Consider the following 72,089-nt stretch of genomic DNA (forward strand, 5'->3'; position numbering starts at 1 on the left):
TTAGCATATTAATTAAATGGATAATTTATCAAAATATCAAAAGATAATATTAATAAAATAGCAATGCCGATGATATAAAAGAAGAGAGATTTTATATAAAATTATTAGGCATAAAGTTAAAAGAGGCAACATGCCCATTCTGATATAATGAGTAAATGGTTTAGGTTTCCATCCTGTTTTGTTAGACCCAGAAACTGGGTTCTAGTAAAAACTAAGGGTTATATAAGGGCTTCCCTGGTGGCTCAGTTGGTAAAGAATCCGCCTGCAATGAGGGAGACCTGGGTTTGATATCTGGGTCGGGAAGATTCCCCTGGAGAAGGGAAAGTGTTCTGGCCTGGAGAATTCCATGGACTGTATAGTCCATGGGGTCACAAAGAGTCAGACATGACTAGCGACCTTCACCTCACTTAGTTATATGAAAAAGAGTATCTTAGAAATCTTCATCAATCCAGTAAAAGACCAGATCTGCCTGCCTCAAAATGTAATTGACCTACTTAACTACTCCATTTTACCACCATTTTTTCAAATGTAAGTCTTCCTCTAAGTCTTTTCTGCAAACTGAATGACAATAAAACATTTAGCCTTTAGCAATCCATCTATTTACTTATGAAACACTTTCTGAGCACCTTCCATGTGACAGGTACCATACTGGGGGCTGGAGACAGAGATGATTTAGTCACTCTCTCCACCCTCAAGGAACTGGGGACTTTTTTGGTCAGATCAGTAAAGGAGATAATCAGAGCAGTAGCTAGCATTTATGGAATGCTTTACTTTATACCAGGTGCGTGCGTGTGTGCTATCTGACTCTTTGTGACCCCATGGACTATAGCCTGCTAGGCTCCTCTGTGCATGGGATTCTCCAGTCAAGAATACTGGAGTGGGTTGCTGTTCCCTCCTGGAGAAGGTAATGGAACCCCACTCCAGTACTCTTGCCTGGAAAATCCATGGATGGAAGAGCCTGGCGGGCTGCAGTCCATGGGGTTGCTAAGAGTCAGACACGACTGAGCAACTTCACTTTCACTTTTCACTTTCATGCATTGGAGAAGGAAATGGCAACCCACTCCAGTGTTCTCGCCTGGAGAATCCCAGGGACGGGGGAGCCTGGTGGGTGGGCTGCCATCTATGGGGTCGCACAGAGTCAGACACAACTGAAGCGACTTAGCAGCAGCAGCAGCTGTTCCCTCCTCCAGGGAATCTTCCTGACCCAGGGATCGAATCCACGTCCCCTGAATTGCTGGCAGCTTCTTTACCAACTGAGCCACTGGGGAAGCCCATGTACGAGGGAGGGTTCTAGAAACTTTCTTGGTGCAAGCCCTTTTAATGTATAGCAGGATACTCTTAGAGACAGATATATTATCATTCTCATTTCACAGATGTCGAGACTGAAGCAAAGCAGAACTTGCTTCATTCGGTCATAAGGGACAATAAGACATAGTGATAGGATTCAAATACAAGCAATTTGACTTTGTTTGCAAACATTATGCACCAAGGATGATGGAGTCAGGTCAGGGGGCAGACTTTCAGAAATAAAATGGAGCTCAGACTGAGCCTTAAAGACTGAGATGGAGTTAACTAGCAGAGGGACGAAGAACACGGGAGGACATCGTAGAGATCAAGGATATGAGTCAAGAGAAGGCATGAAAGTGACACCCAGCACCCATCCATCACGTCGGGGCCCCCATGCTGCTGCTGCTGCTGGGCAGGGTCCCAGGGGAACTGATGGAAAGCGGGAGGGAGATAGGGCTTAGCAGTGAGGCTGGGCCAAGTATAGGACTTCATCAGGGTGGGCCTTGCAGACCTCCTCAGGAGACCCGGGTCTTACCCTGTTGCTTACTGTTCCATTGCTAAGCCGTGTCCGACTCTTTGCAACCCCATGGACTGCAGAGTGCCAAGCTTCCCTGTCCTTCACTATTTCCCAGAGTTTGTGCAAACTCATGTCTATAGAGTCAGTGATGCTATCCAACCATCTCATCCCCTTTGTTGCCCCCTATTCTTCATACACAACTACGTTTTATGGGGCTTTTGTCTGTTTGTTTGTTCACATTGCCTTGACCCACATTTGTTTTTTCGTTTATGCAACTTTATTGAAGAAAAATAAATCAATTGCTACCAGAGCTATTACTTGATTACTCATCCATTGACAACTTGCATCATTTATTCCGTGCTATATTAAACCGTGTATTGGAAGATAGATTAAGTAATAACTCCAAGCCTCCTAACAATTCAAATGAAAATTGCAAAATATTGGAGGCTCTATTTTGGAATACAAAGGGTGTTTGACTTCCAATTTCCATTCTCTGTGGAACAAGAACAGGTCATTCTTTTATTGATATGGATAAAATTTTCTGTTCTGCTGATGCTATGAATTCAATACCAGTTCTCCAGCCACATCAGTTATGAGCATAATGTATATCACTTAGCCTCAAATCTCTAACAGAGGAAGGCTTAAACATGCATGGAAGCTGCTAGAAAAATGCTGCTTCCTTTGACGTGACAACTCGGCATCCATCGCCTTTCCTCTCAGATGATTCTTCAGCTTGTTAGAGCAGTGAGGACTGGTTTTAGTCTCATAAGCAAGTTAGAGTGAAGCCACTGGCCGCATAATACATGTGCTCCATTTTTTTTTTTTTTAAATTCTGAACCTTGGGCAACTGTTTTCTTGCCACTACTTTACAGTTTCTAAAAGCAGTTATTGTCCAAAGCTGGAAGGACTAAGTCTTCTCAGATGAGCATGTGAATGAATGGAAGGTGGTAAACAAAAAGCAAAATTAAAATGACGAGGTCTGATAGGGGAGCTGCCAAATAAGGAAAGCAAAAAAGGGAACAGTAAAAATTTATTCCAGCTATAATGCAAGTTATTCTGACTTTAAAGCAGCATCTCATGGTATACATCTGAGTCCATTCCAGAGCTGTTCTGTTGTACTCTGTCTGCTTTATAGATCTGTGCAATCTCTGGCAGTCACTCTGGGGTCACCTGGGTTTGGATCACATGGCGGTGAACAGAGGGATAAAAGAACTTTAGAAATAGTTGAAGCTGAGACCACTGTGATGGTAGAATACCAAGACAAATGCTGCCATTACTGTTAATACTTGGAGGATAAATTCTTTACAAATTCTTGTCGTAAATGTAACCTTCGGTGGTTTAAAGGGGTAATCGTAGGAAAATGAATCGTCAAAAACAATACTCCAGCTTGATATGGGCTGCCATTTGGTCCCATGATTGTGGCTTCCCACGAAACGTATCATCCCCCACCGGACCTGCAGAACATTGTGCTGGAAGGTCATGGGTCAAATCACTAGGCTCCTTATTAATCCGTTTCAGCACCATAGTCTGTGCTTGTCGCCTGGCTCCTCACTATTTCAGGGTGTGCTCAAGATCCGGCCAAAACTCGGTTATCTGGGCGGCTCTGGAGGGTGGTCTCTTGGTCTCACACCGGCTCTGCCAAACACAGGCCTCCCTCATGCTGGGGCCTCAGACTCCGGCTCACGTGGCAGCTTGACCTGCAATTTATAAATTGAGTACATATCGAGTGACTTTTCTGGGGCGGGGCCTCAGTTTCCTCATCATGATTTAAGGAATTTAGTTTAGATGACCACTTAGATCCCTTCTAGTTGAGCTTTAAATCCATTTATCTCATCTCTTTGGTCTCTTGTTTGTGTGATTAAGTTCTTCCTAAAGCTAAACTTTACCAAGCTTAGGAATCTCTCCCTCAGCTCAATATAGGAGCGAAGTTCGGTGAAACCCTAGGTAATTACAGTTTAAAGGAGTGATGCTCCTCATTACTCACTTCAGTATGGAAGCTGGTGGTGATGTTAAGCGGTGACACAGCAGTAGCAGAATTACAAGTTAGATGTGCACGCGGGTAAAACCAAATTACATACCAGTGAGCCACGGTGCTCATAAAATGTTCTTACTGTAGTGTGTGCTAATTCTTTGTTCTTTGGCTCTCCTGACTGCCGTGAACTCTGATCCCGGGACCATGCTTTGGCCAGTCACCTGTTTTCTCAGTTGCCCCAGCCCCATTTCTTGTTCTGCCAAAATCATGTTGTCTTGTAGCCAGGCCAGCGTCCCCCTCGCAGTCTCTTGTGCTCCCTTTTGACCGCACTCTCTTCAGGGCCCTGGCTGCAGAATCCATCTTGGATTTGCCCTATTTCAAAGCTATCTTTTTCTACAGTCAATGGGCTTTGCTTCCCACCTCTCTTTAAACTTAAGTCTCATCTGTTTCATGTTCCTTGATACACTTGAAAGAAATTTCCACACCCAGAAGTTTCCTGAAAACTACCTGTTTGCAAAAAACTTCTTGGTCATTTTTGCTTTCAGGTTTTGATTATACGTCGGAAGGAGGGACCCACCAGACTCGTGAGGCAGAAGGTCTCACAGGGTGGATTTTTTTCCTTCCCTTCTGCTCTCTTCTGCTCCCCCTCTCATCCTCTCCCCTTTGCCCCTTTCTTCTTTGCCCAGAAAGGACACAAAACAGGTTTCACAAAGGAATACAGCCTGACTAGAGCCAATCAAACTAGAATTTTGTGATTACGGAAATAAAGGGAGAAGTCAGGAATGGGGTTAAGTTGAAAACAAATGGTACCAGGTCCTTCCTGTACATTTGTTAAAGGCAAGACACAGCTTGGCTCTAATCAGGAGCTAATGCCTAAGGGGAAAGCTGATCCGCTGGAACCAGAGGACACGCACAAGTGGCTCCAAGGTGAAGGATGGCATTTCTTGGGCTGAGAATTCAGAGGAATTTCTGCCATGAATCCCCATGAAGGAGACCTGATCACGTACAGCGTTCGCAGTGGTATCCTTACAAAAAGCAGCCACACACAAAATATTTTAAAGATCTGTACTTTGGGACTTACATCATACCAAAACCAACTCAGAAAAATCAACTTCAGAGGGTGGCCCTGATGTGCTGTGCAGGGCTGGACTTCCCAAGCTGGGGAGCAGCCACTGTTGTGTCTCATTAGTTACAGGAAATGTTGGGGGACGGGGGACGAGCCAAAGTAATGTGAATTTGCAAACTCGCTTTGAAGATTGGTAATGCACATTAGAATATAAGGACTCTGGATAGTCCTTCAGTAAGGAACCAGTCTCACCTTTGTTTACCCTCTTTCTCCCCAAACATGTTAAATGTGGAACTGGCTTTTATTTTTTCATTGTGTTGTTTTTGTCTCCCAGCTCATTACTTGGGCCACCTTATTATGTTCAAGGAACAGATTAGAGGTTAATAAAATTGATTGGATGAATCAAACACAAATATTTATCTTACTTTCTTAATGTACTAGAAGTTACACTAGCTTCTAGACTATTATAAAATCATGGTGGAAATTAAGTGAAATTGAATTAAATCTCACTAAGGATTTCTATGACATTTTACTTTAGGTCAGAAAAAAAAAGCTTTTCCTTGTAGAGTACAGGAAAATGTCCATTTTGATATTTTAAAAATGACTACTTAAACTACCATTGACATCATTTTAACCATACTCACTTATACCTTTTCAAATACACTGAATATTAATTTAGAAAAACTGCTGTTGGTTGAGGTTTTTTGAGCAATTTTTTTTTTTTAAACTGAACTAGTGAATCATTTTAGGGACACACCATAATTAAACATAAAAGACAAACATTTCTTAGCTGTGTACCAGACACTTTCTAATCTCTAAGTAAAAATGAATAATTAACAATACATTCTACCTTCGGTCCCTTTTTCAGTGTAAAGAGACAGGAAATTATGGATATTTAAAGAAACACTGCTGCAAGCCTTCTGGCTCTATTATTAGGTGTACAAAATCCTCCGCAGGACTATTTTTACCCCAAGCAAACAAACATCAGTGAATGAACTGCGTATGAGCCACAGGTTCTCCCTCAAGTATTTTCCCAGCAGCATTTTGCAGTAGGTGGTTCTTTCCCATTCTCAGTGCATTCCCTTTTCTTTAGTTATACAGACTTGCTATTTTGGGATCACTGTTTATCTGAGGTATAAAGCCTATTCTAGCCTATCGTCATGTTTAGAACCCACATGACAATTAAATTCTCCTTCTGAGAAAATTACTAGACACAGAGAATAAATCCTCCTTTACTAGGCAGACTTTTCTGGTTAGGAGAAGTTCTTCACATTGGGCATTTTTTAAAGGGCTATATATAATATAAGATAATATTTTATAGAGATAGATAGATATTAGTTAAAACTGATCAGTCTAGTGAGAGATATACAGTACTCCTCTTTTAAAAGTTATACACAGTACAACATATCACAACTGGAAGAATCTTACCCCATAATTTTACAGCTTCGGAGACTGAGAGTTAGAGATGGGAAGGGATTTTCCCATGGTCACATACAAGTTACTGGAAAAAATTAGAACACATCCTGGAGGTTCTAATTCCTAGTTTTTCTCATAACAACATGCTGATAGTTCATAGAAATCTTTATAGAGAAGTCACATGTTCTTTTCTTTTGATCGAATAGGTTTATAAAAGCATGAGGTCATGGAGTTTATAAGTGTTTATTAAGCACTGACTATATTTGTAAATAACATGGAAGCAACACCCTGAGTCAGAATTTCCTAAAGTGTGAAGAGATGCTGGTGCTTGGGGAAGCTCACCCACACTCAGGACACTTAGTGGATAGAGAAAATACATACAGCGTGTCACCATCACACTAACAGTCCTTGTTCTCTTATTCTCTGATGCCCACCCCCGTCTATATGCCGGTGACACTGAAGTACACATCTCTAGTCTGGGTCTCCGTCCTGGAGTCTATTATCAGCAATCCAGAGGAAATAGGACATCTCTTAACTTCTTCAAGTTCTTAAGCTTAACATGGTGAGATCTGAGCTCATCATCTTCAGCCCTGAATTCTTATCTAGGAGTGCCCTCACCAACTCTTCCCAACCGGAAAATCTGGGCATCTCCCTGCAACTTTCACTTCAAGTCAGTCACCAGTCTCAGAGCCATTGCTGGTTATCTTCTGCACCCGTGGCCTCTGCATCTGCCCTGCAGAGCTTTAGCTCAGATTCTCACCGTTTCCTGTGTCGCAACAGCCTCCTAATTTCCCACAAATTTTCTGTATCTCCTGTCACCATCTGCCAGACCAGTAGCCAATCTTTCCTATTGTTTTGGCAACAGGAAATGTCCTGTTTCCTGTTGGGTTCCTATAAGGGTTCCTATAAGAACCCTTTCAAATTCCGTGTAATCTAGTAGTTACCACAGACCTTTGCTTAGGGAACTGGCTGATGCTACAGGCAGCTTGCTTGATGTAACCTGCTGTTTGAGTTCACTACTCTTAATGCTCTTCCTGAGCCTCCTCTCTGTTTCATCATATACCACGGGAAAGAGGGAAGAGGAGCATGGCAGGCAGAGACTGGCCCTTCTGGACATGTAATCAGATAGGTTTTAATCATTTTCAAGAAACACATGAGTAATTTCATCACTTACTTAGGAACAATATTCCTAGTTTGATATAAATATGAATATATAGATATGGCATTATCTACTGTGTTCCCCTTTTTAAAAATGTTTATTTAGATCTAAGAAATGAGTGAAGTTAGCAGTGTACATAAACATCAAGCAGGTTTACAAGCAAAGATTTATAAACATGAATTCATGTTAGAGTCCCTGGGAGGAGTTCTAGAAAGCATGGGTCTAGAGCGCGTGTGTGCGTGCCTGGGCTTGCTCTCATGTGACCGCATGAGATTGTCTCACTGTCTCCCCCATTCATGACAAAGATGGTTTTGAGACATGGTTTCATAAGTGTCAGCTGCAACGGACACCTCTGGCTTCTGAAAAGTGGCACACGTGCTTTCTGGAGATGATACAAGGATTAGCTGCTCACGCTGCCCTCTTCTCTGTAATTTTCCTCACAGGCTCAGCAATTGCACCCTTTTTATAATTTCTTTAGCCACTATTTAAGAAATGGCATGCCTTCTTTTTACCTCAAAGAAGCTGAAGAGTCTAATTTATGACACTTGCTATGGCTAGGCAACCATGTAGACCGCAGACACTTCATAACCCGGCCTTATGAGACAAGCACCTAGGATTAAAAGGGGTGCTTGTGTCTTGATCCATGGATTCTGAACCTTTTCAACCCAGTGCACTCTGGCGAATAATTTGTATGCTCAGTCAAAAAAAATGAATCCTAAAAATAATTCACTAATTGTCTCCATCTACTTAGTTACATTACATGAATTTCTCCATTTTCTTTCATTTCTCTCTCCATTTCAGAGTATTCTAGTTGATATACCTTGGAAGGTCCTTAACACTCACATTAACTTATGTAAAAGAAAGTACATAGGCTGGTATACGGAACCATACAAAAGCAAAATAGTCCTGCAAATTCATAGGATTTTCAGAATTTGACAAGAATGCACAATCCTATATCTTCATTTTATAGATACAAAAACATATCAGGCAGATAATTCAGACTTAGGTTACAAAGTCAATAAGTAGTCAAATTGATATTAGAATTCAAGATTAGGCTTCCCAGATGACTCCAGTGGTAAAAAACAAAAAAAAACCCAAAAAACAAAAAACAAAACCCACCTGCCAATGTAGGAAACAAGGCTGCCGGTTCAATCCCTGAGTCGGGAAGATCCCCTTGAGGAGGGCATGGCAACCCACTCCAGTATTCTTGCCTGGAGAGTCCCATGGACACAGGAGCCTGGTGGGCTACAGTCCATGGGCTCACAAAGAGTCAGACACGACTGAAGTCACTTAGTACACAGGCACTAAGATTGTTATTTCATGGAGGGCATGGGAAACAGGAGAGGTCATAGGAACTGTTGCCTTCAGGCCACATGCTCTGAGCCAGCAATTCCCAAGCCCATGTCACTAAACTACCTTTTTAGGATTAAGCATGTTGGAACAAAGAAAAATGTTGCTATACAGGTCTGGAAATACATATAAACACAGAAGATGATGATTATTTAGGGTGAATTGGAAAGCTTTTATCCCAAACTTCTGTTCCCTTAGCTTGCCCCCTTGCTTGCCACTTTCAACTAGAGAAATTACACCACCAGGCTTCATTAGCAGAAGTAGGCTACATATGGCTACGTCACTGTATCACGTAACTGGAAAGTCCCTTTCTGCTTTGTTACCTCTCTCCTTCTCTCTCTTTTCCTTCCTTCCTCCAGCCTTTCATTTCATTGCATTGCATTTTTCTTTTCTTTCTCCTTTCTTTCTTCATATATTTATCAGTGTCTGTCTTGTACCAGGCACTGTAACATTATCACGTACAGAAAGATTAGAAACTCATTGTCTTAATCAGTAAGGAGTTCAAAGTCCAGCGGGAAGATAGATCTATAAAAGCATGACTACAAGGGCAATGCAATGTCATAAGTGCTAAAATACAGCTCTATCCACGGCATTATGGGGAGCCAGCGGAGGGAAAGCCGAATGATGGAGTTGGGTTGAAAGGAAGAGAGAGGGTGGAAAGGGCCAAGAAAGACTTGCAAGACTTCAAGAGCCGAGGCTGTGTTCACGTGGTCTAGAACAAGAAGCTCCTTATTTCATTTCATTTATGAGCATGTGCTGAGGATTCTTCTAGCTGTTGGAGACTAAAGGAACTGATCCTGTAAATTTGCCTAGAATTTCCCTGGTGTTCAAACTGAAAGACCCACATCTCAGGCTGTTTCTCAGTTCTGAGTAAGGGTGCATTTGAGGGGCTTGTGAGATATCCAGTGAGAGGGGTCAAGCAGAGAGTTAACATACATGTTCAGAATGCAGGAGGGAGCAGGGGGCGGGTGGTCAGCACAGAGATGGTATTTAAAGCTGTGAGACTGGATAACACTGATAGTATTTTTTCTTGTAAATTTTTAATTGGAGGATAATTACTTTGCAATATTGCGTTGGGTTCTGCCACACAACAGTGTGAATCAGCCATAAATATATATCTCTCTCTATATATATATGGACTTCCCTGGTGGCTCAGAGGTTAAAGTGTCTGCCTCCAATGTGGGAGACCTGGGTTCGATCCCTGGGTCAGGAAGATCCCTTGGAGAAGGAAATAGTAACTCACTCCAGTATTCTTGCCTGGAGAATCCCATGGACGGAGAAACCTGGTAGGCTACAGCCCATGGGGTTGTATTATTTCTGTTTGTTTGTCCAGTTTTATTGAGATTTAAGTAACATATAACACTGTACAAGTCCAGAGCATATAACATAATGATTTGATATATGTATATATATTGTAGAATCATCACCGCAATAAGTTAACATCAATCACCTCACATAGTTGAGCTTTTTTTTTTCTTGCAATGAGAACTTTTAAGATTTATTCTTGGCAGCTCCCCAAAATACAATACAGTATTGTTAACAATAGTCACCGTGCTGTACATGACATCACCAGAACTTATTAATCTTATCAGGGGAAGTTTTAATCTTTTTGACAACTTCTTTCCACTTTCCCCACCCCCACCTGTTGTCTCTGGCAGCCACCAATCTCTTCTCTGTGTCTGAGCTGGCAGATTGGTTTAATCAAGGAGGCTTTTTAATGAGTAGTAGCTGGGGAAACCAGGAATGGCTGAACGGTGACTGACCAGGGAGGGTAAATGTCTGGGCTGAGTAGCGATGAAAGTGGTCGTGATGTGGGACCAGGCACTATTTTCTCAGTTGTCCTGTCTTCTAGTGGGTTATAGCGAGTGAGGCAACTGTGGTTGGGGAGGCGCTAAATGTGGTCCTGAGCGGGGCACGTTATGAGTCACAGGACCCAGCACTGAAGAGAGGAAGGGCGTCGCCACGGCCTCATATTCCACGTTTTACATATGTCACATGTCTGTCTCTTTGGAGGCATTGATGTAAAAATTAAAAAAAATGAGTAAATCATCCATTCATTCTAGAATCTTCCATGTCCAGAGAGAAGAGGGAAAACTCTTTGAAACCTATGTCATCTTCTCTGGTTCTCATGAAACTAATTTGGGTCTTTCAATAATTTTGGCTTCCAATAGGTCTTCAGATTAACTCCTCATGGCAGTGTGCCTAAGTATGCTTTGATCTCTGGTTATCTATCTCTGGCCTAACATTCAACAACTTCTTCATTCCAATGACGGCAGCTTTATAAAGTTTCTTCTGCTAGATGATAACCACTGCTGTATTTTTATCCTGCTTTGATGCTGAAGCTGAGTCTCCAATGCTTCAGCCACCTGATGCGAAGAACTGACTCGTTTGCAAAGACCATGATGCTGGGAAAGACTGAAGACAGGAGGAGAAGGGGATGACAGAGAATGAGACGGTTGGATGGCATCAGCGAAGAGATGGACATGGGTTTGAGTGAACTCCGGGGGTTGGTGAAGGACAGCGAGGCCTGGCATGCTGCAGTCCACGAGGATGCAAAGATTCAGACACGACTGAGAGACTGAACTGATCCTTTAATATCAGCAGCCTCAATATTTAAAAATGCATATTTCCTTAGCTGAGTTTCTCAGGTCATGAATAATAAAACCTGGCCCAGTGATTTATCTGGACTCAACTGTTTCTCCACATCACCTCCAACAACCTTGCTGCAATGTGAAAATTCACTTTACAAAGTTTCTTGATGCAAGACCTCAGAAAAAAGCAAAGGAACACAAGCATGCCAAGAGTCAAACATGACTTGATATTTCATGAGTTATTTCCCATAAAATGGCTAGTCATAGATTGCTTGCTGTTGTTTGATAGCTATGGGATGTAGAGATCTTGAGAGTATATCACAATTTAGCCATGTACATTAAAAGTTAAAATGAACAAATGAAGGACTAAGAATTTGAGCTTTTCTACACTCTGCAACCATTCTCTGCATATTATGTTTATCCCCGAGGGTAAAATGGTTTGGCCTGATCACCGGGCAGCACAGAGATATCTGAACTGAAATCCCTCCTGGCTTGTATTTATGTAACATTCTCTCCTTGGCCTCATCCCAGATAGGCCAGAGGGCTGCCGCTCTTATCAGGAAAGCTCACCAGAAACAAAGGGTTCCTGCTTTGGTTGCAAAGTAGTCTGAAAACAAATACTGTATATTAACACATATGTACGGAATCTAGGAAAGTGGTACAGAGGAACCTGTTTACAGGGCAGGAATAGAGACGCAGATGTAGAGAAGAGACAGGTGGACGCAGAAGGGCAAGGGGCGGGTGGAACACGCCGGGAGATTAGGACCGACATACACACACTGCCACGCACAGAGCTGCTGGTGGGAGCTGCGGGGCAGCACAGGAGGTCAGCTCGGTGCTCCGCGATGACCTGGGGTGGGTGGGGGTCGGGGGGAGGCCCAAGGCGGGGTGCGTGTGTATACACACGGCTGCTTCACTTTGCTGTGCAGCAGAAATTAGCACAATACTGTAAAGCAGTTACACTCCAATAAGAAAGAAAAAACACTAGACAGGCTTCTACCTACTGCGAGTCTCAGCTGCCTCATTCCTGTGCTTACGGCATGACATACCACCCTTATTTCCTGTTCTTGAGTGAGTCTGCATTTGTTTCAAGTTGCCTATTTTTGTTTGGTGTATATATGTCTTTAATATCAATAAATATTTATATACACGTGTTTTCTGTATTTATTTAATAAGCTTCTATTGTTTGTGTGGTTGGGAGAAGGCAATGGCAACCCACTCCAGTGTTCTTGACTGGAGAATCCCAGGGACAGAGGAGCCTGGTGGGCTGCTGTCTATGGAGTCGCACAGAGTCGGACACACTAAAGCGACTAAGCAGCAGCAGCAGCAGTTTGTGTGGTCAGTAAACCTCAGGGCTCCTCTACTGTCTGTTTTAAAGCAAACAACCAACACTATTAGTGCTGTGGATGTTCAAGGAGAGATTCAGTCTAGACCACAGAATCAAGATTCCTGGAACTATCTGTGATACCCTCTACATCTTATAAAAATATTCCACTCCTCCAAAAAGAATCTTGTAGAAACACACAATGTGCTTCTTTCAGAGAGGCTGACACTGCCCACAAAAATCTAGAATCCGTTTCCTAGCATGGTCTACAAAGCCACTGCCTAAGTCACCCGGGAAAGTATGATAGTCAATGCTTCAATTTTCTAAAATGCAGTCTTACATTTACATATCGAGATATAACTGACGTTCAGCACTGTGTGGATGTGAAGTGTATGGCGTAGTAGTCTGACTTACAAACATCATGAAATAGCACAATAAGTTTGGATAGCATCCATCTTCTCATATAGATACATAATTAAAGAAATGGAAAAAAATGTGTGTTTGTGATCAGAACTCAGAATTTACTTTCTGGATAACATGCTTAGATAACGTACAGCAGTGTTCATCTCGTACTGATTCGTCTTGTAACCAGAAGTTTGTGCCTTTTGGCCACCTTCATCCAGTTCTCCTTTCTCCACCCCTCCGCTTCTGCTAACCACGAATATGAGCTTTTTCTTTGAGCTTGTATGTTTATTTGGTTGTTTTTTATAATTGACTTACAACACCATTTCATTCTTGTTACCCAATATACTGAATTTTTCTGTACATTTCAAAATGATATGACTTATTTCATGATCAGTCTAATTATGTCACCATACAAAAATATTCCTTAGCTATCCACCGTGTTGCCCACACTGAGCATTTCATGCCGTGATCCGTTTATTCTGTAAGTGGGAACGTGTGCTCTCAGTCTCCCTCACTCGTGTCTCTTCTCTCCACCCACCTCTCCTCTGGCACTCACCTGCTTGTTCTCTGGGTCTGTGACTCTGCTTCTGTTTTGTTATGTTTGACCTTCTTTTCCTTTTTAACTCATAAGTGAAATCACACAGTATTTGTCTTCCTCGGTCTTGTTTCACTTAACACATTGCTCTCAAGTTCCATTCATGTTGTTGCAAACTGCAAGATTTCATTCTTTCTTGTGGCTAAGTAATATCCCATTTTATATATATATATATATATATATATACCACAACTTTATCCATTTATCTGTTGATGGAAGCTTAGGTTGTTTCTATATTTTGGCCAATTACAAATAATGATGCAATGAACACAGGATGCATATATCTTTTCTAATTAGTGTTTCTGATTTATTTGAATAAGTACCCAGGAATAGAATTCTGAATCATATGATAGTTCTATTTTTAATTTCTGGAGAAATTTCCATACTGGTTTCTGTCATGGCTGCAATTCCCAAGAATAATGCACAAAGGCCTCTTTTTCCCCACACCCTCACCAACAATTGTTATTTCTTGTCTTTTGGATAATGGCCATTCTGGCAGGTGTGAGGTGATATCTCATGGGTTTAATTTGCATTTCCATGATGATTGCTGGTGTTGAGCAACTTTTCATGTGTATTTTGGTTATCTATATGCCTTCTTTGGAAGGCAAATGAATATTCAGATGCCCTGCCTATTCTGAAATCACGTTGTTTGCTTTTGTGATGTTGTGTTGTAGGAGTTTTTTTGTATATTTTGGACTTTTAACTCCTTATCAGATGTATAGTTTGCAAATATCTTTTCCCATTCAGTAGGTGGATTCAAAGTGAGTTCTGCCTGTGTTTTCCTCTAGAAGTTTGCCTTTAATTCTTTAATCCATTTTGAATTTATTTTTGTGCATGGTGTGAGCGAGTAGTCTAGTTTGATTCTTTCGCGTGTAGCTGCCCATTTTTCCCCACACCATTTATTGGAGAACTGTCTTTTCCTCCCTGTACATTTTTGCCTCCTTTAATGGCCCCAATTGTATTAAGAACAAAGCAAACAGTACAAACTCCCCACTCGTACCCCGTCTGATTCCCCACCTTGCTTATAATAACTCGCTCTTAACAAATCTTGTGTGTTTCCAAAATACCAAGCCCTGTCCCAAGTGATGCTTTGTCGCCGTTGGATATAGGTGTATACTGAATTTTTTAGAAACCTTTAACCCTCAGTACAGGGTCCGAGGGTGAGAGTCTGGGTTCTTATACTTATGACGTTGACTTTGTGAAAATCATTTACTTCTTCATGTTCCCATGGCTTCACCTGCCAAACATGATTAACAGTAATTCCTTCAAGTACGTACTGAGGTCCTGTGAGGTCCGCTCCCTTCACATACATCATGATAATGCCCTGTTCTTAAAAGGATTAGAATGTTTGTGCATTGCCTCTATGAATGAAAGGTGTTATTATTAACACACTTCAGGCCCTGAAAACAAATGAAAAAGTTCTGAAAATGTTTTGATCATTGCCAGCTTTACCAGAGTAAATATTTGGCTTACCAAGGTGCCTGGAACTCAGTGACTATTTATCAAATGGATACATTTACTAAGCACTAGGTCTTTAGGAAAAAAAATCAATAGCCTTACTCATGACCTGGCAGAATCTGTGAATAAAAGAATGAACAATAATTCTTATTGGCAAAATATGTATTTTTATATGTTAAGGATGGTATCTGATATTATTTAACACTTGCACTTCATAACTTAAGAAAGGTTATATCTGAGGTTTAATTTCCTAGAGACAGGAACTCTGATTAACAATCTCCTAGAGGAACTGAAAAAGAAATATTCCTGATTCCTTTTCCTAGCTTGATTATTGACTCTGAGCTCCATTTAAAGAGAAAAAGCCATTATTTCATTTATCCCTATATTAATCACCCTAGCAAGTATTTTGTGTGATGGGTGCTGGTGTAGTATCCTGAATGAGACATTCCCCCAACCTTTGTGAAGCTCACATTTGTGCACTGGGTCTTTCCGAATCCAAATCCATGTGGGCAGACAGCCACAGTCAGCTGCAGTTGGGTACCATTGTGCCAATTATTTCTGCAATAAGAGCATCACCTTACTCATCATCTCATGATCTGCTTGAAAGGGGCTCCACAGGCGAAACAAAAAGCGAGTTACCTGGAGAACTGAAGCCAGGTCAGAACAGCCTCCTACAGCCTCCTACAGAGGCTGTTTATGATCATGAGGGTCTAGGATAACTACCCACTGTCTTTTGTCAGTTTTAATAATAGTAATTTTAATATAATAATAATAGATCTGTGTAGTGCTTTAAGCATTATCTTCATTACATGTGTAAAAACTGGAACTCAGAGATCCAAGAAAGCATGGTTTGGGGGTGACACAGACAGATAAGACTTCAGGCCTCCTCATTCCAAACCCAGAGCACATTCAAGCATCCTGTGATTCCCTCCTCTGGCAACTGCTTTCCCATCCATTTCTGAGTTAAAAATAGACAAACTTTACTTTAGGATAGGATGGGAAAGGAAAATTGTGATCATTTTATTAACCAAGATTTTGCCTGCAAAAGAAGAAATAAACTCGATTTCAATCTGAAGATTGCTTAATTGGCGGGTTCTTCATAGAAAGAGCTATCATTATCGACTGAATTATGGAAATGTCCAGACATGTTTTATGGGCTTCCCCAGAGGCTCAGCAGTAAAGAGTCCACCGGCAATGCAGGAGCCACAGGAGACACAGGTTTGATCCCTGGGTTGGGAAGATCCCCCTGGAGGAGGGCATGGCGACCCACTCCATATTCTTGCCTGGAGAATCCTATGGACAGAGGAGCCTGGCAGGCTACAGTCCGTAGGGTTGCAAAGAGTCGGATATGACTGAGTGACTCAGCACACACACCAGAAATGTATTATACATACAGCGTTTCTTGATAATAACAAATCTCTTAAATATGCATACACTAAGCATCTTCTTTATCAGAAAACACAGGATGTTTATAGGAGACAGCACAGAGAATTCATGTGATTTATTTGTTCTAAATAAGCTAATCAAGTGTGTTTAAGAATGGATTCCCACAAAGTTGTTTCTTTTTTTATCTTGGAATTGTTACTGAATTAGTTTTACGTCAATGGAGATCCCACGCAAGCCAGCATCCGTAAGTGAAACAGTTTTTAGAACCAGAAATGGAGATCCGGGGTAGGACTGGACTCAGAGGTGTGGGACAGATAGCAGAGCTGGCTAATGAAGATGCTGCCTGAAGACTGAGGCTGTGAGGGGGTTGAGACATTCAGCCGAACCACACTGAAGCGCTGGGCCTAATCCCCTGGAGAAGGACACGGCAACACGCTCCAGTATTCTTGTCTGGGAAATCCCAGGACAGAGGAGCCTGGCGGCTACAGTCCATGCGGTCTCAAAAGAGATGAACCCAACTGAGTGACTAGCACATACCCTGTACCGCTGTCAGCCTCCAGCTACTCTTTCCTTAGAGCTCACCTGCTTTCTTCAACACATACCCTCCTCCACATGCAAAGCCAGCGTTAAAATGTTTTAAGCATTAAAATCCTCATGCTTCAAATCTTTCTAACTTCCTCGTCTGTGGTCAGTCAGAGAAAACTCTCTACTTTTAAGCAATTTATTGAATTAGATCAGACTTAACCTGGGTGAATCTCTGAAACTTAAGGGAAATTGGTTTGGAACTTAAAGTACCTCTGCAAACTCCCATCAACAGCAGTATCTGTATTCGCCTTTGGCTGAATAATCGGGGGGTGGAAACTTGGAGGTTCCTCTTTGGGATTTTCCTCCATATTCCCTAACCTCTCTGTGCCTCAGTCTCCTCACCGGTAAAGTGGGATAATAATAATGCAGACTTCATATGGTTGCTGTGAGGATTAAGTGATTAAATGTTGTGCGGATTATGTGATTAAATGTTGTGAGGATTACATGCTCAATGAGGTCTGACTCTTTGCAACCCCATGGCCTGCAGTCTGCCAGGCTCCTCTGTCCATGGGGATTCTCCAGGTAAGAATCCTGGAGCGGGTTGCCGTGCCCTCCTCCAGGGGATCTTTCCGACCCAGGGATCAAACCTGTCTCCTGTAGCTCCGGCATTGCAGGCAGATTCTTCAGGCCGAGCCACCAGGGAAGCTCTTGTGAGGATTAAATGATTGGATGTTATGAGGATTAAATGATTAACTGCTGTGAGGATTGAATGGTGTAATATGTGCAAAGTGCTAGAATTCTGGCATGTAGGGAGAGCCAAGTGTTTATTATTCCCAGTGTTGGGTCCCAGTGGCTCTGAATCTGAAGATGGTACCTAGGTGACTACACGGTGGCCCCCGGGGTGGGCAGCAGAGCCCGCAGAAGTGGCGTTGGTGACGACGCAGAGACATCCCTGGGGGGAGATAGCAGGGCCGTGGCTACATCAGGCCGACAAGGAGGGGCCCACCCGAAGAGGGCACAACCAGGAAAGGAAGGGAAGGACGGGGCCCACTGGCGGCTGGCCAGACCGGATCCGGGGCACCCTGGCCGCTCAGAAACGCTCCAGGGGGCACTTTCCAAGCTCAGCCCCAGCTGCACATTAAAATCCCCTGGGAGCTTTTCAAAGACACTTAGCCTGGGCCTCACTCTAGACCAATTAGATTAAAATTTAAGGGCTTGTGTCTAAATAGACTTTTAAAAGCTCTCTGAGCAGTTCCGTGTCCTGGGAGGATTCAAAACTACTAGGCTAAAGGGAAACACGAAATACTCCTGAAAGATACCAAAGAACTTTGGTCATTGTTTCAGCCCCACTATCTAGGGTTGAATAGGAAGCAATTCATTTGGAAGTAAAATCTCTGCTTCTTTTGAGCAGAAAGCGCCTGGGCTTCCAGGGAGGGCAAGTGGAGGCCAGTTCTGACCTAGCTGTGGGCACAGCGGGTTGGGGGCGGGACCCATGGGGCTGATGAGTCGGTTGGGATGCAGGTGAGCAGTGGGCACAAGGGCTTTGCAGGGACCACCTCTCCCTCAGTCCTGCTGGGCTAACCTGGCCGGTGGTTCTGGGCCAGCCAGGAGGTGCAGGGGCCTCTAGACTCAAAATAACGTTGGTTGGGCTGGAGCCAGTCTTGCTGTGGTTGTTACTGAAGACTTGATTTTTTGCTATGCTCGTTCCAGTCTAGGGAAATCAGGGTTACATGTAGGGTTAAGTTTATTCTTTTTTCAGCTGCAGACTTGTCTCGGCTGACACTAAAGCCGAGTTGTGGGGTTTGGGCACAGACTAGGCGGGTAGATTAGAAAAGATTGCTATGTTCAATCAGTCGTGTGCAACTTTTTGTGACCTCATGGACTGTAGTCCACCAGGCTCCTCTTCCCGTGGGATTTTTCAGGCCAGCATATTGGACTGGGTTGCCGTTTCCTCCTTCTGGGAATCCTCCAGACCCAGGGATCGAACCTGAGTCCCTTGCATCTCCTTCGTTGGTAGGCAGGCAGAGTCTTCACCACTGTGCCACCTGGGAGGCCTACACACTAGAAAATTTGGCTGGAAGGAGACTGAATATGTTGCAATGAGGAGGGCAGCTCACGATTTCAACTTGGACTTTGCCAATACACCGTGAAAGCAAGCTACGTGATGGAGGGGTCTTGTCGTTGTTCTGTCGCTGAGTCGTGTCCAGCTCTGTGACCCCATGGACTTCAGCGCAGCAGGCTCCTCTGTCCTCCACCATCTCCTGGAGTTTGCTCATATGGAGGGTTGGCACTATACTAAAATGTGTAGGGCTGTTTTGGAATGTCTGTCTCTTAGAAGGGCTTTCATGATTTCTACAGAGCCTATTTCAGAGTACTTAAGAATTAGAAATACACAATTTTAAAATTTACATCGTATCTCCCCCCGCCCAACAATTTACATAGATTTTGGGTCTGTTTATATTAAATTCCTACATCAACTTAAAAAAAATTTATATCTTTGTCTTAATGGAAGTATAGCTGATTTACAATGTTGAGAGGTATTAGTATAGGTGTACAGCAAAGTGATTCAGTTATAGACATGTATTTTTTTCCATTTTAGGTTATTATAAGATATTAAATATTGTTCTTTATACAGTAAGTCTTTGTTGCTCATCTATTTTATTAGTCGTTTGTGTCTGTTAATTTAATCCTTCTCTGTGAGTCTGTCTGTTTTGTATATAGATTCATTTGTATTATTTCTTAGGTTCCACATATAAATGTTATCATATACTTGTTTTTCTCTGCCTAACTTATATCACTTATTATAATATTTCTAGGTCCATCCATGTAGCTGCAAATGGCAATATTTCATTCTTAAAATTTTAAACCTTGATAATTTGCATTTTAAAGCATTTAAAGATCCCATCTTTATTTATATAGCTTTCTAGGAAAAGTTCAACTTCTAAGCGCCCCCTTGAGTGGTAATATTGCCACTGAAATCTCTTAAAGTGCTTTTAAGCTTTATCTTTAAAGCACTTTCCTGAAAAGTACATTTCCCAGCAGACTACCGCACCTTACTTGACTGGAGTCCCTTGGCTGGCCAGGCTATTGGTGGAGGAAGTTGCAAGAATCCAGGACCTTGAGCACTTTCCGTTCTCTTTGCAGTGATCTCGAAGCCCAAGGCAATCACCCAACGTTCTTTCCACCTGTACACGAGTCTTCTCACTGTGCCAGTTCGACACGTCTTCCTGGCTCAGGGCTCAAAACAGGTGTGAATCATTAAAGACCAAGTTAGTAGACTGATCTAGTGGGAAAATAGCTTATAGGCTGCAAGGAGCTCTCTGTGAGGGGAAGCTTGGGCCTGAGGGCAAAAAGACCTAAAGTGACTCCTGAAGTAGAAATCGGAATCCAGCCCTCTTGCTTTCTAGACGTATGATAGCAAATAGAAAACAGCAGCTTTGTGTCTTCAAGAACTGTCCTTACCAGTTAAAAGCTTATCGAAACAGTCCCCAAACCAAGCAAATATAACTACAATAGGTAGGTCATTTTCACAGCTATAATGTCAGATCCAAACTGGTTCCCTCCTCGGGCAATATGCATGTTCTCCAAGTTATGTGGAAAAGCATCTGGGCAGAATTGTTTTTGAGATATTAACATTCTTATGTGTTTTACAGAATTAACATACTTTGGTTAAATTCATAATTTTTTGGATTTTTAATATTATTCATTGATAAGAATTTTTAGACACTTTTAAAATAAACACAGCAGCATTGTGATATCATCTGGTCCCGAAACCAGCCCTGGTGTACTTCTTATAGCAGTTGGCCCAGGGCTAAAGAAGAGAAGCAGGCTGCACTTTATTTTTCCATCAGGATCCCCAGTTTTTAAATATAACCTATGGCTTTGTGGAAAATCAATCAGTGATCTGAATTGTTAGATACGCAACTTAGCTATTCCAGTTTTTTTTTTTTTTTTCATTTAAAAAATGCAAAACTGCCTGAGAATGTTTAAATCCCAGCACAAAAAGGCCAGTGCTATTTCAGGCTGTCTCAGAAGACTATCATAGAGAAGGGAGGGAGGCAAACGGAGGTAGACACATCTGGGATGCTATTTTCAGGCTCCTGGATCCCAGAAAGGCTCTGGAAAGCTGGAAAGAGACCAGAGTGTGAAAGGAAATGATTAATGAGTGAAGTCTGGGCAGAACCAGAAGAGTGACTTCTCAGGGAGTGGCTGAGAACTTGAAAGCCAGGGAGATTTAGGAAAGGCCGGAAAGAACCCCTCATCTCATCAGTCCATGGGGTAATCATATGTTTAGATTAACTAAAACTACAAAAAAAAGAAAAATCCTAGAACAAAAACTACATTTAAAAAAGCAAAACGTGGTTCCCTTTGGTTCTGAATACTGCAAAGACCTGAGGCTGTGGATCCGACATTCTGGAGACAGAAGTGGTCTTTGGTCCTGGTTGCATATTAGCTTCCCCAGAAAATCCCCAAGCCTGGCCCCCACCTGTGGAGGCATTAGAGATCCCTAAGAACAGCTTTCCATGCTGGATACATGCAGAGGTTACCATGATACTTGTAAACCACATGAAAACTTTTTAAAGTAGTAGTCAAATCACAGCCACTTTTAAATAACAGCATGATATTCGTTATCGTGGGGCTTCCCAGGTGGCTCAGTGGTGAAGAATACAGCTGCCAACGCAGGAGACTCAGGAGACATGGGTTCAGTCTAGAGGAGGAAATGACAACCCACTCCAGTAGTCTTGCCTGAGAAATGCTGGGGACAGAGGAGCCTGGTGGGCTACAGGCCATGGGAATACAGAGTCAGACAGGACAGAATATGCATGCAAGCGTGCATACATTATTGTAAGGGAAAACTTAAAGATAGTTAAATGGTGAAGTATGGAAACTTTTCATTTTAATTTGAAGAATGGTAATAGGAATGAAACAATGTATTGTGGTATCTTTTAACAATGATTATTTAAACAAAACCATGGAGATTATTGTGTCTTGTAGACTGGTGCTTCTCAAACACTGATGTGCAAAGAAAGCATCTGGCAGACCTCATAAGGTGAAGGCTTGGATCTGATTGACCCGATGGGCTCCAGGTTCTGTTTCTCTAATGAGCTCTCGGATGAGGCTGAGAGTGCTGATCCAGGCATACGCGTGGAGCAGTTGAGGCTGCAGTAGGTTAAACAGCTTCCTTTCTCATACACTCCAACCTGAAAAACTTCCCAGAAATGATTCCTACGTGCGATTTGGCATAGCCATTCCCTATCCAAGGGGGTGGAGTTGGAAGAAAAAGATGTTTCTTAATGCATCACGGATGACTCAGCTTTTACCTTGAAGATACACAGATCGCAGGGAAAGCGCTTTTGGTTAGAGAAATTTCGTCCCTGCCATTTCCAAAAAGTCAATTCATGCACTCCAAAATTATGTCTTGATTTGAAGTAAAATGTTAAATGACATAAATAAACCATGCTCAGTCCCTCTGTCGTGTCCGACTCTTTGCAACTCCCTGGACTGTAGACCACCAGGCTCCTCTGTCCATGGGATTTCCTAGGCAAGAATTCTAGAGTGGGTTGCTCTCTCCTTCTCTAGGGGATCTTCCCTACCCAGGATTGAATTCTGCGTCTCCTGCACTGACAGGCAGATTCTTCATCACTGAGCCACCTGGGAAGCCCCAGGTAAACCATAAGCATATAAAACAATTTCTTTCATGGTAGGAAAATAACTTGCCCCTAAAGATTGTGGCTGGGATTTTTAATCTTAAATGCAATGCCTGGTTTTTACTCACTGCTAACTTTCAGTGGCATATGTGTGATAAAGGAGGTAAAGATGCCACTGAGAAGGCAGGGAAAGGCCAGGAAGCAAGCATACTTGGAGTTAACATTGTAAAAATTGTTTTTGAGCATGCCTAAGGATATTGCACATATTCCTTGGGAATTACTTTCTTTTTTTTTTCTTGACACAAGTGAATCAAACAAACACAGATTCTCAGCTTTTTAATAAAAGATATGCTACTTACAGGCTCAATGTTTTTTTAAGAATTTGGCCTAAGCAAGAGTTTCTTTAAAATTACAAATCCTTGCCAACTTTTAGTTTAGTTGGATTATTTCTGGCTTCAGGTTTGCATTTGTTGAGTCTTTAAAGTATCTATAAAGTGTCTGGGTGTCATGCTTTCAAATGCTTATTAATTTTTGGTGCAGGGAATAGACTAATTTAAAACTCAAAGTATTTAGAATCTGTGGTTACTGTACTTTGAAGTAACATTATGGTGTTCTTGGACTTCAGTGTGTGTGTGCCCAGTCTTGTCAGATTCTTTGCAGCCCCCTGGACAGTAACCCACCAGACTTCTCTCTCTCCTACGTTGCCAGGCAGGTTCTTTACCATTAGCGCCACCTGAGAAGCCCCTTCGAGTCCAGTAGAATACAAGAATAAGCTAATAGTGTTTGATAAGCTGGTAGAAATGAAAGAGGAGGTGATGTAATTTTCCTAACGGGTATTTTTTTCTTTTTGTTCCCAAATGTTTATAGCCTTTCGTATTTCAAAGGCCAGGAGAGTTATTGCATATATAAAGGATAATAGAAACTGTCCTGGACTTGGAGGTGGTGTTCCTTCCCAAGTTCCCTCTTGAAAGGGTTAGAAATGTCTCCTTTCTCTAGCTTTCTGTCCTAGTGGCTCTCACCTCCAACAATCTTCAAAGAATGTCTGTTATCTGTCCAAAACAGCAGCAGCCTTTCGGGTGTGGCTACTGAACACGTGAAGCCCTCCTTGTCCGAACTGAGCTATCCTATAAAGTACAGAACTGGAGGAGGAAATGGCAGCCCAGTCCATTGTCTTTGCCTGGAAATCCTCTGGACCGAGGAGCCTGGTGCGTTACTGTCCATAGGGCCGCGAAGAGTCAGACGTGACTGAGGAAGCACACTCATAAAGTGTGGAATATGAGCCCAACTTCCCCAGACTCAGTGCTGAAAAAGTGAAATATTTCATTACTAATTTTCATACCGATTCCATGTTGAAGTAAGAATATTTTGAATCAACTGGGTTTAAGCAGCATTATTAACATTATTTTCACCTTTTGCTTTTTGCATTTTTAAAAGCAACCCCTGGAAAATGTAAAATCACACAGGTGGTTCACATTCAGTTTCTATTGGACAGTACTATTCATGTAATTCTCTAGATTGCTCACTTTGCTTTGGAATAATATTCTACTTATTGAATAGTTGCTATCCCTAAACTAAGCATTTTATCTGTATTAACTCAATGTAATTATCTCCACTTTACAAATGAGGATATTGAGCTTACAGAAGTCAGGTAACTTGCTCAAGCCATACTTCTAGAAAGTGGGAGAGATGCATTCAAACCTCCATCTGTCTGAAACCAAAGCTCGTCTCTTCGCCAGGGTGTCACCAGGCCAGGGTGAGAGGGAGGCAAGGGAGACATTAGCCTTGGTTGCAAAACTCAGTAATCAAGATACACAGTGCTTTAAAGGAATATTTTTAAAATCAAAGTTAATGAAAAAAATTAATAAGGAAGAAAATATCAAAATTTTAAATACAGACAGAATTTGTTCCCCAACGTGCATGGTGTGTCCAGCCTCACCTCATTGCCATCTTAACCCTGCCAGTTGGTCCACCTAGCTGAATGCCCGCTCAAGTCTGCATGCATGGGACTTCCCTAGCACTCCAGCGGTGAAGACCTTCCCCTCCAATGCAGGGGATGAGGGTTCGATCCCTGATATTGGGAAGCTAAGATCCCATATCCCTCCTGGCCAGAAAACCGAAACGTAAAACAGAAGTGATATTGTAACAAATTCGATAAAGACTTTCATGTATTAAAACTACCTTTAAAAAAAAATCTGTATTTGTTATCTTCTAAAGAATATTATCAGTGCTTGGAGAGGGGAGCCTAGATCTCACATCTCAGAGCTGCTTCTCAAGGCATCCAGGTCTAGTGAGCTACTGAGACACGGGGGCTGCTAATAAACACACGAACAGCAAAAGGCTGAAAGGAAATAGACCGCAGTGTTTAGAGAGGGTTTTCCTCTGTGTGTGTGTTGGGGGCGGGGGGTGGAGGTAGGGGTGGGGGCAGAGGTTGATTTCTCCATCACTTATAGTGTAGTCCTGGTGTAATTCTCTCAGTCCTGTCTGCATCTTACCCCATGGACTGTACCTCCCCAGGTTCCTCTGTCCATGGAACTCTCCAGGCAAGAATACTGGAGTGTGTTGCCATCCACTTATGTGTATAACTCTTACGGTTAAAAACAGACTTTTAAAATTTTGCTGAATAAGCTTTGAACTCGATTCAAAACTGTGGAGCAGGCAGATCTGGCCGAGAAAAGCACTTGCAACAGCATTATGCAATGAGTGAAAAGCTGTGACTCTGACAGCCAGACTCAACAAACCTTGTGTGCCGTTGGGCAATCCAAGCCTGTTCATTTAACTCCCTTTGTTCAACGTGTGAATCACAGGGTGGACCTTTTCACAGCAGGCCTTTCCAAACAGCGACTGTATGACCTGCGGCTGTGATCAGGGCTGAAGGACCTCACTCATTCCTCTACCTTAGAGGCTCTCCATCCACCTGTTTGGCAGGCCAAACAGAATTTCCCAAAGAACTTTCAGCTCTCTCCTCCTGCCCCTGTCCCACCAATACACACAGCCTTCCATCTCTTTCTATTCTCTTTGCCAGTTAAGCTGTTGGAGAAAAAATAACCCACCTCGTTTCTACTTCTTTCCCTGTTTTCCCTGTCCAGCTCATTCCATCTCTACACAGACACTGCATTTGTGGTATTTCTTGTTGACCTTCTGGTCAAATCTAGTGGACAATTTACAGTCTGCATCTTTGTGGATCTCGTAGCTACTTTTGACACCATGAACCATTGTCTCCTTTAAATACATGTTCCTCCATTTCTTTCCCTCTGTATTCTCCTGGTGTTCATTCGCATTTTTGGATTCCTTTTGAGTTTCCTTCAGAGGAATTTCCTAGAGGAAACACCCCTCCGTCTCTCCCAGTCTCCCCCACCATATCACCCCTTATCACCAACCTTCCCCTAAGCTTCACCATGTCTATTTCCATCGCCTTAGAATCTTAGCCTCCATTATGGGTTTGTGTTACTGCCTTAGAATCTGTCCCCTTCCCTAAAATCAAGCCATTTAATCAAGAGTAGTAGCATCACCTGAGCTGGGGGATCTAATATCCATAGCAGATTATTCTCCTAAAATCATCGGGTTTCTTTGCTCTCCCAGTTAGCCTGCGTCTAGCTCTCACTCACCTCTGCAGCCTCAGTGTCCGAAGAAGAACCTGGTTCCTGTCAGTATGTATCAGTATGCTTTTGCAGGAAGGAAGAGAAATTCCAACCCCAAATGACCAAAACAAACAAACAAACAAATGTACTCTTTCAGTAACTGTAAGTCCAACAAAGAGTATACCAGGGCTCCATAATGCCAGCAAGAACTAAGGTTCTTTCCAGTCTCCCACTTGGTTACCTTCTGGGTCATCCTCTCTCTAAGGCCAGCTCCATTGTCAACATGGAAGCCAGTGGGAAGCAAGGGGACCTGCAGGGTTCCCTTGTTCACGAAGAAATTCCTGCCCTTACGTATTTCCGCACCTCAAATGAACAGTGAATAATCAGCAATAACTGGCCCAGCCACTTTATGTGCAGGGGCAGAAGAGAGGAAGACCTGTTTGGAGTATTTTACCCAGATGTGAAAATTCTTGAGGTAGACAATACGTAAAACCAACCAAACCTCATGTCCGTGATTATAGAAACCATAGTACGCTGTTTAAGAACTTAACCAAGTCTTTGTGAATTTCCCCTGTATAAATCTCTCTTTTTATTCCCTTGAGCCAAGCCTTTCCAGGAGCCTTTACGTCTTCCAACTTTGCTCCAAATAATATGCTTTGTCTTACAAACTTTATTCTGCTTTTCCACTATACCTCCCAACTCTTGAAGAATCAAGGTTCTGTGTGATACTCCAAGTCTTGCTCTGAATTTCAGAAAATAAAAAAAAATTTCACAAGCCTTCTGAAAACTCTATTTATTGAATGAATGGACCCCTCAAAACCTTCAGATTCTTCCAGCTCATTCAAATTGCCCAAACTCCAAACACTGACAAAACGCCATTGAAGGCAAGATGCTTTTCCTCTTGGCGGTGCAGCATTCTGGATGGTTCCTGGCTCTGCTATCATGCTTCCTCTTGCTCTGTTTCCGGCCTGTGTTTCCTTTCCCCCGGCTTACCTGCTATTTTTAGTCCTCTGGATTTGTCAGTCGAATTTATCCCAGATTAAACCTCAGCATTTTCTCAAAGCTTTGGTTGAACTCAGCCCCAGCTGCTTCTGTCCTGACTCCCTGGGGCTGTCAAACTCCAGGCGGCCAAATCCTCTCCATCGTCCTGCATGTGGCTACTCCTCCCCCTTCCTTATGCCCTGTTATGTTTAAATTCCTTTTCTTCATCCTTGTTTATCAGTCTACACTGAGAGTTTAGACTATGAGCATTAGTCTAAATGCTAATTTCTCCCTGTTCATCACCCATTACTGAATCACCTACTCGAGGAAGTACTGACCTTTACATGATATAAAACACCATTGGCTCCCCCAGACCAGAAGGACAGGCTTAGCTCAGGCTAAAAAAATCTAGTTCCTGTTAGCAGGTCCAGGTCCTATTTGGTTCCACTCGAGTTATAAGTGAATCTTGTCTAATTGAAGATCTGGCTCACTCCAGAGAAATCAGTATCTGAGCTGAGAATCAGTTGAAATGAATGAATTCAGGCCTGTCTGGGTTTTTAATATCTGAAAGGATTCTTTACATATGAAGTTGGGAAGAGGATAACATCAATCACTAAGAAAGAGCAACACAAAAATTTAGACCAGAGGTGGAGGGACTTTTCTGCAATGAACCAGATAGCAGATAGTTTCAGCTGTGTGGGCCTTCTTATCTCTGTTGCAAGTACTCTGCTCTGCTTTTGTAATGTGACAGCAGCCACAGACAGTATTAAATGAGTAGACATGGCTCTATTCCAAAAATGCTTTTATTTACAGAAGCAGGTGGGGGGTCAGACTTGGTTCGTGGGCAGTCTAGATGACCAACACAGAGATGGACGGAGGGCGCCTCCCTGGGCCGTGGTGCGTGTCAGGAGAGTGAGAGGGGCTCCTGCTGGGAGGTTGATCTGACGGTAAATAATATGAAACGCTGTCACACCCAAACAAACCCAGATATTTCATAAAGTGGAATACAACACTGGACCTTGTTGAGGCAGGTTCTTAGGAATACATTTTTTAAATTGATGTATAATTGATTTCAACTACAGTCATTGGAAGTCATCCATCAGTCCTTGGAAGGACTGATGTTGAATCTGGTACTCCAATATTTTGGCTACCTGATGCGAAGAGCTGACTCATTGGAAAACACCCTGGGAAAGATTGAAGGTGGGAGGAGAGGGGATAACAGAGGATGAGATCGTTGGATGGCATCACCGACTCAATGGACATGAGTTTGCACAAACTCCAGGTGTTGGTGATGGACAGGGAGGCCTGGCATGCTGCGGTTCATGGGGTCGCAAAGAGTCAGACACAACTGAGCAACTGAACTGAACTGATAGTAGATTTACAGAATTGTGTTAGTTTCAGGTGTACAACACAGTGGTTCGGTATTTTTGCAGATTATATTCCATTTTAGGTTATTACAAGATAAGGGCTACGATGCCCTGTGGCTACAGTATATTCTTGCTGTTCAGCTATGTTATACATAGTAGTTTATGTCTTTGAATCTCATGCTCTAGTTTGTCCCTCCATCCCCTTCCCTCTCCCTGTTGTCAACCAGAAGCTCAGTTCTGTATCTGTGAGTTTGTCTCTGCTTTGCATATGCACTCATTTGTATTAATTTTAGATGCTACATATGTGATGTCATCTAACATTTGACATTTCAGAAAACACAGTATTCTCTAGGTCCATCCAATGTTGACACAAATGACAGTATTTTATTCTTTTTTATAGCTGAGTAATACTCCACTGTATCTGTGTATACCGCTTCTGCTTAATTGGGAATACACCTTGACTCTCCTCTGCCATTAACTCGGTGGGAAGGGCTGAGGAATGCTGGCTGGGAGACACTTCTGTGACTGATGACTGCATGGGAACCCCTGGGGTCTTGTCTAACCGCAGGGCCTTCATTCCCCACTGAAGTCTGAACCACGGCTAGCGCTGCGCCTGCTGCATTGTCTTGGGACTCACAAGCTTTGCCCCCTTCTGGGATTTCACGGTGGTCCCTGCCTGCTGGCCCGTGAGACTCACAGGCTTTCTTTGCAGTTTCCCAGAAGAATCCAGTTACTTTTATCATAGTTTCCTGAAACGTTCTGCTGCTGTTCTGCTGAAGTTTCTGCAACTTTTAGGTCTCTTTGGGTTCATCACACCCCTGAATATTACACACTCAGTCCTGTTTTACAAGATCCTAGCTGAGGGCTCCCAGCTTTAGTTCTCAGACTGCAACACGTTGTTTTTTCTGAAGTGTATCCAGTGTCACGGTTTGCACATTTTTGTGTTTTGGGGGTGATTTTGCTGTTTATAATGGCCTCCAAGCATAATACTGTCTGTGTGAAGTGTCCCTGACTGCAAGACGGTTGTGGCATATCTCAGAGAGAAAGCACAAATGTTGGATAAGCTTCATTCAGAGATGAGTCCTGGTGTGACTCAGGAGTTTAATGCTAATAAGTCAATAATGCATATTTAATGAAGTACCTGTAAAAAACACATTTGTGCTCAAGCACTTTAGTCATAACCGACTCTTTGTGGCCCCACGGACTGTGGCCCGCCGGGCTCCTCTGTCTGTGCCATTTCCCAGGCAAGAATCCTGGAGTGTGTTCCCATGTCCTTCTCCAGGGGATCTTTCTGACCCAGGGATCAAACCCGCATTTCCTGTGGCTCCTGCACTGGCAGGCGAATTCTTTACCACTGAGCCGCCTAGGAAGCCAAAAAAAAAAAAAAACCCACATATAAAACAAGATTGTGTATCGATTAGCTGGCAAAAATGCTGTGAGCAGGGGCTCACGGAGACCTGGTTCTGTGTTTCCCTCAGCATCAATAGTGCAGTACTTGCTAATTCAGTATTCAGTGACTTTATAAAACGCAACTACCACGAAGAACAAGAATCCACTGTAACTCCACAAGCAGAACCCTGTGAACTTTGGGCCCAGCGTCAGCTGCTCTCAAGGGTGGCCCATCATTTTGCCAAGCCAGGACCTGGAAGCCTTGATATTCAGACAGCAGAATCCCAGGCCCCAACCCAGAGGTCATGAGTCAGACTCTGTACCTAAACAAGATTCCCAGGCAATTCCCATTTGCACTGACATTTGAGAAGCACTGCTTTAAGGCGCGTCCAGCAGGCCCACAGTTATCTCACTGGTCATTTTTTTCCCCTGGTTACACCAGAAACATCTTTAGTTTTCAAATGTCAAACACTTCTGGTCAGTTACATATTTCTAGTTTGGTATTCTCCATCCACTCACTCACCAATTCATTAATTCAATCAATAAGCTTTTTTTTTTTTTTTTCCCTGAGCATCCATTTTATAGCAGGTATAATGCTGATCGTGAGATTACCCAGGAAAAAACACTCAAAGACCCCCATTCTGTTAGGGGCACAGCCTGCAAACTAACGCTGTAAATGAATGAGGAGATGGCAGGACTACAACCACAAAAGAGGTGCAAAGTTGGCAGAAAAAGTAACACTAGATGAATGTGTCTGTGAATACTTCCTGGAGGAGTTATTTTGAACACAAAGCACCTTTAATCTCTGTCAATATGATTTAGCAAAGAAGAGGGTGTTTCGAAGAATTCATTAATCCTTTCAAATCTAATATGTAACACTCCCTGCACATATACAAGGCAACTAGATTGTAATAATTTTCCTACACAGAAACAAAAATAACAGTGACAACAAAAGAAGTGTTATCTAAGAAATAAGCACAGAATATGTACAGAATGAAGGAAGTTTTGTCATATCCACCCTTCAAGTGTCTTTTGATCCAACTTAATAATTCAGTTTCCCTTTCCTTTCCTTACAGATTCTGAAGATTCTGCACAATGTGAAATTTTTGATCATTTTTCTCATCTCCTTTTACCTAATGTGATCTTTTTCAGGTCAGAACTCAACAAAGGACGTTAACTGCTCTCCTGTATGTCTCTTAAGAAGTCACAAGTTTATTTCCCCTTTGATATTAAATTATATGACAGAATTGCAAAACAAAGAAGGAAAAGATATTGAATCAAATGAGCTATTGATTTGCTGGCCTCAACGGTCACTTATACCTTTCTGAAAAGCTTTCTCCTTTGAGTACAAGAAAGCCACAATTTAGCTGGCTCTCATTTTTCACTGCTTGTCACAAAAAATGCCTCCAAGCTGGTCTGTCTCAGCCTCTCCAGTTTACAAATGAGAAACCTGAGGCCCTGGAAGGTAAAGTGATTCTATGTTATGAGTCAGCAGAGCCCTGGAAAGCCAGGAGGAAATATGAGCTGCAGGCAATTAGGGATAAGCCAGTTCTTAAATCAGCGAGTGACCTTATGAAGAGGTAAATTTGAAATGAAAAACTATAATTAACTCTCTAAGCTGGAGCTCTGTTCCATCCTATTCATCTTGGGATAATGAAAACATTCTTATAATTTCAAGAAATAAGTTAAAGGAAGGCTGAGTGGGAATGTGGAGCATCTTTAAGTCGTGCGTGTGTGTTACGAAGTCACTCTGTCTTGACGGCTGCCGTGCCATGGACGCGTGTGATAGGTGTGTAACAAGGCGGAGAGGGTGCTGCGGCGTGTACTGGGGGACCCACGCATATACTAATGCACTCCTGGGTACAAGAGGTCTAAGTCGTCCAGGAAACCATAAATAAATTAACACAAGGCTCCTCGCGATCCACTTCTACAGTTGTTGGAAGCTGGCGTATAATCAGGGGATGGATTTTGCTTTGCGGACTGAGAATAATCAGCTGGGATGGTCATTTGAAAAGGTAGACCGTTTGAGAAGCTGGAGCAGCGGGGAGCCTGGAGTGCAGGGCAGTTGACCCAGCACCGCCTCTAACTCACTCTGGGACAAGTCTTCCTGGGCGAGTTCTTTCCCATCTGTTTCTCCATCCGCAAAGAGGAAGGGAAACGAACGAGACAGCATCCCACACAGCTCTGGGGCTCTCCAATCACTTATTTGCACGACCTGCTCCCAGTGAACTCCCAAGGGAGACCCACTGTGGCCACCGCCCGCCGAGCCACCCCTGGGCACCGGTATCAACAGGCAGCCGATGATGCCTGCAAGCTCAGTCCTCTCCTCCCGTCCGTTCTCAGACGCTATTCCCTAAGTGGGAAAACTGCTCTGAGATTCCTCCCAGCATATAAGTAATTTTGAAGTCTAGCAGGAATCCTATTTTCCGTAATTACTGACAGAGTGCTGGTTGGTGGTGGTGGTTCCACGCTTACGACCTGGGCTCTTGCTAGGCCTCAGTTTCTTCATCCACAAAATGGGTACAATGACATTGGTTTCATGGTTTTCTTGTACGGAGTAAACACATAAGGGAGCGCTGAGTGATTCTGCCTGAAAGGATACTGGCCACGTGATGGATTTCAAGCAGGCTTGCTCCTGTCCCACTTTCTCCACACTCTACAGTGTATTGGTGCTGAAAGACTAAGGGATAGTGTTCAAGGTCAAGTGTGAGACAGCATTCAGGGAAGAGGGACTATTCGGCTCCTCACAGAAACCATTATGTAGGCAGGTGCTCATTCTGCTTACATAGCAGGTCCAGACTTATGTGCACCACCAAGGCTAACAGACGGGAGTCTTGGGCCCACGCCAGTCACCACTGCAGTCGGTGCAAGAGCAGAGAGTGGCAGGCAGGCACTCTGCCTGTCTGACAGTCCGTGCTGATGCCATACCTGTAGGGCCGAAGGCCTAAAATAATACCCCTCTAACATGGGCAGTAGGGCTACTGTAATGAGCTGATGTAAAGCCTGGACAAGCTGAAAGATGCTGGAGCAGCCAAATTGCCCAGAGGAATGAGAGGAGACAGGCAGGATCGCAGCCTGTGGGAAAGGATTAAGGTGCTGTTGGTGCAAACCTCAACATACACAAAACCTTAAATAGACAAAAATAATTTAAACCATCTATAGCAAGGAAGGGGTAAGAAATTTCACCCTCTGAATTTAGACTTTGGATAGACAATGGTAATATGAAAGTTCTTAAGTCTGCTTTAAATAAAAAACATGTAGGACCAGCTGTGTATCTGGACAAAGGCCTCTCTGGACTGTTTGATGGCAGAAAGCTCTCATAGAAAGTCCTGAGGCCAAATGGCTTTGCTCCAATTTCCCAGGTTGATGCGCCCCACTGACCTCTGCCCTCACCCCCACAACACACACACACACACACACACACACACACACACACACACACTCCTTTTGGTCTTAGCTTAGATTCTAAGAAAATCAACCGTAGTAAGAACATGGCAGGGAAACCTTAAAATGCTTTATACAGCCTGCACTTAAGTCTGGATTCTCCTTTTTAGAGAAGAAATCCACAACACAGAATGACTGAAACGTCAGAAGCACACTGCAAAGAGGCGCCAAACTGCCCCTCCAGAGAATCCAGGAGAAGGGATTCACAGGTCAGTGGGGCGCAATAGACTCTCTTTTACCGTTGTTAGCAAAGCGGGAACTCAAGCTACGGAAGCCTCCCTTTGCAGAGGCAGACGCCCAAGGAGCAAAGCAGGAGAGCTTTCAGGCAGTGCAAACAGCGGCACGGAACGGTGCCTCATAGGCCCACGGCCCGCGCATTCCTTCTTCGTCCTTTCTGAGCCTGGTGCGCAGACTGCCAGGCGAGAGTAGTGTTGCTCTCGACCCCGAGGGGGAACGTCACACTGCGGAGCAGTCTCCACACGTGCCGTGTTCTCGGAGCTTCGCGGCTCATACGCTATGGTTTGTACGTGGCTACTGCCGCTGTCATCCCTTTCATACCGAAGAACGCTTTCTAGACAATAATGTTTCAAATTGAGCAAATGTGGGACCTTCAAGATTAGTGTTCTGCTAGTTTTGCTGGTGGTCCTAACATCTCGAGACATTAAACAGCTAAGGGACAAATTCCTGCTGTTCTTAGGCAGGTATTTTCATAATCTTTAAGACACACTGATTGTCAGTCAATATTTTTAGGTTTCAGTTCAGAAAATAAAAAACACAGTTCTGGCCATGAATCGAGGTGACTTGGACTTTCAGAGTCAGCATCATGCTTCCAGAACTCTTGACTTTAATCTTGTAAAATAAAGGGCAGGGTGATCGTTTGCAAGTTCAGGAGAAACACAGGATTTAAGTCTGAGACTATACAGTTAAATGATATCATCCTATGAATCATCAGAATTATTGGTGCTTCTTAAGCTACACTTCTTTCCTTGCATTAGTAATCTTGTGCTTAGGCACCGCTGGCAAGGTGTTCAGGTGCTACTGAGCATCACCCAGAACAACAGGTCTCACTCTGGACAGCCTGACAAAACGGGCCGGGAGGGGAAGAGACATGTCTGCATTGGGCTCTGGCACGCATGTGAAGGCGCTGAGCATGACTGCTCAGTGATGAATTTCAAAGATTGGCAAAGAATTGGCAAGATCTTTTATAGGCAACAGTGGATGTGGGTGGACCTACGTCAAGATGGGATCTTGATTGGTTTTCCCCTCCAAGAAAATGAGTACTAGGTTAGAGATCTTCCTGAGAATAAAAAGGAAACATTTGTCCTCGTGTGATCTTTTCTTCTACTCAAACAAGGCAGGTTACTGCTGGGAAGAAGAAGAACCAAGCAAGAGAGGAGGGAGTGCTCTCATCGGAAGGGAAACATTTGAAAGTCAAATGATTCCGATATTCAGGCTAGATTCAATGATTCAAGAATGAGCCCAACTCCTAAGCGCCTCATCTGTTCGTATTCCTTTCAAGTTGGCCAGGTTTATATAAAATCAGAGAGCAGCATTTTCCTATTCTGTGAGCTCTTTCACCTCATGACCTCCCACAAATCCTGTGAACAGGTACCTGAGGATTTTGTGAAAGGAAAGTGAGTGAGCTTGACGCAGTTTGTAGGGGGCTGGGCATTCTTCAAGGGGTGAAGCCCCCCAACTCTGCCCAGCCCCGCCCTCCTGAAGGCGCTACTGAGGCGTGGAGAATAGCCTTGCATTAGTGTGCTCCCTGTGAAAAATGAATGACTGAAAACATAAACACGAGAGTCCACGAGTTCTGAGTTTCAAAAAGAGAGCAATAAGTGAACACTAGCCTGATCAAACATTCAGTTCAGTTCAGTCGCTCAGCTGTGTCCGACTCTTTGCGACCCCATGAATTGCAGCACGCCAGGCCTCCCTGTCCATCACCAACTCCCGGAGTTCACTCAGACTCATGTCCATCGAGTCAGTGATGCCATCCAGCCATCTCATCCTCTGTCGTCCCCTTCTCCTCCTGCCCCCAATCCCTCCCAGCATCAGGGTCTTTTCCAATGAGTCAACTCTTCGCATGAGGTGGCCGAAGCACTGGAGTTTCAGATTCAGCATCATTCCTTCCAAAGACATTCCAGGGCTGATCTCCTTCAGAATGGACTGGTTGGATCTCCTTGCAGTCCAAGGGACTCTCAAGAGTCTTCTCCAACACCACAGTTCAAAAGCATCAATTCTTTGGCACTCAGCTTTCTTCACAGTCCAACTCACATCCATACATGACCACAGGAAAAATCATAGCCTTGACTAGACCAACCTTTGTTGGCAAAGTAATGTCTCTGCTCTTCAATATACTATCTAGGTTGGTCATAACTTTCCTTCCAAGGAGTAAGTGTCTTTTAATTTCATGGCTGCAGTCACCATCTGCAGTGATTTTGGAGCCCCCCAAAATAAAGTCTGACACTGTTTCCCCATCTATTTGCCATGAAGTGATGGGACCGGATGCCATGATCTTTGTTTTCTGAATGTTGAGCTTTAAGCCAACTTTTTCACTCTCCTCTTTCACTTTCATCAAGAGGCTCTTTAGTTCCTCTTCACTTTCTGCCATCGGGGTGGTGTCATCTGCATATGTGAGGTGGTTGATATTCTCCCGGCAATCGTGTAAAACGAGTGTGTGAAACAGGGAGGCAGCAGTGCCTTGGCAGATGGGCTGGAAAGCCCAAAATGAGAAAAAAGTCCAAGCATGCGCAGAAAGTCAGAGACAAGAAGGGATTCAGTATTGGATAAAGGGGGCTTCTCCAAGAATTGTAAGGAAGATGGGTATTTTAATATATGGTGTTGGACATCTGGGTGATGATCTGGGAAACACAAGCTTGGATATATAACTCATGTCACACTAATAGCATAGATTCCACATGGATCAAAAATTTAATTGTTAAAAAATCCTAAAACTATTAGAAGAAAAATGTGTGTGAGAGAGAATTTCTTTATCATTTAAAACTAAAAATCATTAAGGAAAAATTGTTAGACTAACTAGTTAGACTAACTAAACACTTATTTCAAAAACCTAAGAAAGGAATGCTTTATGCAAGATCACAAAACAACTGACATATTGGAAAAAAGTGTTTGCACCTCATATCAAAAATATCTAAAGAACTTCTAGAAATTTATGAGGAAAAAAACCCAACAACCCAGAAGAACAATGAGCAAGGAATAAACAGATGGCTCACAAGAAAGTAAATTAAGATGATTCAAACATATGAGGAGACACTCAACCTCATAGACAGTAAGATGCATGAAAATTAAAACTACACTGAAACACAATTTTCCACCAATTAGTAAAAATCCAACATAGAGGCACTCTGTTGGTCGGACTGCAGAGAAACAGCTGCCGTCATGTATTGCTGGTGGGAGGGTGAATTATTACAGCTCCTACAGAGAACAGTTTTGCACGATGCATCAAAATTATAGATACATATTATATTTGACCAAGTGATTCCACTTCTTGATATATACACATATTTTCCACTACGGCAGTTTTTAAAATAATAGTACAAGTATCCTTCCATGAAAGAGTGGTTAAATAAGTAATGATATCTTTATGTGATGGGATACTATGCATCTGTGTACACAAACACAACACACAAAGAGATAATGTTGCTTAGATGGATATGGAAAGAGTTCTCTGATTCATTGATAAGGAAGAAAGGGTTCAGTAGACTCTGCCCCCTTTTGGGGTAAACCGATGGGAAATAAAGGCCTGTATTAACATTTGGTATACTAGAAAAAAAAAAAAAGACTGAGGAGAGTTGCCTAAAATATTTCTAAAGTTAGCTCCCTGGATGGTGGAGGGCTGGAGGATGAGGTGAGGCAGAAGAGTTTTAGTCCTCTAAAAGCGTGAGTCTCCAAAACTACAGGTACACCGAGTTAGAGGCACAGTCTGGAATCGTGGAAGTGACCCACTTTGGGGCCCTACTCAGTTCAGTTCAGTCACTCAGTCGTGTCCGACTCTTTTCAACCCCATGGACTGCAGCACGCCAGGCCTCCCTGTCCATCACCAACTCCCGGAGCTTACTCAAACTCATGTCCATTGAGTTGGTGATTCCATCCAGCCACCTCATCCTCTGTTGTCCCCTTCTCCTCCCGCCTTCAATCTTTCCCAGCTTCAGGGTCTTTTCAGTGAGTCAGCTCTTTGCATCAGGTGGCCAAAGTAGTGGAGCTTCAACTTCAGCCTCAGTCCTTCCAGTGAGTATTCAGGACTGAAGTCCATTAGGATGGACTGGCTGGATCTCCTTGCAGTCCAAGGGACTCTCAAGAGTCTTCTCCAACACCACAGTTCAAAAGCATCAATTCTTCTGTGCTCAGCTTTCTTCACAGTCCAACTCTCACATCCATATATGACCACTGGAAAAACCATAGCCTTGACTAGACGGAACTTTGTTGGCAAAGTAACGTCTCTGCTTTTGAATATGCTGTCTAGGTTGGTCATAACTTTCCTTCCAAGGAGTAAGCATCTTTTAATTTCATGGCTGCAATCACCATCTGCAGTGATTTTGGAGCCCCCCAAAATAAAGTCTGACACTGTTTCCACTGTTTCCCCATCTATTTCCCTTGAAGTGATGGGACCGGATGCCATGATCTTAGTTTTCTGAATGCTGACCTTTAAGGCAACTTTTTCACTCTCCTCTTTTACTTTCATCAAGAGGCTTTTTAGTTCCTCTTCACTTTCTGCCATAAGGGTGGTGTCATCTGCATATCTGAGGTTATTGATATTTCCTCCGGCAATCTTGATTTCAGCTTGTGTTTCTTCCAGTCCAGGGTTTCTCATGATGTACTCTGCATATAAGGTAAATAAGCAGGATGACCATATTTAGCCTTGATGTACTCCTTTCCCAATTCAGGATCAGATAAGCGGCTTTGGCTTTGTTACCCCAGGGGGCTTGCCAGCAGCACTGGCCAGATCTCAGACTATGACACACAGCACGTTCCAGATGAGAGTAAGAAGATGCCTCAAGGAGCTGCTAGACCAAGACTTGGACTTAAGCCTTCCTTCTTCTCCTTTCCTCATTTTTTTTTCCTCCAGTGGACCAATAGTGCTCAGCTAGAGGTAATTCTGCCCCATGTTGGCGTTTTTGATTGTCACAAATAGGAGTATATATATTTGGCGTAAAATGTCAATAATGTTGAAGACGAGAGAGTTTTCAGTGGTGTATGATACCAGGGAAAGGATGAAACCTATAAGGCAAAGCAAAAGGGACATGAGGACTCTTGCAACACAAAGAAGTTGGCAACCTTGAAGCCCACGTTTGTATCTGGGGTAAGGTTGGAGGAAATAGATGATTTTTCTCTGTCCTCATGTGACAAACACTGTGAAACTTAATCTTGAAGAAGACACAAAGCAGATCGAAAAGCCCCACACTGTAGTTCAAGAATAGCGATCAAATTCCTGCGTGTACGGGAAGTGTGTGGTCAGCATTGGCACAATCCGTTATGGCCCATCCCTCTCACGGTCACCAGGCGGCCTGGTTTGCAGGAGCCCGTGTGTTCCGAAAGACCCCTGGAGACCCAGTGAAAGCAGCATTTCCACAGAACTGCTGCCTGCAGTCTTTTCAAAGAAGGCAGCAGCCTGGGAGGAGCATCCAGTTACTCCCCAAAGGGGAGCAAACGGCCTGAACACCGGGCCTGCAGGGCGCAGCCTCGTCCACCCGCCTCGCCTGCATCAGCCCCTGCCGGGCTCCCTCGGCCCAAAAGACCTCACGGCCTCCGCCTTCCTCCGAGGCGCTTCCCTCCAATACCTGCGGTGTCCTTTCCCACCAGAGGACCTCCGCCCTCACCATTCCAGCACAGTAGGGAGGTTTTCCTAAGGCCGAAGGTCACAAGGGAGAGGGCACTTGATCCTTTTGCTTCCAAGCAGTTCCCTGGGTACCTGGGTAAATTCTGCTGCCTTCTCTCCTGGGCCAGTTCCCATTCAAGCAGTGTTTAGAGCACCGTTTTCAGGAGACTACATTCTATATTTTTTCCCTTTAGGATCAAGGTACCTATTGGCCTTACATTGCCATAACTCATATAGGCCTCTCCCCAAGTAATATCTCTCCAAATAATAATTTTTTTAAAGATTCGCTTCAAGGTGACTCGGCCTCTAGGCCGAGAAGAACTTGGCATAATTTTTAAAGTTCCATTTCACCAGATGCCCTTTAATTTCCTGTGGGAATCCATCAATTTGATGATACTGCTAATCACACCAGTGTTATCTGTTTCCCCCAAATCTACCCAGCAAAACAGTTTATATTTCTATCCCAGCTGCACTGTTGTTTAGATGACTGGCATAAAACAGAAATGAAACGTGAATAATTCCAGACTATCTTAATAACTAACGCATTGCTGTAGAAGTCACAACTCATAAATATCTTGCTTCTATCAGCATATGGTTTTGTGATGTTAGTTGGTGCTGCAGGTGGTATGTTTCCTTGTGACACTTCACGAGCTAGCTAAAAAGGCACAAAGACCTCCAAACCCGTGACAGAAACAGGGAAACAAAGTCCCAATCACAAGAAGCAGGTGACAATCTTGTGTGCAGCTGTGAACCATTTCACGTAGTACAAAGTAACCTCTGTTACTCTAGGAGGAACACTGAACGCACACACACACAGTTACTTTACCCAACAGACTGGATTCAAGGCACAGACTTTCTTCTTTTGTGCTTTCCCGACGCTTCCCTAGAACAAAAGACAATGGGTGTTTTTTTAGAGATATAAACCCCATAGGGACAAAAGAGATGTGAAAGGGCCTGACAGCATCAAAATTTTGAAAACTGGAAAGATGAGTAAGGCAGCAGGCTTGAATTTAAAACTGAGTGAATTTAAAACTGGTAGTGGGAAAAGCTGAAAACAATCCAATTTATATTGTGAACCAACCTCCCCCCCAAAAAAAACCTCCCCCGCCCCGCCCACTGCCAGATTCTGGAGTTGACTGCACCAGGTACCCGTGGAGGGGGATAAAGAGACATGGGCTGGCTAGAATAAGGAGAACAATTAAAACTGCAACTAAGAAGCAGCCTCAGGTCTTCACTCCACAAGCTGGGGGACTGAGCCTCCCCATTCTGGGGGAAGATGTGGAAGTTTCTTTGCAGAAGGCCAAGAGAGAGTCCCCAGACTGGGAGGCTAAATGAAGCACAGTGAAGGATGGGGATGACTGGCATTGACCACTAAAGTGGACCTCATCCGTATTCTTAACCAGGTCCCATTCTTAACTAGGAACACACAAGCAGGCAGGTGTGCACAGCACACAGATGCCATCATTTGTGGCCAAGGATTAGAGTCAAAGCAAAGGTGAATCCACAGCAGGATGGAGAAATTAGCTGCGGCAAGTTCTTATAGAAACTCACGAAAGTAATGTTGAATGAAAGAAATTCAGACACACAGAGTTACCTACTGTGAGTTTCTAACTACAGAAAAGTTCAAACAAAGGAAGCAAAATCAACCTATGGTCTTAAAAGTCAGGGTAATGGTTAATCTGGGAGAGGAGGCCACAGAGCCTGGGAGGGGACCCTGGAGAACCTCTCAGAGTCTGGAAATTTTCCATGTCTTGGGCTGAGTGTAGGTCTATGGGTATGGTCACTTTGTGACAATTTGTTGAGCTTATGATCTTGTTGGTTTTCTGTATGAATGTACTACTTCAATAATAAAGTTTACTTTTTTAAAAGTGGGCCAACTAGCAAATCTGTGATTGAATATCAAATTTATAAGTAGGGGTTTCTTTATAAACTTGCCATCATTGGAAACAAAATGGGTAAGGCTGTTAGAGAGGAAATTCCCTTGACCCAGAAACCTCTACTGAGAGACATTGTACCTGTCAGAATAAGCCCATTCTCTATACACTCTAGATGTCTAGCCTTAACATAGCTCCATTTCTTACTAGGTCGTTTTGAGAAGTAGATTTCTAAGATGTCCATAAGATTTCATGTCCCTGGTATGTTCACACTTTCTTTTAATTATTCTGTTAAATTTCAGTTTACTGAAGTGAATGAATTTTTCAGATGTAATTAAATTCCCAGATTACCTGATCTTAAAATCAAGAGATTGTCCTGTTTGAACCTGATCTGAGGAGTTTGGAGGTTTAGCGGCTAAGTCGTGTCTGACTCTTGCAACCCTGTGGATTGTAGCCCACAGGCTCCTCTGTCCATGGAATTCTCCAGGCAAGAATACTGGAGTGGGTTGCCATTCCCTTCTCCAGGGGATCTTCCTGACCCAGGAATTGAACCCAGGTCTCCTGCATTGCAAGTAGATTTTTTTTACCAACTGAGCTACAAGGGAAGTCCCCTTGAACCTGATCTAATGGTCGTTTAAAAATCTGAGAGAGGTGGTTTTTGTTTTTTTGTTTTTGTTTTTTGACTGGTCACAGAACAGAAAATCACACAGAAAAACCTCTGTGTGTAAATTGCTGGTGGGGATCACATGGCCAAGAGCTGCAGGCAGCTTCTAGGAACTGAGGATGGTGCCTTGGTGAAACGCAGGGATTCTGTCCTATGACCATAAAGAAATGAATTTTTCGAACAACCAGTGAGCTTGGAGGAATACCTCAAGCCCCAAGTGAAAACCACAGCTCAGGCTGACACCTTGATTTCAGCCTACTCAGATCCTGAGCAGTGATCCATCCATGTCTTGCCTGGACGTTTTCTGGCTGAATCTTTTAGATAGTAAATCTGTGCTGTTTTAAGCTGCTCATGTGTTAGTCACTCAGTCATGTCTGGCTCTTTGTGACCCCCATGGATTGCAGTCCACCGCGCTCCTCCGTCCATGGGATTCTCCAGGCAAGAACACTGGAGTGAGTGGCCATTGCCTTCTCCATTTAAGCTGCTAAGTCTGTGATACTTTGTTAGAAAATGAATACAGTCATCTTCTCCCAATGCTATCAGTCACCACCTCATTTTTTTATGTTAGGTAAAAGTTGATAACGATTAGCCTGAAAGAAAAAGATTGCCTGCCGTATCAGGAAGCGAGAAATGTTGCAGTCATCGAGCCACCGAATTACAGCCTCCCCAGGGGTGTGCGCTGCGGAACTGTGTCCTCCCCAGCAGGCCACTGCTGCAGCCACCCCCAACGGTGCCCCCGAGGAGACCCGGACTGAGGAAGCATGTCACCCTGACCCCAGACGGCTGAGATGTTCATCAAAGGAGTGATTTCAGTGAGTCTAGACTTTCTTGTCTTCCTGTACATAGAAAAGCCCTAAATTCCTTAACCTGAGAGCCACGGTTTCCTGTAATGAACAGTCAGCTTCTGATGTTCTGACTATCTGGTCTTTGTTGCAGGAATTTCTGTATATCCTGGCTCCCCTCCTTGCCTCTTCGGAGCAGTCTCTCAGAATTATCTGAGACGCCGTGTCCTGCACTTAAGTCATCAATTTTGTCCACCAAATAAAGAGCAATTCTCAGCTTCTCGGTTTTGCATGGGTCGACACTCATTAAGTTGCCCTTTTTAAACTTTCTAAAATTCCCTAAAACAAGAGCTCTCATGACTCTTCTTAGCAGCAGGTCAGTGATACCCATGTTAGCACCTAAGCAGTGTTTAGAAGTCGGCCTGTCACCTCAAAGATTAAGAAGGATCAAAGGGGAAATCTAGAAAACAAAAAATAGTATTAAATCAGGTGAGCACAAACTCATTGACCGACTCTTGAAACATTTAACACAGTGAGGAATCTTTGACAGATGAGTGAGAGAAATGAATACATGAATAAAGTGTAAGTACACTGTCACATAGAATTTGTTTTATTTAAGGAAACTAATCATAGAGTTTGTTCCAACACAGTGACAGAGGTAATTTAGATTTTTTTAAAAGCTTTCAACTAATGTGTGTGTGTCAGAGGCAATAAAAGGCAAAAAGAGAAGGTGGAATTCACTCGGGGTCTGCCAGTGACAGGGAGAGATGACCGTACCCTCCCACAGTCCACTGGGGGCATTTCCTTTGGCCCCAAACTGTTGCCTTAGATGCAGGAGGGTGGGGTCCTATGGCGAGTCCTTTGTCTCCACCATGCTGACTGTGTAATCTGTGCACTCTATTCCTTTCTTTGCTGGATCCGCAGCCTTTTTCTCCCACCTGAAGGTTACTTTGTATTTCTCCCCCATCATTATGATTCACAGGGTGCCATCTTTCAAAGAGACTTATAAATAGTACTTGAGAACAAATTTCCTAGCTGTTATTAAAATCATTTCCAAGGTTTTGAGCATACATATCCTCTATGCTAAAATGGGGATTAAGTTGAGAAAAGCTGTATCTAGTAAGATTGCCCACACAGGCGCTGGCTGAATTCTTGTGGATTTGTGGAAGTAGAGAATTCCATAGTCCTTTGTGGGCTCTGCCAGGGAATTCTGAGAAATCACCTAATTAAATCGGCACATAATGGGAGAAGACAAATCACCCCCACCTCTGGCCTAAAGACACAATGTGCTTTTGACCAACACAGACTTTGACTACGTCTAAAGAAAGTGAGCCGCGTCTGAAGAAAGAAGGAGTGGTCAGCAGGGAGGACAAGAGGAGGTCAGCCAGGACGCGCTCAGTGAGAGGGAGAATGCGTGGGGGAAGGGAGAGCCATCCTCTCCTAAAGAGATGGGACTTCCTGGGTGGCAGAGTCATTTTATCCAAGTTCCCTAGACCGGAGAGCAGCTGTTTCCCCCAACTAAAATCCCCTTCCTGATGTTCACCAAAGAAATTCCTATTTAAAAACTTTAGATTTCCAGGCATATTTTTATGAAAAAGGAGTTGTCATGGATAATAGCTGAAGTGTTTCAGGTTTCATGTTTACTTGTAGCTTTGGCTATCTGTGGTGATTTAAATTTCTTACTTTTGTAAATTTACAAAATCATAAGGCCCCCACATCCATTCCCTGAAAACTTTGTTTCAACCTATGAGGTAGATTAAATTACTGGCTCATTTAACTGATGAGGAAACTGAGGCACAGAGTTAACTTGCCCATGTTTACCCAGCTAGCCAGTCAATGGTACAAGAGCTGGAAGAGATTTTTTAATGCGACTGCATTGAGTTCAGGAATTTGGGAGAAATAAAGCCTTCATATTATGAAACTTCTAATACATGAACGTGGTGTGCGCCTCTATTTGTTCTATCCTCTTTAATTTCTCTATCATGTTTTACTGTCTCCTCCGTAGAGGTTTAACATACCTCTAATTCACAGGTATCTGATAGAATGTTTTTGCACTTGTACCTGTGAAATTTTTAATGTTTCATTAATGTTGTTATGTAAAAACACAATGGTTTTATATAGAGATCTTATACCCAGCAACACTGTTATATCCCTTTACTACTTCTAATGGCCTATAGGTAGATTCGTTTGGGTTTTCTGCCTACCCAAATGTGTCATTTCTGAATAACAAGTTTCATTTCTTCTTTTGTACTCTTCACCTCTTTTCTTTCTTCCTCTTGTCTCATTGCATTGGGTAAGACTTTTAGTGCAGTTTTGGGTAACAGGCCTTCCTGTAGCATATCTGATCTCACCATTAATTTTGCTGTAAGATTTTTATAGATGTCCTTTATCAGATTAAGGAGGTCTTCTTTCTTCTTAGTTTGCTAATGATTTTTATTATGAGTAAATGTTATATTTTAATAAAGGCAATTATGCTTCTATTGAGATAGGTGATTTTCCTTCTCTATACAGTTAATGTGTTGAACTATACAGGTTAATTTCAAAGGTTAACTTGAGACCTAGAATTCTTAGAATAAACCCAACTTGTTTATGCTATATAGTATTAGATTTGGCTTGCTAATACTCTATTTAATATTGTTACATTTATAATCATGAGAAATTGACTGCAATTCTTTCTTGCAAAAGAAAGTTCATTTTATTTTGTTGGATTTTAGGATCAAAACTTTAATAGCTTCACAAAACAAATTGTAAATTATTCCCTTCACTTTTATTTGCTGAAGAATTTGTGAAACATTGATGTTATTTCTTCATTAATTGTTTGGAAGAATTTCCTTGTAAAGCCTTTCGGATCTAGAATAATGTTTGTGTTAGAAGCAGATTTACCATACAGCTAATATTATACTGTCTCACCAAGTGTCCTGACAGAAAGATATAGAACCAAAGGTCATACTACCTTATAGTCTTATCCCATGGCCCCTCGCACCAAAAGGTGACAAATAAGCTGATAATGCAGAAAACTCTCTTCTCATCCCTCAGATACATAGATTGTAAGCAGAGAATATAGTTCTTTTCAATGAGTAGTCAGAATAAAAGTCCTATCCTGTCAGGAATACCCTTGAAAATGCCCTGAAATATTTCTAGATGTTTTTATGTGTTTCACATAGCAAGTTATAAACCTGACGCTTTACTAACTTATCAGTAATAAAATGACACTATTTGATCAATTAGAAAAAAAGATTTTAATTATCTTATTTTCAGAATATGGAAATCATGTTACAAAATTATTGTTACTTATAAAGATACTAAAGTGTTTAAGACAAATGATATAGAACAAATTATTAGAAGTGTGTCAGCATCTAATTAGTAAAAGAAATATATTATTTATCTGGATAGTTATATTCTGATATTGGGCAGCATTTTGTAAGCCATATTTTGTTGTGATTTATTTTTTCCATTCAAAGAAATTTTCAATTTTATATGTCTAATTTTGTATTGGTTCTTAAACAAGGTCTTCAAAGTTGTGTAAATATTGGGTCTCTCCAAACCTAGTCCTTCTTCTGATTTATGGTAATATATAAAATGATGGATTAGCTTATTTAAAATAACTATATAATCCTTCCAATGTTTTCCTTCCTATGCCAGTTTTGAAAAGTTCTACTTTGCCAAGAAATAGTTCATTTTATCTAAACATTTTTTGATTAAAACATATTAGTAACATTTATCTTACTGTTTTAATTTTTGTAGGGTACTTAGTGATGAAAACAACCAACTTTTGCATTGTGGATCTATCCTATAAATAAATATTATTACGTCCCATAAATATCCAATAAATATTTGTTTTCTACTTCAATTTCTGCTCTTAACTCTATTTCCTTCTTTTTACTTTCATTGACTTAATTTTCTGATTTTACATCTTGAAATGGATACTTAGACTATTGATCTTCAGTGTTTGTTTTTTTTCCTCTAATGTATGTTTTTGATGTAATAGAAAGGTTAACCATGGAATTTGGGAAACAAGGAATCTAACATAAGAGAGGCAAAGGGAATTTCCAGAATCATAGAAAAGGCTGATTCCAAAATAGGGTTTGTTGGTGGCCCCATATAGCCACCCCTCCAGACTAGAGCAGGTCAGAGGCCCTGCTAGAACCTTGTGTTTGAAGTGTTCAGTTGTTTGAATATATTGAGAGGAAATTTGCACAGAGAATACCTGGAGAGAGCATGGCATCCCATGCCAATATTCTTGCCTGGAGAATCCCAGGGACAGAGGAGCCTGATGGGCTACAGTTTATAGGGACACAAAAGTCAGACATGACTGAAGCAACAGCATGCATGCATGCACACAGAATACCAAACAAAAAAGTAAATACATAATTATTCATGAAATGAGGTGGTGAGTTACACGAGAAATAAAAAATGCTCATGGTTTAGCATTATCATCATAATAAGACACATACTGAATGCTGATCTAATAAAAATTGCTGTATAATGATATTCAGTACATAGGAAAAGGGCATCTATTGTGGAAAGGATTAGTGGAGGAAATGAACAAGAGCCAATCCTTATATTTCATAGAGGGAGTGAGTCCATAAATAAGAACCAATATGAAAATTTAAGAAGAAAGAATGTCAGCATTTATTAGATGAAATGGTGGTTAATCTCCAAACAATCAGCTAAAACACACTGAAAATTTTTGTTTTTGCATAGCAAAAAAAAAGAAAAAGGCGATGATGTTGATTACCTTCAAGGAATTGCTCTATTTTTTCACAGCTTGTGGGGAAAAAAAATAGGCAAAAAGTTGACTCTATGTGTGTGAGTGTGTGTATTTATAAAATTGATAGAAATAAAAACTAAATTAAAAAATAAAAACGCTTTCCAAAGTTTTATATTATTTATATAATAGGAAATTAATTCAAAGTATATTGGATAGGGAACTTGCTCTGATTCAGTTCAGTTCAGTTCAGATTAGTCACTCAGTCATGTTCAACTCTTTGCAACCCCATGGACTGCAGCACGCCAGGCCTCCCTGTCCATCACCAACTCCCAGAGTCCACCCAAACCCATGTCTATTGAGTCGGTGATGCCATCCAACTGTCTCATCCTCTGCCACCCCCTTTCCTTCTCACCTTCGATCTTTCCCAGCATCGGGGTCTTTTCCAATGAGTCAGTTCTTTGCATCAGGTGGCCAAAGTATTGAAGTTTCATCTTCAACATCAGTCCTACCAATGAATACCCAGGACTGATCTCCTCTAGGATGAACTGGTTGGATCTCCTTGCAGTCCAAGGGACTCTCAAGAGTCTTCTCCAACACCACAGTTCAAAAGCATCAATTCTTTAGCACTCAGCTTTGATTGATTTCTAATTTAATTTCTTTTAATGTTCAGAAGAAGTGGAGAGTTGACAGGAATTATGATATAACACTTGAAGCAACTGAAAGTAAATAATGTTCTTAAAGATAAGGATAAAGCAGTTATTAAGTACATTTTTCTCACTGGAATTACAGCTCCTTTCTCTAGCCCTCATCCATTTTCTCCAAGGATCAACTTACAAAAGGAACTTTCCTGCCTGTCTTATTAATGGTCTCTACCCTAAATGTATTGCTCATTCTCATGCATTCACTTAATAAATATTTATTAAATACCTAGCATGCTTGTCACCATGGTAAGCACTAAGGATATCTTGTTTAGCAAGATGGGCGTGGTCCTGTCCTCATAAAGTCTGATAAAAACACATGGAACTAGCAATGTGATTTCATCACCTTGCGTTAAGAATGCTATTTCTCTGCCGGTAGAGACTTTTCATTTCTTCCACAATCCAAGTCCTACACTTCACACAAAGCCTAACTCGAGCTTTAGCTGACATGTCCAAACCAACCTTTGCAAAAGACTTGTGAATTCTTTTCACTGTGGGTGTTCGTGTCTGTAGAATGTTATTTCTTCAGTGTTTTCATAGTGGTAGTGTGAGTCAGTCGTGTCTGACTCTTTGAGACCCCATGGACCTTAGACCACCAAGCTCCTCTGTCCATGGAATTCTCCAGGCAAGAGTACTGGAGTGAGTAGCCATTCCCTTTTCCAGGGGATCTTCCTGACCCAGTGATGGAACCAGGGTCTCCCACACTGCAGGTAGATTTTTTACTGTCTGAGCCACCAGGGAAGTCTTTTTTTAAGGACACACTAAATTAAGTATGTGTGGATCAATGACAATGAGTTAATTACTGGCTGACTGTTTAGAGAATATTGCAGATAGGCATATCATAACCTAAGTCACAGCTTTCCTTATTATTTCCCATTGCAGACAACCTTCACAGAGTGTGAATTTTCCTCATGTACAAAACTGTGGCTACTATCTATCTGACGTCTTCATTATAGTCACCATTGTTGGAGAAGAAGAAAATGCTCCTGAAAGGTTGTTGTTGAATCACAAAAAGACGCCGGGATTCTTGGCCCCTGGAGGAGAAGAATTCAATCTGAGGTCAGAGATGAGGCTTGATCACTCAGAGCTTTTGTGTAATAAAGTTTTATTAAAGTACAAAGGAGATAGAGAAAGCTTCTGACATAGGCATCAGAAGGGGGCAGAAAGAGTACCCCCCTGCTAGTCTTCAGCTGGATGTTATATAGTCACTGAAAGTGAAAGTGAAGTCGCTGAGTCGTGTCAGACTCTTTGCGACCCGTGAACTGTAGCCCACCAAGCTCCTCCATCCATGGGATTCTCCAGGCAAGAATATTGGAGTGGGTTGCCATTCAGCAGTCTGTTAATGAAAGAAAGGAATGTCTTAAAACTCAGAATGGCACCAGGCCCCTCACCCATAAGATGCATTTTGGGATAATCTTGGCACCAAATGGGTCATCCTGGGCCATAAAATAATTAACTTGGATCTTGAAGAAGGGTAGATCACCATACAAATAGTTTTATTTATATAGATTAGGGGAACAATATCTGAGTGTAACATACTGGTTTGTCAAGTAGGTTCTGAGCCAAGAGGCGGAACCAACTTGAAGACAGAGTTTGGGGTAAACGCATAGTACATTAGCATAGCTTAAGATAAACATTTCCATAAGAAAAAGACATCGGTTATCTCAAGGTTTGAGAATCGGTAACTTCAGGTGAAACCAGGTGTCATTATGACAACACAGTATTTCAAGAGAAACCTCCTTTTGAATTTGTATAGAGAAGGAAAAAAATATCGCTAGTTTGTTTCCTCCTGCTGCTTAAGAGAGATAAAGATGTCTGACACTTGCAGGCTATTTCCTCTGTTTGGAGACCTCTGGCCTTCCTGCTTGTTACCCTCTCACTCCTCTACCTAGCTTTTGTCTGACTGATTTAAGAATTAAATTGACATGAGATAAATTAACAGGAGAAAATAAAACTTGATTTTGCATAAATGGGAAACTCAAGCATATGAGAGATTCAGAGACAGAAAGCTAAAATGAGGTGTTTATGCCATCCTGAGCTAAGGAATGGGATAGGGGCTGGGGGCTTCCAAGGACAGAGGGGTCACTCACAGGATGGCAAGAAGAGTTGATGTTTGGTAACTAGATGTGTGTTCAGCCTTACAGCCCTGGGTTGGGAAGATCCCACAGAGTAGGAAGTGGCAACCCACTCCAGTATTCCTGCCTGGGAAGTCCCACAGTCAGAGGAGCCTGGTGGGCTGCAGGCCCTAGGGTTGTAAATGCTATGCCCAAGTCGAGAAATCTCCCAATGACCACCAGGGAGCTGATATCCGATGCAAAGGCAAGAGAGTTTTTATTACCAAACTCGAGCTGGGGCTCCCACCGACACTGAAACAGCAGCTATAGGGAGGAGCCCCGGGTCTTGGATTACATTGCTTATATAGGGAGTGTTCATGGAAAAAAGGATTTCTAGGTAGGGGACGTCTGATTGGTCACTCTCTTTCGAAGGGTTGTGTGCTGGTTCTTGATTGGTCCCTGTTGTCTAGGTAGACCACAAGTTCCTGAGTGTTAAGTCAGGAGATTTTGGTCTGGGGTCCGATTGGCTCGTGGGTGGTGGGGTGAGGTCAGGGGATTTCCAAAGGCTCTTGGATTTCCAAAGGCTCTTTTCCCGGAACCTTACAAAATGGAGTTTTTCTTTTAGCAAAATGGAGTAGCTTAGATTCTTCACAAAGAGTGGGACACGACTGAGAGCCTGAGCATTCACACATGCCAGCCTTACAGACACAGCCATTTAGGTGAAATTCAACTCCAATAACAACTCTTTTTCTGGGAAAAATAACCAATTGGCATGCTGCGATTCATGGGGTCACAAAGAGTCAGACACGACTGAGCGACTGAGCTGAACTGAAGGTAGGTCAGGGAGGAGCAGTAGTTTTTCATAAAGCTGCAGGGTATCAATTCCCTTTAGCTCAAAATGTGAAAGTCAAGTGAAAGTTGCTCAGTCATGTCTGACTCTGTGACCCCCAGGACTATACAGTCCATGGAATTCTCCAGGCCAGAACACTGGGTAGCCTTTCCCTTCTCCAGGGGATCTTCCAGACCCAGGGATCGAACTCAGCTCTTCCACATTGCAGACGGATTCTTTACCAGCTGAGCCACAAGGGAAGCCCAGCTCAAAATAATCCTCATGTTAGGGACAAAACTCCTTTTGGGAGGGCTCATTCTGAACCCCTACACTATGAAGTATTTTATTGAGTTTTGACCATGATAATTAAAGTAAACATTTATAGAGCATTTGCTATGTGCCAGACATTGTTCTTTAATAAATAAGCTACTTTAATCCTCAAAGAGATCCTGTGAGATATGCTATTGTTTATGCCATTTTATGAAGGACAAACTGAAGCTTAGAGAGATTATAGAACTTGCCTCCTGTCACAGAACTTGCCAGATGCAAAGCCAAGCAATCTGGCTCCAGTGTCTGCTCTGTGAGCCTCTGGGCGATACTTCTGATCAAAGAAATGCTCAATAATGGTATGAAATTATGAAAACTAGCCAGTTTAATAAATTTACCCTACACCAAGTATTCACTGACTTTTCCATGGTTTTTAATTAATATTCTTTCTTATTTTATGAACTTGGTGTTTTGACTTAAAAATGAGAAACACTAATAAAAATAATGAGAAGGGGGGGAAAGATCAAATTTAAAAATACTTGAATAGAAGGATTTATCTCATAGTATCCCAGGTGGCTCAGTGATAAATAATTTGCCTGCCAGCGCAGGAGATGCGGTCCAATCCCTGACTCAGGAAGACTGGAGGAAATGGCAACCCACTCCAGTATCCTTGCCTGGAAAATTCCATAGACAGAAGAGTCTGCCAGCCTGCAGTCCACAGGGTCACAAAGAGTCAGACACGACTAAATGACTGAGCACGTTAGAGAAAGAGAGTATTCATAAAACTAGTTGCAGAGAGCTGGACACAACTGAGAGACTGAGAATAGTCATAAAACTAAAGCTTTCTAGATGAAAGATCAAGAGAAAGATACTTTGCCATGACTATTTATTGATGCTATGCATTGTATCTTTGCAGTTTCCATTTTTCTTGCAAAAGGGCACAAAAAATGCCCTTTCTCTAGCAGTACAGGTATCAACAGCTGATTTCAGAAGTCATAAGACTAGGTGTTGCTTCTCAAAAAGTTAAGGATTTCCTTTTGCACTGTGATCAATTGCCTTCCATATTTAAGAATACTCAAAATCTGAAATGAGAAAGGACAAGATTAGATTAACCCTAAAACACAGGCTGAAAATAAAACTCCTTAAAATTATTTGAGGAAATAAAATTACATCAATTATTTTCCTAAGTTTTCTAGATGTGTCAATAAAGGATAATGGGGTTTGAAGACTCTCAAGCTAAAGACTCAAAAGAAATTGTTTTTGTTTTTTTACCATTTCCCAAATAATGTGTATGTGTGCACTTCACTGGTAGATGAGTGAGCAGCACAATGAGAGGTTTTAAAATCTCTCAAAATTCTACCTAAAATTAATATGTGGATTGAAAGGAACTTAATTAGACAGGCAGTGTTTAGCACAAGAGTACAAAAGAGAACAGAAGACATACTCTACATTCTGACTGTGGCATTGTGACAACAGGGTCAGTCTATACTTCATTAAAGAGGTTAAAGCAGATCATATAACCAGTCCCTTTTTAGACTGGAGAGCAGGCGGCTGCGGCCGGTGCACTAAGCGCGGCGGAGAGGAGCTACCCCACATCCGAGGTCACTGGCAGCGGCCTAGAGTACCAGGCTGTGGCGGCGCAGGAATGGTGGAGAGGAGCTACCCCGCATCCGAGGTCAGGGGCGGTGGCCAGAAGGAGCAATCCCACAGGCGGTGGATGGGAGGAGCAAACCCACGCCCAAGGCCAGGGGCGGCGGCTGGGAGGAGCAACCCCACGTCCAAGAAGCGGTGGCTGCATGGGCCCAGGAGGGCCTAGAGGAGCCATCCCACGCTGAAGGTCAGGAGGGGCGGTGGTGAGGAGATAACCCTCGTCCAAGGTAAGGAGCAGTGGCTGCGCTTTGCTGGAGCAGCCGTGAAGAGATACCCCACGCCCAAGGTAAGAGAAACCCAAGTAAGATGGTAGGTGTTGCAAGAGGGCCTCAGAGGGCAGATACACTGAAACCATAATCACAGAAAACTAGTCAATCTAGTCACACCAGGACCACAGCCTTGTCTAACTCAGTGAAACTAAGCCATGCCCTCAGGGCAACCCAAGACAGGCGGTCATGGTGGAGAGGTCTGACAGAATGTGGTCCACTGGAGAAGGGAATGGCAAACCACTTCAGTATTCTTGCCTTGAGAACCCCATGAACAGTAGGAAAAGGCAAAAGGATAGGACACTGAAAGGTGAACTCCCCAGGTCAGTAGGTGGCCAATATGCTACTGGAGATCAGTGGAGAAATAACTCCAGAAAGAATGAAGGGATGGAGCCAAAGCAAAAACAATACCCAGCTGTGGATGTGACTGGTGATAGAAGCAAGATCCGATGCTGTAAAGAGCAATATTGCATAGGAACCTGGAATGTCAGGTCCATGAATCAAGGCAAATTGGAAGTGGTCAAACAAGAGATGGCAAGAGTGAATGTCGACATTCTAGGAATCAGCGAACTAAAATGGACTGGACTGGAATGGGTGAATTTAACTCACATGACCATTATATCTACTACTGTGGGCAGGAATCCCTCAGAAAAAATGGAGTAGCCATCATGGTCAACAAAAGAGTCTGAAACGCAGTACTTGGATGCAATCTCAAAAATGACAGGATGATCTCCGTTCATCTCCAAGGCAAACCATTCAATATCACGGTAATCAGGTCTATGCCCCAACCAGTAATGCTGAAGAAGCTGAAGTTGAACGGTTCTATGAAGACCTACAAGACCTTTTAGAACTAACAACACCTAAAAAAGATGTCCTTTTCATTATAGGGGACTGGAATGCAAAAGTAGGAAGTCAAGAAACACCTGGAGTAACAGGCAAATTTGGCCTTGGAATATGGAATGAAGCAGGGCAAAGACTAATAGAGTTTTGCCAAGAAAATGCACTGGTCATAGCAAACACCCTCTTCCAACAACACAAGAGAAGACTCTACACATGGACATCACCAGATGGTCAACACCGAAATCAGATTGATTGTATTCTTTGTAGCCAAAGATGGAGAAGCTCTATACAGGCAACAAAAACAAGACCAGGAGCTGACTGTGGCTCAGATCATGAACTCCTTATTGCCAAATTCAGACTTAAACTGAAGAAAGTAGGGAAAACTGCTAGACCATTCAGGTATGACCTAAATCAAATCCCTTATGATTATACAGTGGAAGTGAGAAATAGATTTAAGGGCCTAGATCTGATAGAGTGTCTGATGAACTATGGAATGAGGTTCGTGACATTGTACAGGAGACAGGGATCAAGACCATCCCCATGGAAAAGAAATGCAAAAAAAGCAAAATGGCTGTCTGGGGAGGCCTTACAAATAGCTGTGAAAGAAGAGAACCGAAAAGCAAAGGAGAAAAGGAAAGATAAGCATCTGAATGCAGAGTTCCAGAGAATAGCAAGAAGAGATAAGAAAGCCTTCTTCAGCGATCAGTGCAAAGAAATAGAGGAAAAGAACAGAATGGGAAAGACTAGAGATCTCTTCAAGAAAATTAGAGATGCCAAGGGAACATTTCATGCAAAGATGGGCTCAATAAAGGACAGAAATGGTCTGGACCTAACAGAAGCAGAAGATATTAAGAAGAGGTGGCAAGAATACACAGAAGAACTGTACAAAAAAGATCTTCATGACCCAGATAATCACGATGGTGTGATCACTCATCTAGAGCCAGACATCCTGGAATGTGAAGTCAAGTGGGCCTTAGAAAGCATCACTACGAACAAAGCTAGTAGCATTCCAGTTGAGCTATTTCAAATCCTGAAAGATGATGCTGTGAAAGTGCTGCACTCAATATGCCAGCAAATTTGGAAAACTCCGCAGTGGACACAGGACTGGAAAAGGTCAGTTTTCATTCCAATCCCAAAGAAAGGCAATGCAAAAGAATGCACAAACTACCGCACAATTGCACTCACATCATATGCTAGTAAAGTAATGCTCAAAATTCTCCAAGCCAGGCTTCAGCAATACGTGAACCATGAAATTCCTGATGTTCAAGCTGGTTTACAAAAGGCAGAGGAACCAAAGATCAAATTGCCAACATCTGCCGGATCATGGAAAAAGCAAGAGAGTTCCAGAAAAACATCTATTTCTGCTTTATTGACTATGCCAAAGCCTTTGACTGTGTGGGTCACAATAAACTGTGGAAAATTTTGAGAGAGATGGGAATACCAGACCACCTGAGCTGCCTCTTGAGAAATCTGTATGCAGGTCAGGAAGCAATAGTTAGAACTGGACATGGAACAACAGACTGGTTCCAAACAGGAAAAGGAGTATGTCAAGGCTGTATATTGGAACCCTGCTTATTTAACTTCTATGCAGAGTACATCATGAGAAACGCTGGACCGGAAGAAATACAAGCTGGAATCAAGATTGCCAGGAGAAAATCAATAACCTCCGATATGCAGATGACACTACCCTTATAGCAGAAAGTGAAGAGGAACTAAAAACCTCTTGATGAAAATGAAAGAGGAGAGTGAAAAACTTGGCTTAAAGCTCAACATTCAGAAAACGAAGATCATGGCATCCGGTCCCATCACTTCATGGGAAATAGATGGGGAAACAGTGGAAACAGTGTCAGACTTTATTTTTGGGGGCTCCAGAATCACTGCAGATGGTGATTGCAGCCATGAAATTAAAAGACGCTTGCTCCTTGGAAGAAAAGTTATGACCAACCTAGATAGCATATCGGAAATCAGAGACATTACTTTGCCAACAAGGGTCCGTCTAGTCAAGGCTATGGTTTTCCTGTCGTCATGTATGGATGTGAGAGTTGGACTGTGAATAAGGCTGAGCACCGCAGAATTGATGCTTTTTAACTGTGGTGTTGGAGAAGACTCTTGAGAGTCCCTTGGACTGCAAGGAGATCCAACTAGTCCATTCTGAAGGAGATCAGCTCTGGGATTTCTTTGGAAGGAATGATGCTAAAGCTGAAACTCCAATACTTTGGTCACCTCATGTGAAAAGTTGACTCATTGGAAAAGACTCTGCTGCTGGCGGGGATTAGGGGCAGCAAGAGAAGGGGACGACCGAGGATGAGATGGCTGGATGGCATCACGGACTCGATGGACGTGAGTCTGAGTGAACTCCGGGAGTTGGTGATGGACAGGGAGGCCTGGCGTGCTGCGATTCATGGGGTCACAAATAGTCAGACACGACTGAGCGACTGAACTGAACTGAACTGAACTGACATGCCTCTACCTTACTGAATTTGCTCATTTGAATTTAGTTATAGAGAGATTTTATTACAAGGAAAATATCTGGAGCTACTTGTTCACAGGATGGATCAGAAAGAAGATGCAAGGGCAGATACAACCGTATCCACAACATACAGTTCATGTTGTGAGTTCACAGCACGGAAAAACAGCACTCCACTATTTAAAGGGCTTTTGGTTTTAATTATGTTTCTTAGCAAACTGGGCCAAGGATTTTAGTACCGATTTCAAGTTGCTCACGGTCATGCTTTCTAAGAATAAAGCTTAGTTGTTTAAAGTTTTCTGACTCAGGACTGTCTACCCTGACCACGTCTGTGTTACTGCTATGATTTGTTATCCTTCATCCAGAGTTTAATTTCCGTTGAGAATGAACAGGGGCAAATTTAAAGATTAACTTGTATGCTGTGTCTTTTGAACGTTTCTTCACTGAAGTCTAGAGTGATTTGAAATACAAAGCCCGGGGCTTCTAGTCTTAAGTGTAATCTTGTTTAGGGAAACACAATCCAGACACTCATGTGTAAGTATGACAAAACCGGCAGGGACTGATTTATATGATACTTGAGAAGAGAGCCTTTTACAAAGTACTGAAGTCTGCACGATGCTTTGCCACAACCTGCATGTATTTCACAACGTATTTACAAGCCCTTGGTTCAACAAATTGAGAACTTTCTTTTTACCACCCTTTTATCTGGGAATGGACGTTAACAAACCCTGTAACTCCCTGTTTCTGCACCCTGATTCTTTACCTCAAGTGAAGCTGATGATGGACTCCTTCGAACAAACTTGTTGTGAGGATTAAATAAGATAAAACATACAAAGTGCTTAGAAGGGGGCATGACACTAGTAATTGATCAAAAATGTTACCTCTTCCAATAGCAGACTTATCTTAGGACAAGTCTTATAACAGATGAACATAATTACAAAGCCTTTAACAGTGAGTGTGTATATTCACCTTCCTGGATTCTCATCTCATTTGGCTTTCTAAGGCACTATTGTTGTTGTTGAGTTGCTCAGTTGTGTCCGACACTTTGCGACCCCATAGACTGTAGCCCACCAGGCTCTTCTGTCCATGGGATTCTCCAGGCAAGAACACTGGAGTGGGTTGCCATTTCCTTCTCCAAAGACACTATTACATCACTATACAATAACAAACATTCCTCCTTCTTTTCTCTTTTTCCAGCAGTTGCCATGTTCCTGATTATCTGTAAAAGGGCATCAGGATGGGGAATGTAATCAAGTTTTTGAAAATATGCATTACAAGTAAAATTATTCTGTGATGATTGTCTGATACAGTGTTTATTGAACATTTTCTTTTTCTCCTCATCCTAGAAAGTGGACTGAAATTGAAGTATCATTCTCTATTTTCACCGAGAGAGCCAAAGCTTGATTTCCTATTTCTTGCTCCGTCAGTTCCCAAATAGCTCTTTCTTAGAGCTGTGCTGTGAGCCTGACGACACAGCTGCAGCATGACCGTGCTTTGCCCTTTGCCCTCCTGCACAGTGAAGTGAAGTGAAGGTCATTCAGTCGTGTCCACCTCCTGGTGACCCGCATGGACCATACCGTCCATGAATTCTCCAGGCCAGAATACTGGAGTGGGTTGCCATTTCCTTCTCCAGGGCATCTTCCCAACCCAGGGATCAAACCTAGCTCTCTCTCATTGCAGGCGGATTCTTTACCAGCTGAGCCGCCAGGTAACGCAGTAAGGTGTAACATTAAACTGGCTGCTATGTGTAGAGGATGGAAGATAAATACTGAATCTGAAGAGCAAACATATCTAGTGTACATTCATGATTACAGCCATAGTAGCTTAAAAAAAAAAAAAAATTTCAGCCCAAGGATTTTCCTAGCCAAGTAGAGAAAGTCGTGATAAAGCACAAGGACACAATGATTTTGATTATCCATTACCTAATGAAAGGTAAACAGTCATAATGGTGTTTTTCAAAAGAACCTGATAGTGGTTTTCAAAAGCAATTAACAGCCAATGGTGTGTATTATTTAACAGCATCAACCGCATATCTTCTCTCAACCGAGTAAGTAGCATATAGGTTCCAACCATGTTCAAATTGGAAAAAAAAAAAAAAAAAAAGCAAACTTACTGAAACTTTTAAACTTACTGAATCTTTAAAAAATGCCACTAGTCTTTCTCTTTCTTGCAGAATTATGTGTCATTTAAATGGATACTTAAAGAGCTTTGTTGTACAGTTGATTGTTGACAGCTTTGACATTAAGCAATTTGCCATTTCTTAGTGCTCTCTATGCAAATACAGGTATACAGGGAGATCAAACCAGTCCATCCTTAAAGGAGATCAGTCCTGAATAGTCACTGGAAGGACTGATGCTGAAGCTGAAACTCCAATGCTTTGGCCACCTGATGCAAAAAGCCGACTCATTGGAAAAGACCTTGATGCTGGGAAAGACTGAAGGCAGGAGGAGAAGGGGAGGACAGAGGCTGAGATGGTTGGATGGCATCACTGACTCAATGGACATGAGTTTGAGAAAGCTCTGGGAGACAGTGAAGGACAGGGAAGCCTGGCATGCTGCAGTTCATGGGATCGCAAGGAGTCTGACATAACTGAGTAACTGAACAACAAATATATTTTTTTCTGAGTTTTCACAGCAGCTAGAAGCACCAGAAAGTGTATTTCCAACCAGAAGACAGAGAGAGACAAAGAGAGAGACAGAGAGAAATACGTGTATGTTATAAGGAAAATGGATGTGGGTGGAAGATGGTGATGTTAAATTTTGTCAGCTGAAAACATTCTCTAATATAAATGTATTTAAACAATAAAGTAAAAATCTATCTGCCTTCAAATTATTTAACATAGTTAAGTCACAAAGACACAGAGATTATATTGGCAGTAAATGTAAAGTTCTCAGCATTTTCTTTGTTAATTTCTGTATGCTAAGGCTCCCCAGGTGGTGCAGTGGTAAAGAATTTGCTTACTAATACAGGAGAGGCAGAAGACAGTTTCGATCCCTGGGTCGGGAAGATCCCCCGAAGGAGGAAATGGCAACCCACTCCAGGCTTCTTGCCTGGGAAATCCCATGGACAGAGGAGCCTGGCTGGCTACAGTCCAGGGGTCTCAAAAGAGTTGGACACGGCTGAGCACACACACACACGTTTGTTTTAAAATGCAAGTATACTTTCCTGGATCCAGGTAACACTAAATGGGTCTAAAAAATATGAGAGGTGAAAGGCTAACCAACCACCGTTCCTTAAGAGACAACTTGAGAGTTCAGAGAGAAGGAGGGATAAAGTATGGGGTTTTGCTTGGTGGTTATTCCCCGTGGGAGACCAAATTCAGGGGTCTGACTTCTTTGTGTCTGAGTCAGTGTGCTTTGCTTTATTTCTTGGACACTGAGGACACACTTAGCCCTGTGCTTCAGATTCAGTTTCTAGACTCAGATAAGAACTTGGAGAATCAGTCTGACCAGCACAAATGCCCTCCAGCTGCTAGCCAAAGAGACTACTGCACACACCTTAATGAGGTCTGTCCAATGGCCTTTCTATTCTTCTGTGAGATGCACCAATATTTGTGTCTAGTAGAGATAATATCAGAGAAGGCAATGGCACCCCACTCCAGTACTCTTGCCTGGAAAATCTCATGGATGGAGGAGCCTGGTAGGCTGCAGCCCATGGGGTCACTAAGAGTCAGACAGGACTGAATGACTTCCCTTTCACTTTTCACTTTCATGCACTGGAGAAGGACATGGCACCCCACTCCAGTGTTCTTACCTGGAGAATCCCAGGGACGGGGGAGCCTGGTGGGCTGCCGTCTATGGGGTCGCACAGGGTCGGACACAACTGAAGCGACTTAGCAGCAGCAGCAGCAGCAGAGATAATATAAAATCCTGGTGATTTTGCCTCCTGAATGCTCCCATCCACTTTTTTCCTTCACCATTTCTCTATTCCACAGTAGTCTGTCTTCTCACATACCTGGGAAGAGCTTCCTAACGGATGCACCGCCTCCACTCTGCACCATCCCCCCCATTTCTTTGCCCGCAGCCTTGCCATTCCAGAATGCACGGCTCGCCTTACTCAGGTCAGACTCTGCACTGTGCCCCGCCATCCCCACCACCGTCTCCAACCTATGTTCTCCCACTGATCTTAGCGTAAATTACACTCATCAGCAACATGGCTGACGGGTAGATCTGACTCATCCCTTCCTCTCCAGCCCCATCTGGAATCCCCTTTCTTCTTGCTTTCTTGGTCCTGTCCTCAAAAGCTTCTTTCCCTTGCACTTGCCATCTTCCCTCTCACCACAAGCCCTTTGCACATGCTGTTCCCTTTAACCCCAAAGACACCTTGTCCTCCCCGTTCTCCCTCCTCAGCTTCACACCTCACAGTACAGTTTCCTCACAGGAGCCTTCCTGGACCTCCTGAGTCCAGCCACTCATCATAGCACTCGTAAGAGCAGCAATCGTATGCATGCTGTGTGGTAATTTGATTAAGGAATCACTTTGAGAGCAAGTGCCTCCTCTCACAGCTGGGATATCTTAAGTTTAATGAAGCAAGGCTCAGCTGTGAGCTAAAAATAAAGTCATTAAAACACTTGGGTCAGAAAAAAGCAAGTACTTAATATTATCTAAATGAATTTAAGATTTTAAACCTGCTTAAATTCAAGTTTTGAAAAGAATTTTATTGAATTTTAAAGAGAAGTTATTTTATCAATATTGATTTCTTAGCCTCCTGCATTTGAACACAATGTGAACACAAGTTTTGCAGTGTCTCTGCGTATGTGGTAAGTCACTTCATTTGAGTCAGAGTCTGAGACCATGCGGAGAAGGCAATGGCGCCCCACTCCAGTCCTCTTGCCTGGAAAACCCCATGGATGGAGGAGCCTGGTGGGCTACAGTCCATGGGGTCGCTGGGAGTTGGACACGACTGAGCGACTTCATTTTCACTTTTCACTTTCATGCATTGGAGAAGGAAATGGCAACCCACTCCAGTGTTCTTGCCTGGAGAATCCCAGGGACAGAGGAGCCTGGTGGGCTGCCTTCTATGGGGTCACACAGAGTCGGACACGACTGAAGCGACTTAGCAGTAGCAGTAGTATATTATGAGGAACATTTTGAAATGTGTTTGTCTAATGATCTCTATTTGCACTGAGTGTTTGAGGATCTATTTATTGTATTCTGAGGAATACACGGATAAATATGTACACAGTGGTTAGCATGGGGCTGGTAAATGACTATGGGCCTGATAAAGAACAACAATGACATTTTTACCCAAATCATTAAAAAAATAATACTCTGATATATGATGAACTATTTAGCAAAGATACGGTGGTTGGTCCAATGGAGAAATGAAGTCCTGCACAGTTGGATGGGCCGAAAGCCATTGTAGAGGGGAACTCCATGAGCACTTCAGGGACTTTTGTAGATTCAGGTGGAATAAAAACCAAAGTGAACTGAATGAGAATTGAAAAGCTGGGATTATTAGTCAACCAGAAAAACATTGAAAGCAGAAGCCAAAGCAGAAAGAAAAGTAAGGTAAACCTAAGAAGTCTCCTCTCAAATGATACATAGAAGAGAGCCCTGATGTGAAATCACCAAAGAGATGCTTTCTGAATAGCTACGTGAGACTAAAAGAGTGTGGATTGGGCTAGGAAAAGACAGAGTCCCAAGAAGCCTTAGGTAGCAAAATAGACTCTAGCATAAGGTAAGGGGACTGGGCAGAAAAGAGACAAGTAGGCTTGTGGGAGGGAGGAAAATGTGCTTGAGGGGAGCTGGTTTGGTGTAAAGAACTGATTTGCCCCCAGTGAATTCACAGATTGATAAATGAATGACTGCAATTGCAAACACACACAGAGAAAGACCATGCCTCTGTGAAAAGCGATCAAAAGAAAGGAGCTACTTGAAGAGGCGCTGGTTTTGACCTCTAAGTGGGAGCATCACTTCAGCGTTCAGGAGAACAGAGGGGCCGTGATCTCAGTTCACAGTTTTGCCTTGCATATGGAGACAAATCAGAAAAGTTGTAGCTTTTTCAGAACCAGGGAGAAGCCTGGGGAAGATACTGTTTGGACTAGCAACATTCAGACTGCTGTGTTGTTAACCCTGCTGGGTGAGTCTGAGCCCTATCTTAAAGACATTGTCTCAGAGCAAAACTTATAAAAAGGGGAACTGATAATCTATAGAAGTGAACTGGGCATGTATATTATGTGCTGATGACCAACTTTGGAGAAGTCAGGGTACAATGGGTATGGGACAACCCTTGAGTCTAACTTCCAACACCCGGAATTGACCTTGAAACCTTAGCAACAGATTCCTTTCTACCAGAGCCACATAGGAGAAGCTGTCTGTTTGAGAATATTACACCCTTCACCTTGATTCAAGAAACTGTATGGTAGTCAATCTGGTTTCTTAACAAACACTTAAGGAAAAGGAAAAAAAAGCAAAGACAAGAAAGCAGTGCCTTTTCGGAAGAAGGTATCACAGTTAATTAGCGGTTCTGAGTAATGATGATCATAACCCAAGAGTCAATATTAATTCTTCTTATCCTTCTAAGATAGGCTTTTGATCTACAATTCAGGATTTGTTTCTGACCTTGGAGCTTAAATTGTGCTGTAAGATGTTGTGATGATAGATAATCTTTCCAAATAAAGGCCCAGTGAGCACTGGCCTTACCGAGTGCACAGCATCTGCACTGCAAAGCCCAGAGGAAAATGCGTTGAAAGAAAGGCGAGGTAGCCACTTGCGCTCATTTCCCTTGATCAAGGGCATAATTGGTGACATCTCTTCAATTCAAAATTTTTTGACCTTCAAGAGATCACAGCACAGTCCTTTCCAAGGTAAAAACTACCCCATTACATACTCTGAGATTTTAGGTGCAGCTTTCGCAAAGCATCCCTATTACACTGTCTTGCTTTTGCCAAGGACACCCTCTTGCCCCTGGCATTCAGCTTTGACCCAGTCTGACAGAAGCAGGGCAGACTGAAAAGAGAAGCAACAAAGCCAGCCAGCACTCCGCTGCTGCTCCAAGGACGCTTTCACATTCTCTGTCCCTTTCTTTCTTTCTGTTCCTCCCTCTCTCCCTGCCTCCCCCTTCCTTCCTTCCTTCCCTTCTATGCAGCAATGAAGCTTTACTGCTGCTGCTGCTAAGTCACTTCAGTCGTGTCCGACTCTGTGCGACCCCATAGACGGCAGCCCACCAGGCTCCCCCGTCCCTGGGATTCTCCAGGCAAGAACACTGGAGTGGGCTGCCATTTCCCTCTCCAATGCATGAAAGTGAAAAGTGAAAGTGAAGTCGCTCAGTCGTGTCCGACTCTTAGCGACCCATGGACTGCAGCCCACCAGGCTCTCCGTCCACGGGATTTTCCAGGCAAGAGTACTGGAGTGGGGTGCCACTGAAGCTTTACTAGAAATCTAAAAAGTGAACTTTTGACAGGAAATACAGCTCTAGGAGATATGCTCGGCACGTCATAGTACTGCCCACCCCGCTCTGTTCCTCATAGCTTAAAAAAACACACACACGCTCATCACACGCAAATGTATATGCTTAACGGGAACTAAAGAGCCTCTTGATGAAGGTGAAAGCGGAGATGGAAAAGCTCAAAAGACTAAGATCGTGGCATCTGGTCCCATCACCTCATGGCAGAGAGATGGGAAAGCAATGGAAACAGTGACAAGCTTTATTTTCTTGGGCTCCAAAATCACTGCAGATGGTGACTGCGGCCATGAAATTAAAAGACACTTTGCTCAGCTATGACCAACCTAGACAGCATATTAAAAAGCAGAGTCATCACTTTGCCAACAAAGTTCCACATCGTCAAAGCTATGGTTTTTCCAGTAGTCATGTATGGATGTGAGAGTTGGACAATAAAAAAGGCTGAACACCAAAGAATTGATGCCTTCAGACTGTGGTGTTGGAGAAGACTCTTGAGAGTCCCCTGGGCTGCAAGGAGATCCAACCAGTCCATCCTAAAAGAAATCAACTCTGGATATTCATTAGAAGGACTGATGCTGAGGATGAAACTCCAATACTTTGGCCACCTGCTGCAAAGAGCTGACTCATTGGAAAAGACCCTGATGCTGGGAAAGATTGAGGGCAGGAGCAGGGGATGACAGAGGATGAGATGGTTGGATGGCATCACCGACTCCATGGACATGAGTTTGAGCGAGCTCCGGGAGAGGGTGAAGGGCAGGGCAGCCTGGCGATTGCAGTCCACAGGATTGCAAAGAGTTGAACACGACAGAGCAGCTGAACAGCAACAGTTATTAACAGTATTAGTAAAATACTGCTTTATCCACACAGTTATGCATTAAATTAATAATGCTTGTTCTCTCATTTTATCTACAGCTTGGTTCACTTTTGTAATTGTTGAGTAAAAGTAGTGAGAGGAAAATCCTAAAGTTACTGGAACTCCCAGCAAAATTTGCAATATGGGAGTGGCAGATTCCATAACATACCTAACATGCAATCATCATTATCACCTCATTATCACCATCTATTTCTCTCTGGAAAATCTGAATTTAAATTAAAGCCTTTAAAAATTTCAGCATTAAATTCCATATTCACAGACACCTGTACACAGAACACACACAAAAATGACTCAAGAGATCAATTATACATATAATTCTATGTAAGACCGTTTCAGATAGTGCTATACATAGTGCTAAGATGGATGAAAAATCAGTTTATTGTGTATCCACAAATTATGTAATCCAACATTTTATCTTCTTAAATCAGGCTGCCACATTTGTAGGAAGATCTTTAGTTTTTAGAAAGAGTGTTTCTCATTTCCTTCATAAAATACCCAACTGTAGTTAAGATAAGCTTGAATGATTTTTTAAGATATAATAAGGTATCAATATGATGTTTAGCCTGAAAATCTTTTCATAGCCTTGTCTGGATTGATAAGGCATCTTTGCATTGGGTCCTTTGTGTGTGTGTTTGGAAGTGTGCCTTACCTTTTTCTGGGCAAGTTTTTAATGGCCAAGCAAAAATAGTAGCATAATTACCACTGTCTACCTAGAAATCAATGGTGTCTTTTAACTATGCACCACTTCTCCAAAACAGAGTGAATTACGTAGATATTAGCCCACTAAATCCTCACAACTAAAGTATAAATTAGAACAAGTTTGAACCAAATCCCAACTTAAGAAACATGGAAATTGAAACAAACAAACAAACAAAAAAACAAGTGGGCAAGGTATTTCAGGAAATCAGTCTCAAGACTCTGTCAGTGAAGACTTTGGACTTTTCCAGGACTCTGACCATTAGGGCTTGGCTCTGTGTTTAACCTACTCTTTGTCATTTTTTCATGGGTGCGTTTCTGACACGATAACCTAGGGAGAGATATTTCAGTTGTGATTCAAGTTATATTACAGACCCAGACTATACAGTATATTGCCAAGTTCTTGGTTCACTATGTACATCCAGACCCTGAATTTAAGGAGCCACCGGTAATAGACCATTAGAATTAGAAATGAAAGCTAGTATATGTATAAGATAATCCACAGTGTTTATTCAAAACATCAATTTTTTTGTCCTTGCAATTAGCCAAAAATTTAATGTATTTAATTAATTAGGTGCTTGCATAATGATGCTAAAGCTGAAACTCCGGTACTTTGACCACCTCATGCGAAGAGTTGACTCATTGGAAAAGACTCTGATGCTGGGAGGGATTGGGGGCAGGAAGAGAAGGGGACGACAGAGGATGAGATGGCTGGATGGCATCACTGACTCGATGGACGTGAGTTTGAGTGAACTCCGGGACTTGATGATGGACAGGGAGGCCTGGCGTGCTGCAATTCTTGTGGTCGCAAAGAGCTGGACACAACTGAGCAACTGAACTGAACTGATAATCACATTGAATTTAAGAAATTGATATATGAATATATGTGACTATGATATGGTATTCAAATATACATGGGTTTCCCTGGTGGCGCAGATGGTAAAGAATCTGCCTGCAATGCAGGTGACCCAAGTTTGATTCCGGGGTTGAGAAGATCTCCTAGAGAAAGGACTGGCTACCCACTCCAGTATTCTTGCCCAGAAAATCCTATGGACAGAGGGGCCTGGTGGGCTACAGTCCATGGGGTCACAAAGAGTCAGATACAACTAAACCATAGCAAAAACAGCAATGAATATACTTAGGGTATAGAATTTATAAAGAGATCTTGTGGCTTTTGACCACAACAATTTTAATGAAGGCAATATATAGGCAAAATGTATGTAAAAAAGAACAAATACGTCTCACTTTACCTTTAGTTTCATACTTTCAATGGCCAGAAGCTACTGGGAGCAAATGGGATGTTTGCTTAGCAGCCTAAGGAAAGCAACTTAGGTTGCTTTGCTTAAGTTGACCTACTGGAAATAAAAACAAAATGTAACCCAACAATTGTGGTTATTCTCATGTGTAACATTTCAAAATTCTCATATTTTATTCTCAGAATTTTACTTATGAATGACTACATAATATCTGAAGTGTTGTTGTTTAGTTGGTAAGTTGAGTCCAACTCTTTTGTGAACCCAAGGACTATAGCCCCCCGGCTCCACTGTCCATGGGATTTCCCAGGCAAGAATATTGGAGTGGGTTACCATCTCCTTTTTCAGGGAATCTTCCAGATTCGGGGATCAAACCCGAGTCTCCTGCACTAGCAGGCAGATTCTTCACTATCCGAACCGCTAGGGAAGCCCCACTGAAGTGCAGGGAGTACATTTAATAAGTGACCATTTAGAGTGTGCTTGCATTTTTCACAAAATGTTTTCTTTCTTTGTGAATGGATAAATTTGAGCCCCAACTTCTACATATTAATCTTTCTCCATGTATGCTGTTATTCTATTAACTGATTTAAATTTTCAAATTATGTCTAATTCATTCAGTTCTCAAAATTTATGGAATGCCTCTATATACAAGTCTCAATTAAGTATTCAGTAAATATTTTTAAAGATGGGGAAAGTAATCCCCAAATAAAGATTATCCCCCCAATTTTTTTCTTACAAGAATAAAGATCTAATTTTTAAGAATAAATTAATCATTCTCTTAATGAATCAGGAAAACCTTTAACAACTTTAATTTGGGTAATATTAAACAGAAGAGATAATTTGTAATCCTAACTTTGGGTTAGGTAGACTTGAAATCTTGTTAGCTGAAAGAAGCATTTTGTAACATGTTTCCTCTAAGCCATTGCAAATGTTTCAAAAATGTCAAATGCTGCAAAATTATAATTCAGGTGATTATTCTCTTCATCCTTACTATAGTCAAATCTTTGTATGTAATTTGTATTATCACTGACTTCATTCTTGCCTGCCCCGACTTATTACTGATTCCTCCAAAAATAACTTAACATTCTTTATGGTTGGCCTTCTAAAGCAAAGCCTAATTTTCTCATGTTTAATTCAAAATATTGGAAACATTTCCTTTTTACTTCTGTCCATAGGATTTCCCAGGCAAGAATCCTGGAGAGGTGGCCACTTCCTTCTTTGGGGGATCTTTCCGACCCAGGGATTCAACCCAGGTCTCCAGTACTGCACGGTGCTGCAGGCAGACTCTTTACACTGAGCCCCTGCGGAAGCCCAGTGTACGGAGGTAAGACACTGATTAATTATGGGTCGTCTTTTTTTTTTTTTTTCCTGAAGGAAAGAACATGCATTTTTGGTTAGGGTTCAGTTCAGTTCAGTTCAGTCACTCAGTCGTGTCCGACTCTTTATGACCCCATGAATCGCAGCACGCCAGGCCTCCCTGTCCATCACCAACTCCCGGAGTTCACTCAGACTCACGTCCATCGAGTCCGTGATGCCATCCAGCCATCTCATCCTCTGTCATCCCCTTCTCCTCCTGCCCCCAATCCCTCCCAGCATCAGAGTTTTTTCCAGTGAGTCAGCTCTTTGCATGAGGTGGCCAAAGTAGTGGAGTTTCAGCTTTAGCATCATTCCTTCCAGAGAAATTCCAGGGCTGATCTTCAGAATGGACTGGTTGGATCTCCTTGCAGTCCAAGGGACTCTCAAGAGTCTTCTCCAACACCACAGTTCAAAAGCATCAATTCTTCAGCGCTCAGCCTTCTTCACAGTCCAAGTATCACATCCATACATGACCGCAGGAAAAACCATAGCCTTGACTAGACGGACCTTTGTTGGCAAAGTAATGTCTCTGTTTTTGAATATACTATCTAGGTTGGTCATAACTTTTCTTCCAAGGAGTAAGCATCTTTAAATTTCATGGCTGCAGTCACCATCTGCAGTGATTTTGGAGCCCCCAAAATAAAGTCTGACACTGTTTCCTCTGTTTCCCCATCTATTTCCCATGAAGTGATGGGACCAGATACCATGATCTTCGTTTTCTGAATGTTGACCTTTAAGGCAACTTTTTCACTCTCCTCTTTCACTTTCATCAAGAGGCTTTTTAGCTCCTCTTCACTTTCTGCCATAAGGGTGGTGTCATCTGCATATCTGAGGTTATTAATATTTCTCCTGGCAATCTTGATTCCAGCTTGTGTTTCTTCCAGTCCAGCATTTCTCATGGTGTACTCTGCATAGAAGTTAAATAAGCAGGGTGACAATATACAGCCTTGATGTACTCCTTTTCCTATTTGGAACCAGTCTGTTGTTCCATGTCCATTTCTAACTGTTGCTTCCTGACCTGCATACAGATTTCTCAAGAAGCAGCTCAGGTGGTCTGGTATTCCCATCTCTTTCAGAATTTTCCACAGTTTCTTGTGATCCACACAGTCAAAGGCTTTGGCATAGTCAAGAAAGCAGAAATAGATGTTTTTCTGGAACTCTCTTGCTTTTTCCATGATCCAGCGGATGTTGGCAATTTGATCTCTGGTTCCTCTGCCTTTTCTAAAACCAGCTTGAACATCAGGGAGTTCACGGTTCACGTATTGCTGAAGCCTGGCTTGGAGAATTTTGAGCATTACTTTACTAGCATGTGAGATGAGTGCAATTTGTGCGGTAGTTTGAGCATTCTTTGGCATTGCCTTTCTTTGGGATTGGAATGAAAACTGACCTTTTCCAGTCCTCTGGCCACTGTTGAGTTTTCCAAACTTGCTGGCATATTGAGTGCAACACTTTCACAGCATCATCTTTCAGGATTTGAAACAGCTCAACTGAAATTCCATCACCTCCACTAGCTTTGTTCGTAGTGATGCTTTTTAAGGCCCACTTGACTTCACATTCCAGGATGTCTGGCTCTAGATGAGTGATCACACCATTGTGATTATCTGGGTTGTGAAGATCTTTTTTGTACAGTTCTTCTGTGTATTCTTGCCACCTCTTCTTAATATCTTCTGCTTCTGTTAGGTCCAGACCATTTCTGTCCTTTATCGAGCCCATCTTTGCATGAAATGTTCCATTGGTAATTCTAATTTTCTTGAAGAGATCTCTAGTCTTTCCCATTCTGTTCTTTTCCTCTATTTCTTTGCATTGATTCCTGAAGAAAGCTTTCTTATCTCTCCTTGCTATTCTTTGGAACTCTGCATTCAGATGTTTATATCTTTCCTTTTCTCCCTTGCTTTTCACTTCTCTTCTCTTTACAGCTATTTGTAAGTCCTCCCCAGACAGCCATCTTGCTTTTTTGCATTTCTTTTCCATGGGGATGGTCTTGATCCCTGTCTCCTGTACAATGTCACGAACCCCCCTTGGGCAGCTGTGATTAGGAAATCACGGCTTTTCATGTGCTCTTTATCCTTTACTTTTAGTACACCCACTAGAGTTAAGCCCGCATTTTATATTTAAATGTGTTCTGAATCATGACTTTTTGGTACTACTTGGTTTCCCTATAAAATTGTTAGAAATTCATTGGGCCTTTTGCCTGATTCGTCATTCATTACATAATTTTGAATTTGATTGGTCACTGATTATACAGTTGAATTTCAGCTGCTGAGCAAACATAGTACTGTCTTATGTCCAAGACCCTCATTTGCAAAATTTACTTGCCAAGATAATAAAAGCCATCTTTGAAAATTGCTACCTTTGGGGCAGAAGTTGTCTATTTTTAGTTAATATTTCCTAAACGATGCTTTATATTGTCAAGTACTGCATTTGTTGTTTCGTATTTTAGTAGAAAAATCTAAAAATAATTATCAATAACTTTGAAGATCTGAAAAGCAGGAAATTATTTCTGGATTTAAAATAAACACTTCTATTAAATATGCTGCCGTACTTGCTACTCTTAATTGTTAGTTAAAGCACTTGCTTTTAGGTTGTTATAGGAAAGCGATTTGTGTTGTTTTGCTCCTAAAATTGTACCTTAAATATGAAAGAAACCAAATATATATATATAACACAGAAAAGGGAGGATGCAGCCACTGACACAACTGTTCACCTCATTTTGAGAGGATATTTGCAAACTCCATTCAGTTCTATGAGAATTCATTGAATGTTTTCTTTGTGGAAAAATCCTTCCGCAGGCTATGAGGAAAGAAGCCAAGATGATTAGAGCATGCTTCCGGTTTCAGGTTTACAAAGTTCTTCAAAGTGAATATTTTATTATGATTTTGTAGATGAGAAAATTGAGGTTCAGAGAGGATAAGTCATTTGACCAAGTGAAACAGCTAAAGCAGTCAAACTAGGTGTTCATTCTCACACCTGATGGCCGCAAACCCCTTCCGTCACTCATTACCCCAGGATTCACGCCGCAGAACCGCACGCAGCAGCCTGTGTCGAACTAATGTAAGCATCTCAAACAGCATTTTGATATTCAAGAGTAAGTAAAATATATTGCTGAAATTAATTTTATTTGCTTTTTTCCATTTTTTAATGTGATTACTAGAAAATTTAAAATCATGTGTGTCTCTCATTTGTAACTTACACTGTGGTTCTCCTGGAAGCATTGTTTCAGGGTGTGGTAGTCACTCAGTCGTGTCCAACTGTTTGCAATCCCATGGACTGTAGCCTACCAGACTCCTCTATCCATGGAATTTTCCAGGCAAGAGTACTGGAACGGGTTACCATGCCCTCCTCTAGGGGATCTTCCTGACACAGGGACTGAATCTCCTGCACTGCAGGCAGATTCTTTACCTTTTGAGCTGCCCGGGAAGACCTATTGTTTTAGAAAACGCTATAAATTTCTTACTCAGTGTGTTTCAAATTGCCTTTTATTTTGCTTTTACTTATCCCTTTTATCCTCCTGAAATCTATGAAGCTACATGAATGTTCTCATTAACAAGATTCAGAAAACTTTTATTGGATGCATCAGCAAAGTATTTTTCCCTGAGTGCTTGAATTAGAGGATTTGTAACTTCCTGAGTGCTCCTGAAAAGCTTTTTGGCGGCAGAATGTTATTGCTACCTGAATAGAATATAAGTGCATTCAAATGAGGGTCAAGTTTTGCTCTCTATTTTCTACCACCATCAACATTGTAAATGGTTGGTGCAGATGGGTTAACAGGAGAGGAAACTAAAAGCTCGAGGGTGAGAGAGAATACTAACTGATTCTATTCAATGACAAGAGAAATGAAGCAAATTATTAAAACTTAGACCTGCCAAACTATTTTTATTCTGGAAAAAAAAAATTTATTTCCACTGCCTTTAGAGTTATCGTCCACTCTCTCTCCATGCCCCTTGCCCTCTGAGAGTTTTCTTATCGATAGCCTAAACAGACACAAATATCTGGTTAAAATAAAAATCTCCCTTTTTTCTCTCTAAACCCCAAATACTTAGGTCAAAATTTTATCAAAATTGCAATTTAAAGAGGAAAATAAACTGAGAAGTGAAACATAGTCAGCCTCAT

Source organism: Oryx dammah, unplaced genomic scaffold, assembly GCF_014754425.2.
Source record: "Oryx dammah isolate SB20612 unplaced genomic scaffold, SCBI_Odam_1.1 HiC_scaffold_19, whole genome shotgun sequence".
Classification (NCBI taxonomy): Eukaryota; Metazoa; Chordata; class Mammalia; order Artiodactyla; family Bovidae; genus Oryx; species Oryx dammah.